General features: G+C 33.2%; 5 protein-coding genes across 5 annotated transcripts; 4 read left to right on the top strand and 1 right to left on the bottom strand.

The window, feature by feature from the left end:
* The first annotated feature begins 14195 nt into the window (after positions 1-14195).
* LOC145598841 (co-chaperone protein p23-2-like) lies at positions 14196-19434 on the top strand. The gene is made up of 6 exons (XM_081655237.1): positions 14196-14331; positions 15263-15446; positions 17611-17770; positions 18702-18733; positions 18842-18881; positions 19056-19434. Exons 1-6 carry the CDS (start codon positions 14327-14329, stop codon positions 19085-19087), a joined length of 453 nt encoding a protein of 150 aa, XP_081511363.1. The 5' UTR covers positions 14196-14326; the 3' UTR covers positions 19088-19434.
* A 1465-nt stretch (positions 19435-20899) lies between these two features.
* On the top strand, positions 20900-24674 carry LOC145597950 (uncharacterized). Its single transcript, XM_081654230.1, has one exon. The coding sequence runs from the start codon at positions 20968-20970 to the stop codon at positions 21733-21735; it is 768 nt and encodes a 255-aa protein (XP_081510356.1). The 5' UTR covers positions 20900-20967; the 3' UTR covers positions 21736-24674.
* A 5809-nt stretch (positions 24675-30483) lies between these two features.
* On the bottom strand, positions 30484-33003 carry LOC145596827 (uncharacterized). The gene is made up of 6 exons (XM_081653019.1): positions 32874-33003; positions 32593-32770; positions 31516-32080; positions 31205-31317; positions 30820-31124; positions 30484-30725 (listed from the first exon to the last, which is right to left on the bottom strand). The coding sequence occupies exons 1-6, from the start codon at positions 33001-33003 to the stop codon at positions 30484-30486; spliced, it is 1533 nt and encodes a 510-aa protein (XP_081509145.1).
* Positions 33004-37660: 4657 nt separating this feature from the next.
* On the top strand, positions 37661-39052 carry LOC145599389 (uncharacterized). The gene is made up of 2 exons (XM_081655781.1): positions 37661-37835; positions 38360-39052. The coding sequence occupies exons 1-2, from the start codon at positions 37727-37729 to the stop codon at positions 38893-38895; spliced, it is 645 nt and encodes a 214-aa protein (XP_081511907.1). The 5' UTR covers positions 37661-37726; the 3' UTR covers positions 38896-39052.
* Positions 39053-43155: 4103 nt separating this feature from the next.
* Positions 43156-44603, top strand: LOC145597874 (uncharacterized). Its single transcript, XM_081654143.1, has 2 exons — positions 43156-43675; positions 44323-44603. Exon 1 carries the CDS (start codon positions 43324-43326, stop codon positions 43642-43644), a length of 321 nt encoding a protein of 106 aa, XP_081510269.1. The 5' UTR covers positions 43156-43323; the 3' UTR covers positions 43645-43675; positions 44323-44603.
* Positions 44604-72089: the final 27486 nt, after the last annotated feature.

Below are 72089 nucleotides of genomic sequence, written 5' to 3'. Positions count from 1 at the left end.
GGGATACGACTTTACCCTGTCAATAGTTCGATCATGCATCATTCATGCATATCCATGTGATTGACCGAGCATCATCACTATGCTCCCATAGCCCATGAAACTGCACTATCCAATCAATCTTACATGCTAGTCCAAATCGAAATCATTTATGTCCACTTTAATGATTCCGAACTGGGAACTTAAATAATGTATGAATTTTGTTCACCTGTGGGGTTTCATTCAAAAGGTCATTAACCTAGTGAGCCCATCAATTCATAATTATTTTGGACATTTTATTTAATATTAAAACCATAATTAAATAAGAGAAATAATAGAATTTCTGATTAAACATAATTCTGCAAATGAATGTATTACATATGTAATTTATTTTTCTCAAAACAAAAACAACTTCTAATTACATCATTCGCCTCAATCCAGCTTCATTAGCATGTTTCTCATGCTTTGGAGTTGGAAGGGGTTTAGTAAGTGGATCAGCGATATTCTCATCCGTATGAATTTTGCACATCTTGACATCTCCTCTGTCAATGATCTCTCGAATGAGGTAATACTTCCTCTCTACATGCTTGGATTTGAAATGTGACCTAGCTTCCTTTGATTGAGCAATAGCACCATTATTGTCACAAAACAACTCGATTCCCTTTTGAACACTTGGTACAATGTCCAGTTCAATTAGGAACTTCTTTATCCAAACTGCTTCTTTAGCTGCTTCAACAGCAGCCATATACTCTGATTCTGTCGTAGAGTCTGCGACAGTGCTTTGCTTCGAACTCTTCCAGCTCACTGCTCCTCCATTCAGACAGAAAATGTACCCAGATTGAGATCTAAAGTCATCTCTGTCTGTTTGGAAACTCGCATCAGTATAACCTGTGACAACCAATTCCTTTTCGCCACCATACACTAGAAACATCTCTTTAGTCCTTCTCAAGTACTTAAGGATGTTCTTGGCAGCTGTCCAGTGTGCTTCTCCTGGATTTGCCTGAAACCTGCTACACATGCTTAGAGCATATGCAACATCTGGCCTTGTACATATCATGGCATACATGATTGATCCTATTGCCGAAGCATAAGGTTTATCACTTACTCGTCTTATCTCCTCTGCCGTTTTAGGGCACTAAGATTTACTGAGAGTGATGCCATGAGACATGGGGAGAAATCCTCTTTTAGAGTCTTTCATGGAAAACCTATCAAGAACCTTATCAATATAAGTCTCTTGACTTAATCCAATCATCCTTCGAGACCTGTCTCGATGGATTTTGATCCCCAATATGTATTCGGCCTCTCCTAAGTCTTTCATGGAAAAACAACTTTTCAACCATTCCTTGACTGATTCAAGCATTGGTATGTCATTTCCCATGAGAACTATGTCATCCACATACAAGACTAAGAAAAACATGCTGCTCCCACTAGACTTCTTGTATGCACAAGGTTCCTCTTCACTTTTGACAAAATCAAACCTTTTGATTGCTTCATCAAAACGAAGATTCCAACTCCTGGATGCCTGCTTTAATCCATAAATGGATTTCTCAAGCTTGCATACCTTTCTAAGATTTTCTGGATCTTCAAAACCCTCAGGTTGTGTCATGTACACTTCCTCCGTCAAGAACCCATTCAAGAAGGCGGTTTTGACATCCATCTGCCAAATTTCGTAGTCGAAAAATGCAGCAATCGCTAGAAGAATCCGAATGGACTTAAGCATTGCTACTGGGGAAAAGGTTTCATCATAGTCAATACCATGAATCTGTCTATACCCTTTTGCAACCAGTCTTGCTTTATGGATGTAGGCATTTTCATCCTTGTCTGTTTTGATCTTGTAGACCCATTTGCAACCAATGGGTTTTACCCCATTAGGCAAGTCTACCAGGGTCCACACTTTATTTTCAGACATCGATTCCATTTCGGATTTCATGGCCTCAAGCCATTTATCTGAGTTGGGGCTCACCAAAGCTTGCTTGTAGGTTGTGGGTTCCTCATTCTCCAATAGGAAGATTTTAGAATCCTCAGTTAACAGAACCTCAACAAACTGTTTGTTTCTGATTCTGGCAGACCTACGTGGGGTAGGAGCAACAGTAGAAATTTTCTCTCCAACTCCTTGAAGATTTTCGCAAGAATTAGATTCAAGTGGGACGATAGGAGTCTCGCTAGTGGAATTAGCTTGCTCCGACGCATGATTAATCGTCTCATGCGCCCTCGCCTCTAACGTGGTGTTATCCACATCCATTTGTTGCTCGTCTCGAATTTCTTCGAGAACCACTTTACTCCCACTTGCCTTTCTAGAGAGGAATTCCTTTTCTAGAAAGACACCATTGCGAGCAACAAACACTTTGTTATCTTCGCGATTGTAGAAGTAATACCCTTTTGTTTCTTTAGGATAACCCACAAAGAAACACTTGTCTGATTTAGGGTGTAGTTTATCGCTTTGTAAACGTTTTACATAGGCTTCACATCTCCAAATCTTGAGATAAGACAAATTTGGAACTCTTCCATTCCATAACTCATATGGTGTCTTCTCAACTGCTTTGGATGGGCTTCTGTTTAGTACTCTGGAAGCTGCTCCTAATGCATATCCCCAGAATGATATGTGAAGATCAGTAAAGCTCATCATGGACCGAACCATATCTAGTAAGGTCCTATTTCTCCTTTCTGACACACCATTTAACTGAGGTGTCCGTGGAGGGGTTAATTGTGAAAGTATTCCACAATTAATCAAATGTTCATCAAATTCTTGGGTTAAATATTCGCCACCACGATCAGATCGTAATGCCTTAATTGTTTTCCCAAGCTGGTTTTGTACTTCATTTTGGAATTCTTTGAACTTTTCAAAGGCTTCCGACTTGTTCTTCATTAAGTAAATGTAACCAAATCTACTTAAATCATCAGTAAAAGTAATGAAGTAACTAAACCCACCCCTAGCTTTTGAACTCATTGGTCAACACACATTTGTATGTATGAGTCCCAAAAGGTCACTAGCTCTTTCACCTATACCCGTAAAGGGTGACTTAGTCATTTTCCCAAGCAAGCATGACTCACAGTTTTCAAATGATTCATAATCAAAAGAAGAAAGGAGTCCATATCATCCTTATGTAATTTCTGGATGCGCTTTTGGTTAATATGTCCAAGCCTACAATGCCATAGGTAAGTTGGGTTTGAACCATCTATTTTCTGCTTTTTATGATCTATGTTGTAGACATAAGTTGCATATTCTAAAACATACAAGCCATTGATTAACTTAGCATTAGCATATAACATGTTTTCTTTCGAAATAAAACAACGTTTGTCTCTTATTTCAAATGAAAATCCTTCAGTATCTAAAACTGGAACTGAAATAATGTTTTTAGTAATGCTGGGTACGAAATAACAGTTATTAAGTACTAAAATAAGTCCAGAAGGAAGTCTCAAATGATAACTCCCAATAGCAAGCGCAGAAACTTTTGCTCCATTTCCTACTCGAAGTGTTACTTCCCCTAGATCTAGCTTCCTACTTCCTTTCAAGCCCTGCACGTCATTAACGATATGAGCACCACAACCGGTATCGAATACCCAAGCGGAAGATGAAGTAAGATTAATTTCTACAACAAAAACATCAAGTAACTCCTTACCTTCTGTTTTCACTGGTGTGTAATGGGGACACCCTGGTGTATGGACTTGCCATCCACCACAAAAGAAGCATTGGCAATCTCTCCTTATCAGGTACTCCTCAGCATGGTTAAGTAAGATGTTGATCAAATTTGCCGATGATCCCTCATCATTATGAGAAAGTCTTACTATGTCAAAACCATCATGGAGCGAGAACAAGATAATGTCACGCGCGGAGTCATCATCGATCGGTTTCCCAAGGATATCCATTTGATTGATCATATCAATCAATTCATTGACATGGTTCCTCACTGACTGACTAGGTAAGAGTTTCTTTGCCATTATCTTACCATGAATCTTGTAAGTCTCATACCTTAAACTGTCAGCCCAGGAATAGTAAATCTGAGGGATCGAGTTAACGACCTCTCTTACATTTGGATCGTTGGTACCTCCACTACTTAATGCCCCCATGCCACCTCTACAGACAGCACGAAGACATTGATACAAGTTGGTCACCTCATACCGTCTGAACCTATTGTACCAACAGTTTGGAATAGATTCCAGTATTAGGTACTTGACCCTTTGTGCATCCGAAACTAATTTTGCATGCCTTTCAGGATCCTGACCAAGAGCACACTTGTTCCCAATGGGTACATACAGACGAGCTTTAAGCTTGTGGCTTGTGAGAACATTTCTCAATTTGTCCTCCCATTGCCTGTAGTTTCTGAGATTTAGCGTTAAATTGAGTTTCATTGGTAAATCTGTGTTGTCATATAAGTTATTCATCTACAAACAAAAACAAAACGAGGCAAAATTCAATAATTATGTTTAACAAATTTAAAGTACCATAAGCAATTTTAGAATCTATTGGTAACTTTGAGGCATTTTATTCAATTTTAAATTGATCCCTATTGAATAAAATGATTCCAAGATCCTTTATTTGTGCAATAATTAACCAGAGTGAGGCCCTGCAATCAGCCATTACATTTTCAAGGTGAGTAAACTCTTTACCGATTACAACTCTTGTAATTCTTGGTTGAATAATTAACCATCGCATGTTTAATTATTACTCTTAGCTTCAAGGTTCTAAACGCTTTAGGTAACCTTGTTGAATATAACCAATTAAAAGTGTAGATATGCGGTCCTACCCCCACTTCCCCAAGATATATTATGATGCTCTGCTGAGGGCTGACCCATCATAAACGATCGAAGGTTTCGTCGGGTTTTTAATTGGAAAAGCTGCATCAATATTACTAGGATCTAGATTTATTATGTTGTGATTATTTAGTGAACTCTAGCGCATCATCAAGAAACATAAATAAACCTAAACATGCATAATCTACTAATGCAATAAAACATGACATAGTATGGCCCCTTAATCCTATGTAAAAACTAATAAAGCAAATAAGCTCCCACTTGAACCTCCATGGATCTCATCCACCTTGCTCCTTTGGGCCTTCACTTCATTGGCTTTTGGATCAACTGCAACCTGTAATATTATTCTATTCTATCTACTGCTTAAATAAAATAAAATAAATTACAAAAATACTTAACGGTACGCAGACCGTATTTAGATTACAAAAATACATCACAATGCGCATATCGTATTTAGAATCTATGGGCCATACTAGTCTATGTATAGCAATAACAATATCATATATTATAAAGTGCCATATAATAAATCATTCATCATGCTTTCCTAACATCAAATGATCATAATAAAGGAAACATGGCTATAAATATCTCATATTTTAATTAATTACTGTAATTAGATAATATCATATATTATTCATGACCAATCATAAAATATCATATATTTTAATTTAGGTATGAGATAGAATCAAATCTTATTTGAATTATGGAAGATAAATCATATTTATTTTCCATGATTATCCTAACTAATTTAGAAAATCCTATCCTAATTACTAACCAATCACATATTTTAAATCAATTATTATCCATAAATAATTATGGGATAATCATATTATTTAATCAATTATTATCCAAATAGAATCTTTTGCTCCATAATTATCCAAACTTAACAAAAATAACAACTTTAATTTTGTTAATTATCTTTTCAAAATTAAAACTTATCCTTTTTAAAATTTGAAATCTGATTTTATCCAAAATAAAATAAAATAATTTTTTTTTTTTTTTGAAAATTGCGTCAGCCATCGTGGTGTGGCCAGCCGAAGCCAGCCACGGTGGCCGTACACCTTGCGGTGTACGCTGCCCCTGCAGCGACGCAAGGACAGCAGCAGCAGCACACGCAACGGGGTGGTGCACTGCTGCGCTGCCCCTGAGCGATCCGATCCCAGCCCGCCCCTTCCTCCTGGACCACCAACAGTGGCACCGCCGTGGCAGTGCCACCCAGCCTTGGTGACTGCTGCTGTAAATGTTTTTTTTTTAATTAAATAAAACAAAAACAGATTTTTGTAAAATTAAATCAAACTTTATGTGGTCCAATTAATTCCAAAACTAAATCATATTCAATTTTGAAATTAGGGTTCTTGATGAAATTAATCCCCAATTTAATTTAACACTTAAAATAAATAATTTGATCATGAAAATTCATAATTTTAACATGTAATCAAATAGATTAAATTCCTTAAACATATTACCATCGAAATAAATCAAAATTAAACACAAAATTTCACAAATTAGGGCTTAGAATTCGAAATTTTCGAAATTAGGGTTTATGGGGTTCGAATTTTTCGAGTATTATAGGGCAAAAATCGGATCAATTCAAGGCTAATATGGAGCAAATTAAACACCTTTAATGATTCTATATTGTTAAATCGCATTTAAAATAACAATTGACCCATAATTAAATTATTCTCCCTCCTAATTGAATTAAAATTGTGGATTATCAAAGTATTATTACTCAATATATGTAAATGCAAGAGGCTAACTAATACCACTGTAGGAGATTATAGGTACTAAATGCGGAAATAACATGAATCATATTCACATGCATAGCACCAAACCAAGGATCTCATGCATAACACATAAAGAAGTAAGAATTATACCTTTGAAGCGTGATTCCACTAGTGATCGAGCAAGAACAAGGGAGACAAAGAACCCCACGTGTGATTCCTCTACTTAGTCCACGAGCACGGATTAAACCTCCACTAATGCTAGTTAGTTGTGACCGAACGCTTCAATCATCCTTCAACGGAGATTAGAGTCACAAGCACACCGCAACACCACCCACGCACCACCACACGCACCACCAAGGGAGGAGGAACGCACGGACAAGGGGAGGAGAAATGGAGGGCCGAAAGTGAGAGAGAGAATTAGGGTTTGGGATTTCTTGGTTGCTTGTCTGACAATTCACAGTGTGTAAATTGTTATGTCATACAACCCTAGGCATGGTTTATATTTATAGATCATATCTAGAAATAAAACCATGTCCAAATCCTAATTAAACTCTATTTACAATCCAAGCCCAAACATAAGGTGTGTCATATACTCATGAGGCCCAATAATGGGCCTCCAACTTGTTTAACCCAATACTCTAGTGTGTGACCTTGTAGGATCCATCCTATAAAGCTTTGGACCATTTGACAAGCCCAAAGACCAATTGTCATATCTAGCAATAAACATTGACAACCTTATAGTATGAACTTATTATCTCCATAACTGTGATCCTTTGATATATCTAGTAATTGCACTTATCGAAGACATAACTCCTTCACCTAGCTCTTCTCGCGCCCGGCTGGGCGCGTGCACCGGGCGTGAGAGCTTCTTGAGTGGTGCCTCGTCCCGCCCGTTCGGGCGAGGCTTCTTCCTTGGGCTCTCTAACTTGGCCCAAACGCCTCGTATCTCCAAAATCGAGCCCTCAGTCACCGATTTGCTACCTCCAATCGGTCTTGGGCTATCAAGAGTGGCCGTGGTCTTCCAACGCTTGTAGATGCTCCTCAAAAATCCGGGAAAATGCTCCAAGTATGCAAATTCCTACAAAACTCAAGCAAAACTACAAAAACACTGGAAAACGCAAATTAGTAATAAAAGTGGCTCGAAAGAGCCATAAACACTACTAATTACGACCAAGGGACGGGGGTAAATCTCTATATAAAATGAACACATCAAGTACATAACTCGAACATAAAAAACATAAAAGAAAAGTACATATAGAAAACATAATACATATCATAGTAATTGATGAATTATCTAAACATGATTATTCTCTCCAAAGATAAATTCACCACCAGCTTCACCATTGTTTATGGGGAAATTAGACACATCAAGGCTAGTTCTAGGGACATTTTCTTCATTAACGTAATTTGCTTCGGCATGGTAAAGTACTACCAAATGTTTGGCCATACGACAAGTACGCCCCCAATGTCCAGTCATGCCACATCTATAACATGTGTCTTTTCCTTTTGTGGTGGCTTGATTTTTGTTTCCTTGTTGATGCCCCCTTTGAGTGTTGTTTCTAGGGGAGAAATGGCCTCTACCACGGCCATGACCACGTCCACGACCACGTCCGCGGAAATTTCCACGACCTCTGCCACAGTTATTATATTTTCCACGTCCACCTCTATGAGCATCATTTGTCTCAGGTGGATTTGAGCTTTCTACAGCATTTGTTTCATTGAATGCTTGAGACCCAGTTGGTCTTAGGTTGTGATTCTTCAACAGAAGATCATTATTCTTAGGTCCGTCTTATGCGTTTATGGACTTTCTTTCTTCTTCATACCTTCAAGAGCTTCAATGGATGGATTAGGGTGAAGAGTAGTTGGGAAGAAAGAGGGAAAAGTAGTATGATAGTAAGAGGGTTTGAGAGAGATTAGGGATTTCAAAATTTGGGGTTTAAAATCTTGGTATTTTTGTCTGTTTAGTGTTGAATGAAGACCCTTATTTATAGGCGTAGGAATTTAGGTTTAGGGTTTTAGAGCCGCGGTGTCAGGTGGCACGCGCAACTCTCTGAGTCGTGCTGGGTGCTGGCGCATCTCAATGAGTTGCAACTTATTGAGTTGCGCTGGTTTGCGGTTTGCCTTATACGAAAACGCGTTTTTAAAACTTCCATAACTTTTGATTTCCGAGTTGGATTTAGGTGTGTGAGATATCATTGGAAAGCTCTGAATGTCTACTTTTCAATGCCGTTAGAATTAGGTGAAAATATATTATGGATAAAAAGTTATGGCCGTTGGAATGCAAGGGTGTCGGTTTTAGGGACCGGTTTAGTGTTTTGATCATGACTTCTTCATTTTGGCTCGGAATTGGGCTTATAATATACCGTTGGAAAGCTCTTTGAAAGGGCTATCCATTTGTACAGGCCTTACATGGGAATTTGATGGTTGGTTTATCTGTTTGGCCCGGTTTTCAACAATGTAGGTTTTATTAGATCTAATCATTGCATTTGGCACATTTGGGTCCATTATTAATCAAGTTTAAACATGTATGAACACATTTTAGGCCTAATTAGTAATCAGACAAGGATCTAAGATAAATTGGTCTCAAATATGGGTTTTAACTTACTTCATAATGCTTTTTGTAGTCCATAAATATTTCAACTTTGATCTAGCATGAAGAATAGGTTTTTGTAACATCATCGCACTTCCTTTTGGGACAAGAGGCCAAAAGTAGGTGTCTACAAGGAGCATATGTGCTTTCAGTCAGAAAATGAAGAACAACATAGTCCACCAAACAAGAGACGCATACCACATTTAAAGCTCCACCAAAAAAGGGCATTAGTTGACACTATGTTAGCAATGCAACAAGATGGGAAGCTACCAAGGGAGCTCAAATTATCACTTTCCAGAGAGTATGATGTTCACAAGAGTACAATAACAAGACTTTGGGGTGATGTATGCAAGCAAAGACAAAATTGGGGGGTTGGTTGATGTCAGTTCAGAGGCAATTGGCAAAACCGCGCCAAACCAAAAGAGTACTTTGAAAAATGGTTGCAGTCAGTTCCCCTCCACTTGAGGACAACTGAAAGAAGCTACATTGGACACTTAAAGATCAACCATGTCACCATTCACAGGTTGAAAAAAGAGGGGTAAACTAAGATGCCATACGAGCAATAACAAACCAGCTTTAATAGAAGCGCACAAGATAGCAAGATTGAAATTGAAAGGAGAGTTCTTAATATGAAAAATAAAATTAATTAAAAAATTGTCAATAATATTTACAGAAAAAGTATAAGAAAATATCATTAACGGAAATATAAAACAAACAAAACAAGGTACATAGCTATATATAGGTCACCAAAAAATTAAATAAAGAATGACATTATTAGGAGTTGGGAAAAGCTGCCAATGCAAAAAGATGAAAAAAGTTTGTTACAAGAGTCGATCCGTACACTTATTTTGCAAGATTCATTTCTTGCCTGCTTCACATTTCGCTAGACTACATTAAGGCCCCGTTCTCTACATAATTTTGCTGAACTGAAATTATTTTTACTGAACTGAAATTATTTTTGCTGAACTTAAATTATTTTTACTGAACTTGAATTAGTTTACTAAACGGAAATTATTTTTGCTAAATTGAAATTATTTTTACTGATTTTCTATTATAATTCTTCTTTAAGAAAACTAAATTTTACTAAACTGAACTTATTTTTACTGAACTGAAATTATTTTTACTAAATTGAAATTAAATTTACTGAACTAAACTTATTTTTACTGAACTAAAATTATTTTTACTTAATATTATTTTTTTAAGGTGAAGAGAACAATGCCTAAGTTGTAATCAATTTTAGTACTCTGTATTTTGTTTATTACTAGAGCAAAGTTGACATTATGTATAGGCCCCTACCAGCCCTAGGCCTTAGGCCGTCGGACCTTTTGCCTATGCCTAGGACTGAGGCCGCACGGGACTAATCTAGTATAAATAAAAAAGCAATCCATCAAGGGTTCGTTTGGCATCGTTGTGGTTTTCTGTTTTTTGGTTTTTTGTTTAATAAAAGTATATTATATATGTCACATAATGAATCAATAATATATAGACTTATTAAAATCATGATAATTTTGAAAACTGACAACAGAAAAGTGCAAACACCTTTTTCTTGTGTTTTTATTTTTTGGTTTTTAGTTTTTTTTTTTAAAAAAAAAAGAAACTGAAAACCAAAAATGATGCCAAACAAGCCCTAAAAGGATCACAATTTCTATCATACTCCTAGAGTACCATGTATACGGTACTCCATTTTTTATAAAACTCATGTTATTTTGATGTTAACTCTTTGTTACTTTAAATTATATATATGTTATTTTTAAATACATGTATGTTATATTGCCCTTTTCTCATTCATCTTCCTCCCGTACTCACTCTCTCTTTCTCTCAGCAACTCCAACAAAATCATACACTTTCTCTCTCCTTTCTTCTTTCAATTTTATGGGTTTTTGAGGAATCAACCTCACTCTCACTCTGTCTTCCTCTCACTACTCCAACTCTAAATCAAACACACTTTCTCTCTCCTCTTTTCTTCTTCTAATTTTCCGAGTTTCTTAGAAATCAATTGATTTGAAGGCAATTTAAGGGTTTAAATGTGTTTATGTCCAGAAATTTAGTATCTTATAAAGTGTTTGATTTTATTCATGATGCCTTAAAACTCAACAATGCTATTGTTATTTTGATGTGAATTTATTATTGTTTCAATTTATATATATGTTATTTTTAAAAAAGTACATGTTATTGAAGTAATAAATAAGTAAATAACATATTGTTATAACAAAATAACACAACATTTAAACAAAATAACATAAAGTGTTCGCAAAATAACTCAAATATATTGTGTAAGGAGTACCATGATCCATAATACTCCAGGAGTATCAATCATCAATAACAATATACTAAAAGACACACCAGCAATGACACGTGTCATCTTCTGGTGTGTCTTTATTTTTTTTTTCTTTTTTTAAATTTTAAAAAATAAATCTATTAATTAAGGAAATAAAATCTCTTACAAAAATAATATTATTTTTTATTGTTATTCCATACTATTATATAGTAATTATATATTTAAATTAAGTTAAAGGGATTTCACATATCTTTCCTCAAAAAATATTGACAATTATAATCTAAAAAATATTCTTAACATGTTCTACCATATAGATAAAAATTTGTTTAGATTTTTCAACTACTTTTTTATAAAAAAAATAAATAAATAAAGGAAGATGGGAACTTTTATTCAACAACAAAGCAAAATTACATAAGATTAGCTACTTTTGTTTTAGTTATGTCTTAGAAGATACCACTAAGAAATGCAGATATCAAATCAATATCTTATACTTTTCTTCTAGGAAAATTTGATTTATTTAATCCAACCTTTGACGTATTTATTTTTAATAATCCAACCTTTTGATTATTATACAATAATCCAAGCTTTATATCCCATTTTATTTTATCAGGCCAATATGACCACTTACTTGATGAACCGGTTTTTTTTCCTTTTTCCTTTTTTTTAAACCTCTTTATAGTTTTTTTTTTAAAAAAAATTCAATCAAAAAAAATAAAAGAAAAAAACCCTCATTTCTCCCCCTTCCCCAGCCTTTCCCACTTCCCCACGGCCACTAAGCCCACCACCCACCTCTCTTTTTCTCCTACCCCATAGCTGCCACCACCGCAGCACCACCGTCACTGGGATGGTGCCCACTCAACGACCCCCAGCCACTAAAACACCACGCCACACCCTTATTGCTCCAACCGACTACCCCCATACAACCTCGCTCTCTTCTCTTTCTCCTGAAACCACCACACAACCCTCATCGCCACCGCACCACTGTCCACACTTCAACCAAATCACCAATTCAACAGCACAGCCTCGAACAACAGTCGTTCAAGTAACTCACAACCACCGCCCACTTTGGTCACAACCAACGGTAGCCATAACTTCCCACCACCACCATAACCGCCATCGCTAAACCACCGCAAGCAGCCACCAATTACAACAACATCGACATAAATTGGGGGTAAATTCTAGGGTTTTGAAGACCGAAAATTTCTTGCAAATGGAGGGAAATTGAAACAGAGAGAGAAAGAAATAAGAAGAGGGATTTGGGGGAGAGAGAATTAAAAATAAAATCGGCGGTGGGGTAGGGGTTTCGATAATTTCGATTGTGGGTGGGTGTTTATGGGTTCGAAGTCGGGTTTCTGGGTTCGGGGTGTCGGGTTTCCGGGTTTCAACCAAGGTGGTGGCTGGTGGAGTGGAGTTCCATGCTGCCGGAGGTGAGGTTGAGGTGTGGTGGGCAAAGGTCTGGCCGGAAATGGGTAGCCATTCATGGAGGTGTGGAAGGGAGGATTGGAGGAAGAAGATGAAGAGGAAAGGAAAAAATAAGTGTTTAAAAAAAAAGATTAAAAAAAAATCTGGACAAATAATAATGCGACACGTGGCAGGTGACCTATTATTATAGGTTAAGTGACCTGCTTGACCTAATAAAATAGAACACCCCCCAAAGCTTGGATTATTGTATAATAATCAAAAGGTTGGATTATTAAAAATAAATACGTTAAAGGTTGAATTATTTAAATCAAATTTTCCTTTCTTCTACATCTTAAATACTACCACTATTTAAAATATCGATACTATTATTGTAATAAAATACTACATTTTGAAACGATTCTAATAAAATGTTGGTATGTTCTAGAAAGATAGGGTCAAAGTTAAGTGATTCAACTCAAGCACCCAATGTTTCCAAATTATTCCACATTCGTACCTTTCCGGCATAAACCTTATATCTTAGGGGGTGTTTGGTTCGTGGAAAATAGGTATGAAGTATGAGTTTAGAATGGCTAAAACCCATACCATATGTTTTGTTGTCAAAAGTATGAAGTTTAAACCCATACCCCAAACCCATGAGGTATGGGGTTTAGAAACTTTTGGGGGGGGGGGGGGTAGGTATCAATAAAAGGAGAGAATAGTGAGATATTCCATTCCAGAATTAAACCAAACACATGGTATTAAGGGCCTGTTCATATTTACTTAATTTCAGTTCAGTTCAGTTCAGTTCAGTTCAGCTCCAATCAGTTCAGTTCAGTTCAGCTCTTAATTTCCCTCTCATATAAAATATTCATTTCAGCTCAATTCAGTTCAGTTCAGTTCCAATCAGTTCAGTTCAGTTTAGCTCCAATCAGTTCAGTTCAGTTCAGTAAATGTGAACAGGCCCTAAGTATCAAGTTTCAACCCGATACCACTTTAACCCCATTCCTTATTCCAACCTCATACCACTCTGCGAACCAAACACCCCCTTAAAGATGTCGTATTTCACTTCTTTTATTTATTTATTTTTTTTTTTTGAGAAAATCTTCAATAATATGTAGTGCGTAAAAGGTAACATTTTTGCGGGGTTAGATACATATATAGCTTTAACTTTATCGTATTGAAATGCATAAAAATAATCATACGATCAAATGCATAATTTCTAAGTACATAATTAGTTTATCGTCTTTTCATGATTATGTTTTATTTTACTAAATATTTTGGTAGTATAGTATTTCACACAATTTTAGACAATTATTTTACGCTAATTAAATAGTATTGATAATACTACTGAAAATTACCGTGTATGGCATGGGATCTAACCTAGTATAATACTAATTGTAACCTTTGTATTTTGACCAAAATATACGGGCACGGGGTAGTATCGACTTCCGAGTATTTCTTTAAACACCTTGCAGGGAAATTGAAACTGCATTATTGTGCAAAACTTATTGAAACCCTCAGTATCAACAACACTGAAATCACTTCGTACTTCACTTCTCACTTCTCACTTCTCATTCAGAAGCTTTTAACCGCCATTCTACCACAATGAGGTTCGCTAATTGCTACTCTCTCTCTATTCTTTAACGGGAATGAAAATTTCAATTAATATTGTGTTTATATCTGTTGTTTGTTTTTCCTAATATGAAATGGGTTCTTGGATCATGATTTTATGCAGCAATTTCATCATAAACTGTGAAAAATTCCTGGGTTTTGATGGGTTTTCTTTTATTTGCATGCTATAATTTGAGATGTCAATTTTGTATGAATTTGTTATGTTTATGGTGGAATTTAGAAAGAATTTCTGCGTTTATCTGACCCTTCAATGTCATTCGAGGACGCCTTTAGAAAGAAACTGGATGGTTAACTAGATGTCTCCGGTTCGTGCCTTTGGAGCCCGGTTCGAATCCTGGTTAGTTGGAGTCTAGTTCTGGATCAGCTGCACTAAATAAAAGTAATGGATTGATGGGTGATCAATTGATTTTGGAACTTTTGTGTAATTTTTGTTTTGTTGAGGGTTTTGTTCTGGTGATGAGACAACTTGTTTGTGTTGCATTTTCCTCGTAAGCAGCTTGTACACTCTGTAATTTCTTTGTTGTTTAAAGAGGATTGAACATGAACTATGAAAGTCGAAATTAAAAAATAAAGTGCTTGTTAGTTGTTATATGTAGGTTGTTACACTGTTACTGAACCCCCTTTGGATTTTCTTGTTCATCATGCTTAGATTGGTTTAGCAAAATGTATGCTAATGGCTGCAATTGTAAGTGATATGATTTGTGTGTTTATTGAGGATACAAGTTGCTTTGTATACCTGAACTGATATCATCATTTGAAAAAAAAATGTTACGGAGTGTCTTTTGTAATTTTGCATATTTGAATGACTTGAATCTAATGCAATCTTTCATTGGTTTTTATGCATCTTGTTTTACTTCTCGTCAAAACATGTATTAATATGGAAACAAATTTGTTTTTCTCTGTTTTCAGTCGCACTCCAGAGATCCTCTGGGCTCAACGCGCTGATAAGATCTATTTGACAGTTTCATTGCCTGAAGCCAAAGATATCGTAGTGAAGTGTGAGCCTGAGGGACTATATAAGTTTTCAGCCTCTGGGCCACAAGAAGAAAAGTATGAATTTACTCTGGATCTGTATGGAGCCATAGCACCTGAGGTTTGTTCCCTTAATTTTAACTTTTGCTGCTCTATTTGCTTTGACAACTGTAAGGAAGCTACTGCTGCTTGATATAGCAAATTATTCTTTTATAAGTATAGTTGTGATGCTCTGTAAGCTTCCTATGTATCTTATGCTCTGTGAAGTTAGATGCATGTCATTTGCATTCTTTGTTGGGAAAAATGACCTCCAATCTCCATTCGGATCTAAGGTACGGGTGAGGGTTTTGGGGGGGGGGGGGGGGGAGGGGGGATTCTTTTTTGAAGTATTGGGTTAATCATCTTAAATTCCAGTAATTATATTAGCTTAATATTGAGATACCATCATACCAAACTCTTTTAAGATCTATTTAATAAAATGAATCGGATGCCCTTGAATTGCTTGTGGGATAATGAATATCTTTGCTTGTGCGTTGTTGTTATTGTTCTTTCTTTCTTTTCATTTTCTATAATCTATATCTTAATTTATGAAAAATGCAAAGAAGATTTCCCTTTTACTTTCTTCCCTTTTCAATCTTGAAAATATATGAAATAATATATCTATGTATGAAGTTTGGGGGACAAATTTTTCTCAAGTTCAGGAAAAGTTATTGAAGGTTATCTTATATGTAAAGAGGCTCTTGTGAGAACTCTTTTTTATATTATGTGAGAATAGATTATTTTTTTTGACAAGAAGAAAAGGGATCATATTTGCCTTAAGTAGAATGTTACATTATAATTATACGGTTATACCTTCTCCTAAAGAAGACTCCTCTCCTCAAGTATGCAACTATTCATCTCCCTTGAAATGTATAGTATGTGCTTGTAAAATAATATAGAACAAGGTTTGGAGTTTCACTTTTTTTTTTTTTTTTTTAGCTTTTACACTTTTTTTTTTTTAATTTTTATTTATTTATTTATTTATTTATTTATTATCTTACATGTTAGTTCTTACGTACAATCATGCCGTGCTCCCCCACTTATGTTATCCATAGAAACCCAACATTTATGGAAGCAATTCTGGAGATATGCTTGTAATTATGTGTGAAAAAAGTTGACCTATGCATGAGTATGGTACTATGGTTATTTTACAATGTCACTTGTGTTGATAATGCCTGTTCTTGAGTAGCATCAACATAGTTGGAATACATACATAATTGTAAAAAAGTTTGGCTGTAGTTCTTAATGTCAACACACAAAAAAAAAAAAAAAAAAAAAAACTTTATTACCTAGGGGTGATGAAAGTAATAACAATGAATTTATCACATATGCTCTATGGAAGTATGGAGTAGTAAACTTTTACCAGAAAATGTTTAAAGCATGTTAGGATTTAGAATTTTGATTTTGGTGGGGTAATGTAAATGAAATGACAGTACAAAATGCAAGATCATTTTTCTTTGCTCCATAGGATGTGGATGAATTAGGAACTTACACTAGCTTCGAGCCATCGACCACGTTAGAGCTGGCCAAGAGGCCATTTTAGTGGAAATGGGAAATGAGAAATAAGAATTTTCGTTTTGCATCATGATTGGAAAACAGAGAGACTAGTCAAGATCCAGGTGTTATCCTTGCAAATTGTTTATCTATTTACAGTTCAATGTATCCATATATATCATCATGTTTGGTATCATAGATTAATAGGTAACACCTTTTTTTTTTTATAATTGCAATTATAGGTTGTGCACTTCTCCTTACTTTTTACATGGTTGGGGCTTCTTTGGTGGCACTGATATATAGTGTTGGTGTTAGTTTGAGCCATTCTAAACAGCTCCCTGTGCTACATTGTAGCAGTCTCACATATATGCTCGAGCTGTATCGACATGGACCTTTGTTTTTATGACCAAATCTGTGAATGACTACATAGTGTAATAATTCATAGTTTCGTACATTATTTGTTAATTAGTAGTTCTGTAGAATTTTTCCAAAATCTTGTAACTGTCAAGAGTTTGGAGCATTTAATGGTAGAAACATTTTTTGATTGAAACAGCTACAAGTGTTCTTATGATCATTTTCCCATGATCTTTTAAATAACACGTCACATTATGACAACTCGGCCAAGCATTCTGATCAATTGTTTTGGGGGTTAGGATGTGTAGCATCTTATGTTGTGCTTCTTGGAAGTTTGGTTAGGAGGCTCTTAGGAAATTTAGTGCTCATATTCTCAGTCCTTTACCTTTTCCTTGCAGGGGTGTAAAGCTAAAACAGGATGGAGGAATATATTGTGCTCAATACAGAAAGAGCAGAGGGGTTGGTGGAAAAGACTTCTAAAATCAGAAGAAAAAACTCCTCCATATCTGAAAGTTGATTGGAATAAATGGCGTGATGAAGATGACGAAGAGTCAGACTGTAAGTTTTTTGTTTTTATTTGGATGTGTCATGAAGAATCCATTACTCCTTGGGATAAAAGACCCATTTATCTATATTATTAATTCTTTCCCTTATATTACATTTTAATCCCTCAAAAAGCAATGACTCCCTTCCTACTAACAATAATAAAAAAATATACTCCACTACCAAATAACACACAATAAATTGAGAACGCCAATTGTTTTTCTTTAGATTATGTGTTGTCAAACCAATGGGAGCACATCGTTTTATTTAAATAGAAATTCTACGGTTTGTATCCCTCTGTAACTCTTTCGAATGGGTCGATAATTGTAAAAAAAATTGTGGTGTATATGTACCTGCTATGTAAATTCCTTCTTTTTAATATGCCAGCGTATCAAATATGATTGAGTTTAACTGTTGAACCACTATAATCATACAAATAATTATATATTAGGCTCTACTCTCAATACAAATAATTATATATTAACCAATATGAGCGTAGCATAAGGCTCTACTCTCAATACAAAATAGCACTCTCAAATAACCACATAATCCTCACAACTATTCTACTGCTCTTTATATAATCAAGCCATACAATAAAAGATAACCTATTATTGATTGGAGCTTATCTTCTTCTGCACTTTAGCAAAATAGAAATCAGACCCTTGTTGCCACTCCCTTAGAGTTTGTGTAATGACCCTTGTCTTCATGTGCTGAAGTGTCCTCAGCCAACTGCTGTGGTTGATTCTTGTCCCCTCTTCCACTTTTCTTCCTTGTGTACACCCTCGATGGTGGCTCGGTGGAGGCCGATAATGGGTCTATGACATCTTGGTTAGAGTTGGCATTCTTGTATATGGAATTGTGATTAATCTGTTTACGAGTGTACCTTTTTAAGTGTTTCTTGTAAGGCATCAATTTATTGCTAAAAACTTTTCTGTTTCGCTTGCAGCTGAGTTGGCCTACAATGATGATACTGCTGCGGTAATATATAACATACCTGTTAATTTCTATACAATGAATTTCTACCCTTGAGATGAGGATTATTGATGTGTACTATTTACTTACGTGGGCGTAATCTGTCTTTTGCAGGATAATGATGGAGAAAGCAGTGACGATGATGGATTACTTTGTGAGTTCTAAGACCTTGTTTCATTCAAGCGATCTTACTTTCGATTGCTCATTTGTTATTTTTGAATGATCTCGGTTGTGTTTGTATATACCAATCTTCTGTGAAAAACTATCATTAAGACGGTGCAGTATCTGTGCAATTTATTCTGATGAACCTCTTTCATGTACATTGTAGATCTTCCCGACTTGGAGAAAGCTCGGGGATAATGAATTCCTGGTAAGCAACAATGTAGCGGTAGCTACAATGGAAACATTCAACTGCATGACCTATGCAACTAGCGCTCCCAATGGACTTCTGTAGTCTATAAATGCGTGATATAACCTTTAGGCTGTGACAAAGTGTTAGGATTCTGTTAGTGCTAGTAATATTCTCTGTAAATTGACCTAGAAAAAAAGAACTTGATGTTGGTAGATTAAAGACAGCTCGGTTGTGCCTTTCTGAGAATCTCAAGTTCTTATTGGTCTCTATATGGTGTAAACTCAAGTGCATGAATCTAGATTTCTTAAGAGCGCAGTATGAAGATGATGAATTTGATGTTCTATAACCTTTAGATTTTAACTCCAAAGCTACATACTTTAAGATTTAGAAACATATATTAATCGAGGTCTCAAAGCAAAAATTTTGTAATTGTTGTGCGCCAGAACATTATAAATGATAATAGCAAAGTATATGGATTGGGTAATATTGCCAATCTGTGGTTTGTATGGTATATATCAACTATCAAGCATTAAGACTCCTGTTTTCTTTACCTTATCTTTGCTAAATGGTAATAAAACTAATTATGTGTACCGGGAAAAAACTATCTTTTCTAGAGCTTAAGTTATATTTAATGAATTGAAATAAAGTTTAAGATTAAAAGTAAATTATACTTCCTCCGTTTTCTTTTACTTGCAACACTTCCCTAAAAAGAAAATGTCACAATACTTGCAACACACTATAAAAGAAAAGTTACTTTAGGAAAAAACTATACTATATCCCTTATTTAAAGCACATGACCCACAAAATTACACTCCTAACAACCACTCATCCAATTTTAAAATTTATTATATCATGTAAACCCCACCTTTCTTAATTACCGCGCTGAAAGGTGTGTTGCATCCAAAAGAAAACAGAGGAAGTATGTAATAAATTTTGAAACTCGTTTAATAAATGACCTTGAACACGAATGTAAATTTGCTTGTTTAGATAAGTTCATGAAATAGGTTTATAACTAAGATTTAATTATATGAAACACTTGTTTAAAAACTCGTTTGATAAACATGAAAGCTGGGACCGTGCTAGTACTTGGCTCATTTACATATTTATATACCCCTATATGAGTACATTAAAAGTTTAGAACATTACACAAATTTTATAGACGTGGCTGAACGTCAAAAAAGAAAGGAAACGACCGAGTACAATCTATTAGGGATGTCAATGGGATGGGGTGGAGCGGGGCGGATGTTGGTCTTCCCATCCCCATCCCCGCGGCGGGTCCAATGTTCATTCCCATCCCCGCCCCGGCGGGTACAACTCCAAAACCATCCCCGCCCCACCCTTCACTTGGATATCCATCCCCACCTAATCCCCACCAAAGACCTTTCTAATCCCCACCTAAGACCCACCTAATCTCCGTCTCTCAAATACACAATCCTACGTAATTAATACGGATTATAATAAAAAAAAACATTTTTAATATTACACACATTTGTGTTTATAATATAAGTGTAGTACAAAGTATTATAATTAATATTTTATTTCACATTATTATTTTATAAAATAGTATTAAGTATATAATTTTGCTTGTTAAGATATATAGACGTGGGTATGAGGTGGGTGGGGCGGGGATGGGGCGGGTACAACTTAAAATCCATCCCCGTCCCATTTTCCATGGGGGGTATGGTTTTTATCCCCATCCCCGCTCCACCACCCGCCAAACTGAGAGTAGGTTACCCGCCCCACTGACATCGCTACTTTCTATGAGTACAGAACAGTCATCAACAAAACCGCCATTTGCTACCTAAAGGTAAAGGTAAAGGTAAAGGTAAAGGTAAAGGACCCTCCTAGGCTCCTACTACACAACTCTCTTTCCTCCTTCCAAAACAAAATGCCGAAAGAATTCACCATCTCACCCGTCTCCTTCCCATCTTCCGGCCCATCTCCGACCACCACCACCACCACCACCCCAAACCCCAACATGCTCCACCATCGCCAACTCCCCACCGCTCCATTCCAACCCCAACACCCTTCCTCCTCCCTCCCTTTCATGTCCTTCGACATCTCCTCCACCACCCCCTCCTCCTCCTTCCCACCACCCCACCACATCCCCTCCTCCTCCTCCCCCCTCTTCTCCTCCGAACCCCCTCTCCTCGAAGAACTCGAAATCAATCCTTCCTTAATCTGGTACAAAACTCGCTCCTTACTCAACCCTTTTCGACTCAACTCATCCCTCCACCTCGATCCCGACCTTTCCGGCCCTTTCTTGTACTACATCGCATTCGCCTTGTTCCAATTACTCGCTGGCAAAGTTCAATTTGGTGTCATTCTTGGATGGATTGCTATTTCTTCCATTTTTCTTTACACCATCTTGAATTTTCTTGCTGGTAGAAATGGGAATTTGGATCTTTATCGTTGTTTTAGCGTTGTTGGGTATTGTTTGATGCCTATTGTTATTTACTCTGCGTCTTCGCTTTTTCTTCCTTCTACTGGAACTACACCTGGGTTTATTGTTGCGGCGGTTTTCGTGATCTGGGCTACTCGGGTTTGCTCTCGCCTTTTGACTGTCGATGAGTTTGGCGCTTCGGAAAATCGTGGGTTAATTGCTTATCCTTGTTTCTTGATTTATTGTCTCTTTTCTATGCTTGTCATGTTTTGATTAACTCTACTTTTCAATATTATTACTTACACGGAGTATTACATTAATTAATTTGGTTGTGGATGATGTTATCAAATTTTGGTATTGGAATACAACAATGTATGAATTGCAATACAACAATGTATGAAAGTATAGTATCTCTTTTATAGAAGGTGGATATCATTAAATTGTTATTGCTTCCTTGGTTGATTATGTTTCGGATTGGTTGAAAAGTAAAGAATGTTTTGTTGTAGTTGATCAATTTACTATTTTTCTTGGGTTGCATTTTGAATTTGACATTATTTATTTTGGTTTGTGGTGCAGTAACTTAAAGTCTTAAATTATTAAACCGTGTGTGATGGTTGTTTTTATTAAAATCTGTTATTGTGGTAATGAGATTGGAATTGTAGCTGAGCCATGGAACATATGGCTGCTGGAAATTGCATTTTGTTGACAATTTTGTTCACTTGTATTACGAAATAGCTAATGGTTGATTTGAATATGTTTAGTATACTTATGATTTTCTATACATCAGCTTGATGAAAAGGATTTAGTTTTGTTTGTTTTCCAATCTTGTTTGTTCTGACCAAGATTGACTAGTCATCTGTTATGGACTGACTTGGTACTTTCTGATTTAAGGACTAATTAAGATATAAAAGCTTGATAATTTAGATTGATAATGGCATAATTTGGGTACAAAAGGATAGATTAATAGCTTAAGGCTATCACTCTCTTGATAACTTTAGGTTATCACTCTCCTATTAACTTGAGGTTACTACTATCACATTTTTCCTCACAATTCACATGATGTCTTAGTGCATATACTATCCCCTATTTATACTAAGGCAAAGGAGTCAAGGACTACTACCCTAAAAGCATTAGACTTCCCAAAATACCCTTCCTAATGTTGGTCTATTACATCATCCAAACTCCGAACTTCAAATGGTGTTAGACTGTTGAACACTGAGCCAGTTCTATGCTTAGCTTAGCTGATTTGGAAGTCATAGCTACATCAGACTCCTTTTGTTGTGAAATAATAGTCTTTCTTTGTGATTTTTGAGGCTGATTAGTCTTAACCTTACATAATCTAATTGCCAAAACTGTTAAAATAACTTATTTTAATAACAAATCTATTGTGTATTTTAGCTCATCTGAAATTAGTTCTGAAAGAAATTTAAATTTTGTTGAAAAAATATGATCTATGACCTAAGTGAGTTTTGAATGTTTAAATTTCTACACAATTTTTGGCAAAATGTGCTCAATATTTAGCTGTTTGATTACTTTGGCAAGTCTACAGTTGAGGAAGCTTTCTACCATCAATTAATGTGTAGCATTCTTGCCGAAAACATGCTGATTATGTTTAACTGTATTAACTGTTGACGATATAGTTTGAAATCTATATATTAAATTTGCATATTTCTCAAATGGAAAGTGTAGTTTGGATAAAATTCCTGATGTAAATTTATTCTACTAGTTTAAATATTTTTGGTTGATTATTATCAGTGTCTTGTGTATGCTACTATTTAATGTCGTGCAATTTTGTATATCGATGGCACTGGTAAGTTCCATGATGATACGCTATATATCTCATGTTTGCTTTAGTAAGTTCTGTAATTTTTCGAACGTTTTCCAAATATTTTTCGAATGTTGACATCATGGATGTGAATTGATTCTAAGTGCTAGCTTCACGTGAGGTCTATTTGTCTGTAAGGGATGTAGTTAGAAAGGGGGATCGAAAGATGGTTGGGAAGGGATCCTCAATTGACATATGGAGGGACCCATGGATCCCAAATATGCTTGATTTCAAAGCTCTGCCACGACTGCAGACTATGGATGAGGCTATTAAAGTTATTTCTGATTTGATGTGTGAGGGCTCTTGGAATGCTGAAATTTTGAGTGATAGCTTCTCAAGATGGGAAGTGAATGAAATTGCTAAAATTTGTATTGCTCTTTTTTGTGGGGAGGATAGCTGGACCTGGCACCATTCAGATAATGGTGAGTTTTCTGTCAAAAGCGCTTACTATGTGGAATTAGCGAAGAGAGACCCATCTTGCGCTTCTTCATCCGTGTCACCCAACAATTGGGTTTGGAAGAATTTATGGGCTACAAATGTCTTACCAAAAATAAACATTGTGGTTGGAGAGCTCTCAATGGTGGGATCCCTGTTCGCAGTAATTTGAAGAAAAGAGGTGTTTGTATTGACGACATATGTCCAGTGTGCGGTGAATCTGCTGAAACCTTGATGCACACTCTGTTCTTATTCAATTCAGCCATGGAAATATGCCACTTCTTGCCCCTTCGCTTGGAATCAATGAAAGGTGAGAACCTATCTTATAAGAAACTGGGTTTATTCCATTGGTTTTGTTAAAATGTTGAGTGTGGGATTTTTTGCTGGAATTTGCTTTGGGGTATTTGGTTGAAAAGAAATGCCTGGTTTTTGAGCAAAAGAGAATTCAGATTGGTTGATGATGTAATCCGAAAAGCTGTAAAGAAGGTCCCCTCCAATATTTGCAGCAGACAACCAGTTCGTAATACCTGGGTGCCTCCTGCTATGAGCCTTTTTAAAGCGGATTCTGATGCTGCCTGCTTTTTGTATAGTTCAGCGGGTCTCCGTAATTTGCGACCATGGTGGAGATGTGATGGCTGCCACCTCGCCCACTTGCTGCAAGCTTAAGGGGAGCTTTGCTGTGGATGTTCTGGACGCCTTTGCTGCTACTCCTGCTAGGCACACCCTATCTATTACGCTTGATGGTGGCTTGAACAAAGTGATAATGGAGACTGATTATCTAAAACATTATCATCATTTAACAGGCTTGAGAATACCAGTATGGCTTTATAGTGAGGGACATTCGTTACTTGCCTTAACTTTGTTCTTTAATTGAGTTATCTAATGTAGGAAGGTTGGGTAATGGTGTCGCACATAGACTTGCTAAACTTAGTACTTGCTTTGATGTTATGAGGGTCTGGATTGAAGAGGTACCAGTTTGTGCTCTTGATGCTATTGTTTTTGATGCTTCAAAGTTTTAATTAATAAATTTTCCTCTGTTCTGATCTTGTCCAAAAAAAAAAAAAAAAAGGTTTTGTAACTTCTGGTATTGTGGAAACAAGTTTGAAATTCAAATATTCACATGTCATATGCCTTTTTGAGTTCCAACATGTTAAGCAGGTTCCAAACATCAAAACTGAGTACGGACATCTCAGCAAATCTGACCAGTCAGTACCGAAAGATACAACTGAAATTCATACTGTAATACAACTGAAATACATACTGTAATATAACTGAAATACATACATGTGAGATACATACAATGATACAATACATATACGAAATACAAGGGATACACATACATTATTCACAAACGGTACATTCGCAAAATCTCTACACAACATAGTATACATACATCTACAAAACTAAGAGCGACATCGCGTGAGACACTATGTTCGTAAAACACACAATAAAAACATTGGGGGCTATAAAAGTTTACAAGTTACCACACAAGTTCTAAAAATTTTATCTACATTTGCCACTACCGTCAATTTTACAAGCTACGTATTGAGTACGGCAGCAATCGACAATTCTACAATTTTTCTCTCTAGATAGATCTCTAGAGAGAAAAACTGGGGGGCTATTGTTGGGAGAAGATTCTTAGCAAACTACAAAATAGGAAAAGATCAATCAAAGAATTTAATAATCGACTTCACTCACACATAATAAGGAAGCAAGCTGAAAATGGAAAGATGCATGGTCAAAGATATAAAAGAATATTCAATAAATTATAGCTCATCAATCAAGGACATGATCGAGTCAATTAAGGAGTCATCAATCAATTAAAGATCTTGTGAAGACTATGGAATCAATCAAATAAAGCTAAAACAGGAAATGGATCAATTGTTTGACGAAATATCATTCGCACAGTGGTCCATGCTGAGTACAGACAGCACGGACTTAATGCACCTTTTTGAGTAAATCGACCGCCTTACTGAGCCTTTCTGAGAAAGGCAACTTCCCTACAAAGCTCGGACCATTTGAAGACATGTAATGAATGCTTGGGCAGCAAGCACAATCAAGCCCCATGATTGAAGGAGCGAATCAAAGAGATATCAATCACTAAGTCAACATTTCCTAAGATTGAAGATGTCAATTAATATTGTCAAAATTACCATAATAGCAAGGATCCTTCAATATATTTACCTTTATTAGACTTATAAATCATGGTAAATAGGATGTTCATGGTAATAGAATTCATTCACACATTTATACATCATCTAATATAATTTACTACACTTTTATACTAAAATCTCTGATTTATGTCATCCTTACTGACATCAGTTCGTCCTTACTGACATCAGTTCGTCCTTACTCAGAAATGTCTCTCTTATCTTAATCTTTGTTCTTTGATTTATAACTATTATTATAGTTCTATTGTTTTATTGCTCTTAACTAATTCATTTGGAGGTTGTGTTTATTTCTTTTGGCAAATTAGATTATTAAAACCCCATAAAACCTTTAACAAATTCCTAGAAACCCTTTTCTAAGATTTGTCCCAAACAATTTGGCGGCCACCGTGGGGCTTGTAGTAAAAAATTTGCTAAAACCTTTAAACACAAAACCTAAATCCAAGCCATGTCCGGAAACCAAGGATGGATTACCATGGCCGACCTCCATGAGGAAATGAATTCTTTGAGGAAAACCCTAGACTCACAAAAAATCCAAATAGAAACATTGTTGGAAGGGAAAATCCAAACACAAGCCAAACTAGCCCAACTAACCCTTGAGAACGAATCCTTGAGGAATCAAGTTCACTTAATGGCATCAACAAATATCAATTCGAGACGTGAAGACGAAGAAATTTTCAGATCTCGAGATCGTACCCCGCCTTGTGCTTTGTTTCATCAAAAAGTTGGGGAATCCCAGTCCGTTCTAAGTAGGGAAGAGTCAGTTTTGAAAAAGATAGTGGATTTTCATGTCAAGCGAGTAGAAGAAAAGATCAACAAGATCTCCGGTGTTCCTCGGCCAATCAAGGAAGAAGCAGACAATAGTTATGCCGACTCACCTTTTGTCGAATCCATTGATCTAGTGGAAATTCCAAAGCGGTTTGTCATTCCAAACATGCCAACATACGATGGTACCGGAAATCCTGATGAACATGTTGCGCTTTACAAACAAAAGATGATGACTAGCTTTGTACCACAAAATATTCGAGAGGCGATCATGTGCAAAAGCTTTGGAGCCACTTTATCAGGTCCGGCCCTTACTTGGTTTATTAATTTACCTAATTATTCTATTAGATCTTTTGCAGAAATGATCAACCTGTTCAAAGTAGAATTTGCAACTAGTCGCCCTCTCGAGAAACAATCAGGCGACCTATACCACATTAGACAACAAAGTGATGAAACACTCCGGGATTATTTGAATCGCTTTAACAAGGAGAAAGTAAAGATCTACAAGTGTGACATCCCCACTGCAATTGAAGCATTCCGTCAAGGCCTTTTTGAAGAAGATGGGCTCTACAAGGAACTAACCAAGTACCCTTGTGCAACATTCGAAGATGTGCAAGCTAAAGCTATGGCCCAAGTGCGATTTGAGGAGGACCAATATGAACGGATTGTTACAAACTGAGTTGGTGTGATGCCATTCGGAGAATTGCAAACATTACTCGTTTCAAGTAACATTTTACCTACTTTTTCCTTACTTTCTTTCAATGCATGTTTAGCTCGGTTATTTTTATGTACTCTAGATTCTCATCCCATCATTGGGGGCTTTAGATGTTCCTCTTTATTTTGGTTGCATTTCTGACTTCCGAACTCGGCTCGGAAGCGAATAAATTTCTTTGTCCTTTTTGAATTCTGAACTCATTTCTTCCGTCCATACTCAATACGGAACAGAAGTAAATTTATTTCTTTGTCCTTTTTGAATTCTGAACTCATTTCTTCCGTCCATACTCAGTACGGAACAGAAGTAAATTTATTTCTTTGTCCTTTTTGAATTCTGAACTCATTTCTTCCGTCCATACTCAGTACGGAACAGAAGTAAATTTATTTCTTTGTCCTTTTTGAATTCTGAACTCATTTCTTCCGTCCATACTCAGTTCGGAACCGAATAAAATTGATGTCTTTTTGAAATTTAAACACAATTCTCTTATCCGTACTCAGTTAGGAACCATACCGAACCAAATCAATTTGTCTTTACTTACTCTTGAAATTACTCACCTAACGTTGAAATTATTACGCTTTGTTGATTTCCAACCTTTTATCGTTTTCTTTTTCAAAGTAGTTGTAAAAAATAGGTGCAGACACTAATATAAATATTCACATGTCATATGCCTTTTTGAGTTCCAACATGTTAAGCAGGTTCCAAACATCAAAACTGAGTACGGACATCTCAGCAAATCTGACCAGTCAGTACCGAAAGATACAACTGAAATTCATACTGTAATACAACTGAAATACATACTGTAATATAACTGAAATACATACATGTGAGATACATACAATGATACAATACATATACGAAATACAAGGGATACACATACATTATTCACAAACGGTACATTCGCAAAATCTCTACACAACATAGTATACATACATCTACAAAACTAAGAGCGACATCGCGTGAGACACTATGTTCGTAAAACACACAATAAAAACATTGGGGGCTATAAAAGTTTACAAGTTACCACACAAGTTCTAAAAAATTTATCTACATTTGCCACTACCGTCAATTTTACAAGCTACGTATTGAGTACGGCAGCAATCGACAATTCTACAATTTTTCTCTCTAGATAGATCTCTAGAGAGAAAAACTGGGGGCTATTGTTGGGAGAAGATTCTTAGCAAACTACAAAATAGGAAAAGATCAATCAAAGAATTTAATAATCGACTTCACTCACACATAATAAGGAAGCAAGCTGAAAATGGAAAGATGCATGGTCAAAGATATAAAAGAATATTCAATAAATTATAGCTCATCAATCAAGGACATGATCGAGTCAATTAAGGAGTCATCAATCAATTAAAGATCTTATGAAGACTATGGAATCAATCAAATAAAGCTAAAACAGGAAATGGATCAATTGTTTGACGAAATATCATTCGCACAGTGGTCCATGCTGAGTACAGACAGCACGGACTTAATGCACCTTTTTGAGTAAATCGACCGCCTTACTGAGCCTTTCTGAGAAAGGCAACTTCCCTACAAAGCTCGGACCATTTGAAGACATGTAATGAATGCTTGGGCAGCAAGCACAATCAAGCCCCATGATTGAAGGAGCGAATCAAAGAGATATCAATCACTAAGTCAACATTTCCTAAGATTGAAGATGTCAATTAATATTGTCAAAATTACCATAATAGCAAGGATCCTTCAATATATTTACCTTTATTAGACTTATAAATCATGGTAAATAGGATGTTCATGGTAATAGAATTCATTCACACATTTATACATCATCTAATATAATTTACTACACTTTTATACTAAAATCTCTGATTTATGTCATCCTTACTGACATCAGTTCGTCCTTACTGACATCAGTTCGTCCTTACTCAGAAATGTCTCTCTTATCTTAATCTTTGTTCTTTGATTTATAACTATTATTATAGTTCTATTGTTTTATTGCTCTTAACTAATTCATTTGGAGGTTGTGTTTATTTCTTTTGGCAAATTAGATTATTAAAACCCCATAAAACCTTTAACAAATTCCTAGAAACCCTTTTCTAAGATTTGTCCCAAACACTTTTGCTGGCTAACTATTCCTTTGCTGATGTTGTATTTTAATGATTTAGAATAATGCAAACTATTTTTAATGAGTAGAAATTATTGCTCACAAATCATCCTGTTAAAATGACAAACCTCTTAACTTAAATTGGTATTGACTCTAAATTACTAGAGTACATTTTTGCTTAGTTCACGACATAGGCTACATAAGAGATTACTCCTTTTGCGATAGGTTGATATTCCCAAATTGGCACTTTTTGGTTTTTGAGGCCAATCTTCAATGTTTTGCATCTTAAGTAGCTAGTCTGATTACCAACATTATGAAAACTTACTGCTCTATCAACATGTGTTAAGGATCACTTTTTTACATCAATATAATTGAGCAAGTCTATTCTATTCAAATTGCAGCTTATGTAAAAAGAGTAACTATGAAAAATTACAGGACGAAAATAAATGAGCAAAGCACGATAGTAGAAATATAGAAATTCAAGGGCAAGCTACACCCTCTTGCATTTTGTTGTTCAGGGTCTTCATCTGTCTAGAAGCTTTCTTATCCTATTTTCCTGGGTGTAACTCTGTAATATTTTAGGCTCCAACGTCCTGGGCGACCAGTTAAAAAATACAAAGCAAACTATGCACGTAGTGAAGAATATAACCGTTTTTGTTTTTTCAATAAAACTCGACAGGATTATTGTGGATCTAGTTTGAGTTCAGCTAAACCAACTAGATCTGCCGCTGATATTAGGATATTACTTAAAAGGGACATATAATTATGCATAATCATAAACATTATACATTCTGAACTCTCAGGAGTCATTTGCTATGTGTTCTGTACACCTCTTACCCCTAAAACAAAAGAAGTAAACGAAACAAAAGCTTATAAAGGAAAGTATATATACCTTATTCAAAACTAATCGCATCGCCCAAAGAGTGTATTGCTGGGTGCAGCTGATAAGCTCCATGCAAAATACTGTTCCCCAAGTGTTTATTAACTACCAAGTGTGTTGTAAAAGCCATTAAGGTCGTATAATTACATAAACATTGACTGCAGTTCACAACGCAATCATCTGTTCTCTGGCAGTTCGTCCACAGTTTCCACAGGAATAACGGGAATGGAGTCCCACCATTCCTTCAATCGCCGATTTCCTGCTGAGTCGTTTTTCATGAGATTCTTGTAAACTTTTGAGTTTGTTGCAAATAGATACAAGGTGGAAGCCATAATCATATACTTGAAAGGGATAAGAGCTACAATCACTGCTATTCCAACCATCATCATCATCACTGTGTTTGCTTGCTGCAACAAAGAACCGCAATCAGTGTCTAATTAATGTAAAATGTCCTGTTCTCCATCATGGGTCTACATGTTACTGCCATTATTATGTTTATACGGAGTATTATATTTTCTTGTAACTTGTGTAAAAGAGAGGCAAGAACAAGTGAATCAAGTACCTTGGGAGCCCTAGAAACCAATATAGAGTAGATCTTAAGTATTGCAATGTTGACCTGCTGCACCAAGTCATGGGCAGTTCTCAGTCCTTGCTGCGCGGATATAATGCTTTCCATTGTTGTCTGATCTGAAGCAGTACACACCACCACCTTATTATACTTGTCTCCAATCCTCCGCTGCCTTGCTCGTAGCATTTCATAGGCTGCCCAAAATAAGATGGTAGCCAATGCCTTTCCAATCCACTCCCTACAATTAAACTGCTGATAAAACAAACCTGCTACACTAAAAAATGCAGTGACAAATTGATCTTTATACCGTAAAATTACCTGTAGGCTATGAAGAGAATAGCAGTGATCAAATTGATGGTTGCACCCGGCCTCTCCCATGCCAATACTTCTTGAAGCCAAATCCAACTGCTTTTCAGTGGTTTCAAGAGCTCCTACAAATGATACCAATTAAGAATATTAAACTTTGTGCACGAAGATTATGATGGTTAAAATCACTATTACTAGCTAGTGAAATCAGAAAAAGAAGGATATATAGCATGTTAGAATAACGAAATGCCAAGGAAAAACAATATTAAACAAGTGAGAAAAAATTTCATTCAAGTCATTATATAGCATGGTTTCACACTTACCAAAAGTACAAGAGCACTATCAACAACCCCTTCTTCCTTTAAGCTTTCAGTAGTCGCTTTTGCTGACTCAATTTCCTTTGCTTGTTCCTTCACCTCTGTAACAGCTTCATCCAATGTTGCAAAACTATCTTCTTGAGCACTTCTTAAAGTGACTTTTTCAACCGCATCTGATTCCTTCGACTCCATTTCAGGTGCAAACTTGTGTGGCATGTTCAGATTCTTCAGGATTGAACTTGCACTGCAGGGTTCTTCAGTTTCAATCAACTTTAAAGTTTCTGCAAGTTCTTCTATGATAAAATCCCCTTTAGGCAGCTCATCGAATAAAGTAAAGATCAAAAATCTTTGTGGTAATGGAGGTGCCATTCTAAGCATTTCTCTTGCAGCATGAAGCCTTGTAAAGCCTAAAATTGTCCTTGCATGCATTTCCCATACTTGGTTTGGGGACAGCATTTCCTTTTTGGATAAGAACTGATGTAAGAGAATAATTTCCTTTGTTAAGACCAACCAATGATCTCGTCTTGTAGAACTGGTTAATTCCGGGAATTCTAGCAGTATACCTTCAGTCCTACAAGAAATACGCAAATCTATTAATTTCGAGAGTTTGGCTATGATGGGAGAATTAATAGAAACCAGTGCTTTTCAGTACACTAGTACTTTCTGAAATTCACTATCAAAAATATTCTAAAGTCCCCCTATACTAACAAGATGTGGAATATAATTCATGACCCTGCATAACATCGTAAGGGACTACAACTTTTGATTTGATAGGGGTGATAAAGGCATTATAAATAATTGTCGATTTGAATTACTCAAAAATGGTATCATAAATCTTAATTTATGTCAGGAAACTTCAGCTGTGTAATACCAGTACTGTTTTATAGAAGTTGTTGACTGTAAGCAGAAGACGATTCATATTAGTTCAAATTAGAAATCCTTAATGGAAGATAAGTAACTTGCTGCCATCCAATGTACAAAATTTCATTCATTTTAATTCATGAATCAAACAATAAATTTAGTTTCAAACATGTAACATAAAGTATGATAAGGTTACTTTTAACAAGCTGCTCAAAGTCTTACAGTTCTGAGGATTCATAAAGCATCGCTTTATCAAAAAGTGGAGCGCCCCATGGACCTGTAGCAGCTGGCTTCACACTCTGCTCGATATTCCTTGAGAGATCAATTTTAATTGAATCTTCATGATTTATCGACCCCATGGCCTCAAAGTAGAGAGCATAGTTGGTGAGTGTCAGTCTACCTAGATAGAACAGCAGCAGAAGTGAAAAATTTACAGAGTTCAATGTAGAATGATTCTTAGAAACTATAGAAAACTAAGGAAATGATATGATGGCTTAACAAACCTGGCCAGCTTGTTCCTCCAATATGACGGACTACCCGTTGACTACTTGCAGTTCCCTCAACATGCAATATATATTCATCATCAGCAAAATTGACTCCCTTTGGTGTTTTTTCCTTTTGCAAATGCCTCATGCACCTGAAATTAATCCAACAAAATCGGAACTAAAAAAATGCCTATTTCTGTATCCTCGGTGAAAGTAGCCTGCTAGGATTTGGAATAGTTGTGATGCCATTCTGTCTAATTGTCTATATGGAAGTTTATATCCTATAAATTGTAAAACAAACTAATAAAAATGAATAGAAAGTCATCTCACTTGGCGATTTCTGTGAGAAATCTATCGTAGGCTGGATAATGGAGAATGTTTGCTGTAGATGCCGTAAGTGTTTCAAAGATAAATCTACCATTGATTACATCTCCAGGCAAAGGGAGCATTGTTGCAAACCATACAAAAGCATCTTCCTTAACACCTTGTCCATGATCAACCTACCAATGCAATGTCATAATCAAAATTGCATGCTGTCAATGGACAGAAATCAAATGCTAAATATTTGAAATATTTCTTGTTCCCACATTTGTTTCTCCAGATGATGCAAATGTGACAGAATTGTAATAAATGTGAGGATGAAGATCTTACGAGCAGTGGCATGATGTCAGAATAGAACAATGACACATCTTCGTGCGGTTGAGTCGCTACAAGGGATTTCTTCTCCTCTTTCTCTTTACCTAAAGATTCCTGTAAATCAATACAAAAGCAGGGAACTAAATATTCACAATGAGAGATGCTTAAAAAATGTATATCGAAATTCCTATTGTTCCCATGCCGCCATATCATTACTATTACTACTATTAAACCTGTACTTGAATCAACAGGGAATGCAAGCAACAATATTTCATTAAAAAAAACTACTCCGTTTAGGCTACTACACTGTCATTGGGACATGTCTTCTGACTATCATATTGAATGTCATACCCTCGATGTTGTATTGCTGAACTTGGACAGCATAAGGACACTATAAGCACAACAAAATTGAGACTGAGGATCAAATCAATCCCCGAAAAATATCATATACAAATTACTTGGTTTCTACCTTACCACACTTGACAAGGTTAACTTAAGAGGTCTCTTATATTATATACATAACTTTATATCAATTTTATCAGCAAATGACTACCATATTATTTTTGTTCTGTCTACATTCTCTGCAGACAGTAATATACTATAATTACGGATGGAGAAAGTACAAATTAAGATGCACAAAAATGTACCCTGTAAGATTCTTCATCAGCGGAGCTTGGCATCTGCCATGCTAGCATCATGTCAAATGTGAAGCGGCTAAAAGAACTATTACTAATATAGTCATCTTCGCCACAAGCTGGCCCCTGTCTTACAGCCTTTGAGCAGCAAAACTCCACTAATTTTCGTGAATATTCGCCCATTTCTGGCTTCCATACTCCCTTGTATTCTTCCAGCAATGCATCCACAGAGGTGTGTAATTTCCTACACAGAAAAAAGAGAATCATATCAACACTTAGAGTATTTCGAATTGAAACCAAGCTGTGAACAAAATTAGATGAACAAATTCAAGCTACTTGAATTGAAGTAATGATTTATCTATTTTTCTATGTTCTTCCTATGGAAACCACACTCTTACCAGTTACCAGAGTTATCAAGGTATATTCGTGTAGCGTACCTTCTTGGCTTCTTGTACATTAACATGTCAATTCCTCATCAATTTAAATCTACCATGTTTAGAGATATTACAACATACATTACTAGTCCTACATTTTGGGGTGCACCATAATTTAAATTTTCCCAAATAGCAGAAGTAAGTAAAATTTCATGTACTCATAGATTAAGAAAAAATGTATATTGAGCTAAACAAGTACACACTAGATTGTGTACAATTCCAATTTGATATCTGTTAATTATTCTCTCTAATGACTAGAGATAATAGTCACATAGTCCAAACCTTTGTTATAAAAAAATTGTCACAATTTCGCTCAAAGACTCATTTAAACTATTTCATACTCCCCCAGGCCCCATCACTCATTTAGGAGAGATTGTTATATACACCCAGGTGCACAGTGCAACCAAGGGTATTTGTTTGCTCATTTGATATTAACATGAGCAATGATCATCAAAATAAGTAAACAATACCATTGGGTGCACCATGCACCCAGGTGTATATAACAATTTCTACTCATTTAGGGGTGTGATGAATAATGAAAATGGAGTGGAAAGGAAACAAATAAGGAGGAAAGGAATCATTTAACACTTACCTTTTCATTTGTTTGGTTTAATCAATTACTCCCTCCGTCCCCAAATGATAGTCCCTTATGGCCTATTTTTATTCCCAAATTGATAGTCTCATTTGCTTTTTTCAAGTACCATTAATATCAATTTTTTATCAAAATTTCCTCCAATTACAACAATATTTGTGAAAATTTAACTTTCCCATGTAAATTTTGTTTTTCAATGTACTTTTATTACTTTCTCTCTCTACTATTTTACATACCCAATGTAAATTTATATTTTCAATGTAATTTTACTACTTTCATTTAAGTTTCTTAATTCCCGTGATTTTTGCCCATAAGAGACTATCATTTGGGGACGGAGGGAGTATTTAAAGCTATCTCCCTTTATTTTTATTTGAGGAGAGTAAGGGTAATTATTACCTTAGGTTTTAGAGAGGTAACAAATGGTGGAAACCATTACCCTTAGGTTAATGATAATTGTTATCCAAGCCTTCCAACGAAACACTGGGTAATAGTAATGGTCTAATTGAATCTGTTTCCAACCCAAAAAACACTCTTACCAAACATGCTCCAGTATGATGATTACATGGTAAAACACACTCTTATCCTCAAATAGGAAGTTCCATTACACCCAAATACCTTATTTCTAAATATAATTCTTATTTCACCTTTATCTATTTCTGTGTTCACTTCTAATTACCAAACCCATCATCTTATTACTATGTATTTCTTTTTATTAACCTTCCACGTGTCCAAAAAGCAAATAAGACTTTTATTTGGAGACGAGGGAGAACTAAAGGACGCAAACCATAAGCTCAATTCAAAATTCTTTATTTGTTTTTAATTTCCTTCAATTTTGGGTTTTTGGAATTAGCATAAAGCGTTGGTTATGACATGAAAAGTACCATTAACATATATATCTATAAACATAAATGGTCAAATTGAAGGAAGTGAAACTAACAAAGGTGGTGAATTACGAAACTATAACCTGAACCAAAATGAACAACCACATAACATAATTAATTCAGCTAAATAACAATATGTTATACTTCGTATAGATATATATATCCCGTGCATTAACACAGACACAATCTAGTATATTCGGATCATAAATAAAACACACGAGTAAGCAGTCAATGTGTAATGCAAGATCAAATAATAGATAAGGAGAAAGAAAATGTACAAAGAACATCGATGGATGACAGAATTAGCAGTTGACGAAAGTTGCTTCAAATTCATGATGCACGAATAAATCACAACAGAATTTTTTTGTGAATTTTTATTGTGAATTGATCAAGATGAAAGAGTAGTGTTACAAAATTTATATACTTATTACTAAAAATAGAATATGGTATTTTAGATTTATAGGATATAAAGTGTGAAATTTCTGTTAAGTTGGAGTAAATGAATGCGTCAATGCGGTGAGAAAATGGGAAAATGGAGGAAGGAAGGCAAGGACGTGGCATGAGAAACGATATGCGTGGGCTTCTAAACACTGACACCTGGTTCTCATGCAACTGCGTTCTATTTGTTATTATCGCTTCTATATTCATGTTTCTACTCCTATCATAATTTTTTACCCATTAAACTTTTAAAATTTTGATCATAAATTGACATTGATCTACACCTTTGTTACGTACCCCTGCCGTTTCATAATGATGTTTGTAAATTGATGCAAATTTTTATTATTTGCTCCACTTCTCCAAGATACGTATATCGATACAAAGCTTTGATTAATACTGTCTTTAATTATTACAGTAATAAATATTTTCTCCGTGACATATTAGTTGCAACTTTGAATTTTTTTATGTCTGATAAATAATGTCCAAAAATAGCAACTAATATGGGAAGAAGGAAGTATAAATTATAACACTTGAAAATTACTGATTTATATATTGAGACGATTCCAACAAGTACCTTCAAAACTATATTTTTCCTTATATACAAATCAACCATTAGTCAAAGTCAATCAAATTATACGGTAAATGGAACAAATAGTAAAATGCAGAGCGGGTAACACACAATATAATCACGTGAGTCTTGTTAGATTCGTGTTATTGTATATATTTTTATTAATTAGTATCAAGTTATATAAAACATATTTTACGCGCATAAAAATAGAGATATATTCATTTTAAGACGTATTTAAAGACCGTGAAAAGTTGAATAGGGCAAAAAAAAAAAAAAAAAAGGGATAGAGTGAGCAGTAGTTATTGATGATTTTCAGAATTGTTCATGTCATTATCTTAAAACTGAAATGAACCAAAAAAATAAATTAAATATGATCACCTATAAAAAACGAGAAAATAAACTAACATAATTTGTTATATTTTAGAAGTAATAGGGTATAAAGTTAGGCAACACAACAAGAATAGGCCAGCCAACATAGATATAGGCAAAGCCATAAAGCAACTTGAAACTCAAGAAAGAATACAGGAAATCTCAACCCAAAAATACTAAAGATGCCCTTCATATTAACAACTATAAATAGAAGAGGGTTTTCCTTGCATAATCCTACAATCAAACAATTATCCTTCTCTCAACCATTTGTTCTATTGCATAGCATTGTGTATAATTAAGCTTACTTCAAGGAAAAGAATGGCAATCAAAACCAAGAATTCAGCTGCACCTTCTTACGTTGATTTCGATCCTTCGTGTGATTTGCAGACAGAGGAAGGTCTTGAAACTTTGATCATCAACCTCCCTGGTATAGTTGCTTAATTATATTATTTTCTTTTCCTTTGATCTCTTATGTAGTATGTTTTTGTTTTGATAAAGGGAGTTTAAGAAGTAATTAGTGATAGAGGTAATTATCACAGTTTTGTTATTTGCACGTACTTTATCTGTGTCTCACAAAAAGTATTTAGAAAGTTTAGCGACAGAGGGAGTACTATTCAACTCAAGATGAAAAATTTAGTGCTACATGTGTCTCAAAGTTGTCTCATCAAAGTAGTTGCTTTACTATTCAATTTTGTATGTTTTTTTATTTTTATTTTTTATTGATACGCATTTAAGTAATGTTAACGAGATACCAATCATACCATACACATAGTAGTAAAGTAGTACTATAAGAGCACTTCTCAATAGAAGTCAATGGAGCAAATAATTTGAAACAGAGTATATATGTTTTTGAACGTAAACTGTTTATGATATGGCAAGAGCATAGACACTTGATCATTTCATAATTTGAATGACAAAAACTAATTGGATAATTTTTTTTTTTTTTCTTAGACTTCAAGAAAAATCAACTCAAGGTGCAAGTTAACAAAGATGGAGTCCTTAGAGTAAGCGGCGAGAGGCCAACAAATGCAGATGGAACAAAGAGGTGCCGATTCTTTAAGGACACAAAAATACCAGAAAGTTGTGATGTAAACGGGATTCGAGCTAAGTTCACTGAAGGGCGTCTTCATGTTATGATACCAAAGAAGGTTACACCTACAACTCCTCAAGTCGTCCAACAACCACACCCTACATCAACATCGCCGACTCCTCCTCAAGCAGAGGAGGTTAAAGACAATCAAAAGTTGAAACAACCTGAGGCCGCCACGAATTTGGACGAACATAAAACAAAGGATAACAATACAATTGCTGAAAATGATACAATGGCCGAGACACGTACGAGTGATGATCAAGTAAAGGGTGAATATCATATGTTTGAGCATGGAAGTATCATGCAAAGGTTGCACTTACAAGGAAGAAGGGTGGCTTTGGGAGTTGGAGTTGCTGTTGTTACAATGGTAGCAATTGGAGCTTTTGTGGCTTCTTAATTTAAATATGGGTTATTATAATTGAATTTGTTGTTTAATTAAGTTGTATATGGAAGAGTAAAGGGTAATCTAAGCTCTTCTTGTTGTGTATTGTTCTGATTTAAAATTTGGGTTAAGGGAATATGTGTACATATGTGCTTTATTAAATGTAAGGAAATTTCAAGGCATGAATGAATAAAGAAATTTGTGATTAGATTGATGAAATTTCTTATGAACGAATGATTATAAAAATCTACTTGAAATTGATAAGAGAAAGTTTTTGTTGTAATGGGACTAATCATTGGTAAACTAGTTTAGCTACTCAGGTCAGACGACTTTTAAGGGGTGATAACAAGGGAATTCCCCAACACATTTAAAAAACTAAAACTTGATTTTGGAAATATGAGGTCATAAGGTGTAAACCTTATAAACTACATATGTGTAAATGTATATATATGTTGTTTCACAAATTTTTATATGTGGCCAGTCACACATTGTGACCAATCATTATAGAGGTTACTTCGTTAGTGTTATACGGTTTATTTGGTCAATGTTATAAGGGTTATTTCATGAGTATTATAAAAGTTACACTATCAGTGCTAAAAGGGTTATTCGATCAGTATTATTATGGTTACTCGATCATTTTTATAGGAGTTATTTGTTGTTTTACAAGGGGTCATACGGTGTGGTTAGCCCCACACAAGACGAGTTGATGTTATTTATAATTAGATTAATTAAGGTCATTAGTTTAGATGTATTTTATCCAACACCATTTATATGAATCCGGGTGCACTCTACACATAGAGGTGGGTGCATCCAAGTAGAGTTGGCAAAAAATTGTGTCGTGTTCTTGTTTGGTCTCATGTTAATTTCATGTTGTTCACAAAATCTATAAAAAAATTATGTAAAATGCATAATTTGACTATTTTATCTAAAATGGGTCGTTTTTGAGTTGGTTTTGTGTCTAGGCATATCGACTTTGTTTATTCTAATTAAAACGGAGGGAGTATATAAGATTTTTATGTACATTATAATAAAACAAATATTCAAAGTATCGCCCCAATGACATTATCCGGCCAAACACTAGTTCATCGCTTGTAACAATATGCCAAAATCATCTTTGGAGGAAGTATCATTTTGATAATGAAGCGTTACATAGGATTTTGGAGGACTTGAATACCACTAATTTATGGCAAACAGTTTATGTTTTGTTTTTTTATTGGTCTACCGACCTATGGTATCTATAGACGTGGAACCAAATAATTTGCCAGAGAATCACAAGACAAGTGGTGTCTAATTTAAACATTAATAAAAGGGAAGAATGATACTTCTTGGATGGTTGTAAATTAGTCGTGCATTACTAAGAAAGGCAAAGAGGATCCACAACTTTTAACATATGATATTTTTTGCATTATTATGTTGCTATCGACCTCACTTCTTTCTATACACTAATACACTCTCTTCAACCATGGTCATGTCGACATTGCTATTGTACTAGTATTATTGTACCATAGTCAATAGGGTGTGCATCTTGGTCATCCGTTAGTAATTTTGGGTGGAAAATTTTATTGATTTCTAAGAGATTATATGAGTTTAATTCCATAAGTTTTTTATTAATTTTATTTTAAGTATGTAATTAAAGTTATAAGTTTTTTTTTTCTTCTTTTTTTCTTTGAACTAGGGCATTTAAACTAGTCATATCTAGAAGTTTTTTTTGGTTTGACATTAAAATCACAAATTTAGTTAAATTAACAATAAGAGAAAATATATAAACAACTATATTTAGGAGGTATAAATGTTCAAGATAACTAACATTAATGAAAACATAAAAGTAAATAAATATTTTAGAGGGTATAGTTGTCTAAACATTATTCATTAAAAATAGTTTGTACATATTAATGAGGATATGTATGTAAATACACATTTTGAAGGGTATAATTGGCATTACACTATTCATAAGAGTAGCTTTCTACTTTTTATAAGGTAGGGAAGTATGTTATAAAGTTTTAAGTAAAGGGTATTTTGGTCAATTTGCTGGAAAAAAGTTTCTATGTATGAAAAATAATGCGTTGTACATGATGTTAGCATTAATTTATACGAAGTAGTATATTTTGAAAATAATAGTTAACGGAGAAAATATTTTTAAATTTTTTTTACAAGGTGGTGTCAATTCAACGACTAATACAAGTTCGTGTCAACATTTTTTGAAAAAAGAATTATATTGATTACATAAAGGCGTTAAACATTTGGGTTTACTCCACGTCGGTCATCTATATAAACTTTTTTTCCAACGCAATAAAAATTGTTTGCGAACAAATGAATGCGAAAAAGGAATTTTATGCTATTTTTTTTTGGGTTTAAAGTTAAGTAATATTTAAAATTTTTTGCAAACCCCCGGTTTACAATAATTTTATTGTACATCGAATATTTTGCGAAAATTGACCCTTAAAAGTGACCCTTTTTTCACAAAAGTAACCCTTTTTATGCAAGAATGACCTTTTTTTCACAAAAGTGACCCTTTTTTTCACAAAAGTAATTAAGCTACATATGCAAAACAGAGTATCAAAATCACAAAAATAAACCCAAAATTAACAATAGTCATGAAAAAAAAGTACAATCACTCAAACAAATCAAAATAATAAAGATCGACATCACATAACAACAAAATTATAAAAAATAAATAAAAATAAAATGTACATGCATTTAGATCAACTTCATCATAAACAACAAATTTGACAGCCAAAGAAGGGAGTCTCTCTCCTCCTTGGATGATGGTGTTAACATCAACAATGGCAATGATGGTGTTAACATCAACAATGGCAACTGCTATGCCTTTGTTTGATTTGCAGGTTTTGAAGAGTTGTGTGGGTGTTTGGGGTAGTTGTGCTGGGGTTAGTTCTGGTATTTGCTTCACTATGTTCGCCCTACATGATGCGGCTGATTCCGATGGTGGTGGCGGTGGTGCGGCTGATTCCGGCGGTGACTCCTTAGAGTTGAGGTAAGAAAGAGAAAATTGAAGTTCTCGTAGAGAAAATTGGCAGTTGAGAAAGAAAGAAAGAGAGAGAAAGAAGTTGCTGAATAAATCCGGAAGAGAGATAAAGTTTTTGAAGTTAATGTTTTGTGTTAAAAATTGTATTTGTTGCTCAGCCCGATTAACACTAATTTAGTGTAAATCAGATATTATTAAATATTTTATTCAATGTCATTTACGTTAATTTATAGCAGTTGTAGTCAATAATTATATAGTCGTGACTCAAACTCATAACCTCAAAGTTACAAGTTGAGTTTTCCAATCAACTCCACCAAAGCTTTATTTGATTATAAGATCATCTCCAATGATGAGACTCAACTTTGATTTTTGAAATACAAAATGAGTTGTTTTTTACCTCTAATGGGGAGATTATACCTACTTCTCAATTTAGCAACTCATGTTAAGTCTAATTTTCCAATAGTGAGACTCTCTAAAATATTCAAATGTCACTTTCAATTTATGGCCCATCAATTATTGTAAGATCAAAAAATAATAAAAAAAGGTAAAACTTAAATAAATTACAAAATATAGTGTATATATGTATATGTAAAGAGGAGTTTTTAGAGAGCCACGTAGGATTTAATTTTCTTAGCGCGCCATTTAGGATTATAAATTTTAGTTGTAGCCAATCAAATAAAGGATTATTATTTTCTTTTAGAATTAAATAATTCAAGTGCTACATAAGCAAAATTGGCAAATGATATTTTTAAGTTTAAATTAATTAAATATAAAATATTATCATTTGATATTAAGAATTTTATCTAAATATGCAACAAATTTTAGCACATAAATACAAAAAATATATATTTTAAAAAATTCAAACAAATCGTGCATTGCACGGGCTTCATCTAGTATATTAGAATATTGACAATGGGAGAAAATCACCACTGGTGTTCCACTAAATATGATTGGTTCTTTAAATATTTATTTGTCTTTTAAAATTTAAGAAGTAGGACCTTGTAATTATTACAACCAATGATATTAAGTGAAATACAAATAGAACATGAAAAATGGGACAGAGGATTTAAACCCATTGACAATGGCCCACACTTTTTTTGCCTTTGGGTAAAATGTAGAGTACGCGGCATACACGTAGTCCATGTGAAGTAAATTACGAAATCAACGCGGATAATCTATCTAACATTATCTATTTGTACATCTCGTACTAAAATAATTATTATATCATCCTGTCCAAAGTTTACAAGTTGCATAAGAAAAAAAAGATAATAAAATTTCTTAATATAATAAATGAAGAAAGATATTATTTCAACTAAAAAAAAGAAAGAGAATCCGTTTTATGAGCCTATAAATACTTACTACCCCAAGATGTAATAATTCATTCATATAAACCATATAACACATACATCATCAAATATCATCCATTATCATAATCTATCATCCAAATCACAAAGACAAAAATGGCAGGATTAATTGAAAAGATAGGAGAGAAACTCCATATGGGAGGTGACAAGAAAGATGAGCATCATAAGAAAGATGAAGGTCATCATAGCAAAGATGGTGAACATAAAGAAGGAGGAGGAATGATGTCTAAGATCCTTGGTCATGGTGATGATCATAAGAAACATGATGGTGATCATCATAAAGATCATGATGGTAAGGATCATAAGAAGGATGATGGTCATGGTGAGAAGAAGAAGAAAAAGAAGGATAAGAAGAAGGAGCATGGTCATGATCATGATCATGATGGTAGCAGCAGCAGCGACAGCGATAGCGATTAGATCATCGCCATCATCATCCGATCGTTTTAAGGTAGTTTTATTTAAATCTAAGGTGTTATAATCTGAAGATGGAAATTAAAAGCATTTTTCATGTTCATGTTGACTATTTTTTATTATTATTTCTTTTTTATTATTTTTTTTATGGACATATACTCGGTAATTAATTCGTTAGTATGGATTGGTTTGTGAAATAAAATGGGTATGGATCTAATTTTAAATATACTATTTTTTTTTAATTTTTTTTTTTTTAAAAAATAGATACTCTGTAATTAACACGTCTCATTATCACACCCATTAAATCTACTTAATTGCCTATGGGATCAGAGACTCGGAGTAGTTGACATTTATAATTTAAAGCACTTTGTTAGCCCACACTACCATGACTCCATGAGCTATATTGTCCCATATATCCGATCTCATTTGATACTACCTCCGTTTTAATAATGTAATGGTTGAAGTTTGAATTTCTTACTTTAATGATTGTTTGTGATCCATGAAAAAAATTAGTTAGGTGAGATTTTATTAGATTAGACTCAATATTGCATTTTTTTTAATATCAAATAATATCTTTTACGAAACACATAATAATAAGTGTGAATTTTTATATTGAAAGCATAAAAACACGAAAAGCGTAACTATATATGGTATTAATTTTTATATAATCTCAATGTTTTGCAGGTCCTATAAAGTATGAGAGAATAAATGAAAGGAGCTAGTAGAAGCCGTTATTACATTGTTCACACAAACGGAGAAATTACTTACGAGTTACCTCGTTTTAGCATCCGTTTCTTAACATTGTTACTAGGAAACTTCTTTTCTTTTCTTTTTTTAACTGTGGATTTTATCCATGAATATGTGTAAAAGCTCTTTCTTTTTTAAAAGAAAAGGGTTTGTTCTTGTAATCTTGTCTATTATTATAATAATTATAATAATATAAATATAATCTTATGTTTGCTTTATTTGAGATTGGTTCATGTATTTACACATAATTTCTTTGTTTGGCTTATTTAAATAAATTATATTGCACCGACTATATCGCACATCGCGGAGATCACAAATTAAATAGTTGATACAAATTGCTTGGGTTCTTTTGTGGAAGGCAGGGAGTGAGTCGCCAACTCGCCACAATTGATTATCCCAATGACTTAATAATATGATAATGACTTAATAATATCCTGAAACAATCTATCTCGACTAATCACTAATTCCTTATCCCAATGACTTAATAATATGATACAATCTGAACCGACCTATCTCGACTTGATTAGTAATTCCTTATCCCAATGACTTAATAATATGATACAACCTGAAGCGACCTATCTCGACTTGATTACTTAATCTATGGACGTGTAATTTTTCTTACTTTGCATTTTCAATTGTTACGATTAATTAACATATGATTATAGGACGTTAAGCCTATATTTAGTCATCTAATTCGATTATTTTCTCACACAAATAAAAAGATAAGGCATAATATGATTTATTCTGATCAGCAAATGCTACTTTGTTTCAGAATTATTACCACATTTTTTTTATCTTTTGATCATTTCAAAATAATCGATACACACTATTAAAAACATCATTATTAAATCACATTATCATAGTCATCATGTCCCACTACTATTTCTCACTTTCAAAAGTTTTTTTTTTTTTCAATAATACTCTATCAACTATTTCAAATGTTTTAATTTGATCAGTTCATATACATTTATCAATTCAATATAGAATTTTAACGAATCATATTTTTATTTTACAATAAGTATAAATTATAAACATTGATATTTGGGATACTATATAATAGATGATTCTAACAAATATTCACATGACTATGTTTAATTTTACACAACGTATTATCCTCACCCAATACTTCATACGGCAACAATATTTCTCTTTTCCTACTACAGTGCTACTACTCTCTCCTTCGGACTTAGATTATTAATGGTAGGTTTTTCATTATATGATAGTTGCATTAAGATTAATTAAAATATTAATGAACAAGATGTGAATTATTTGTAAATCTTTTATATAATGTGTTATAAATACATTCTATGCAACAAGTTTAACGTTGTATTTGAAACATTACATTAAGAACGGTGTGCAAATAATTCAGCCACGCAATCAACAACGCAATGATAAATGTACTTTTGCAGCAATTGCTAGACAGCTTGAATATCAATTGAAGATCGTATATTAAATTTCCAATTTCAGTACGTCAAGGAATTTGCTATATTAATCATGAAAAATGGCAAGATTAGCTTGTCCAAAGAAATCCTGATCGTAATCCATTTTGTAGATGGAGGCAAGTAAAGTATAGAAAACTGCTAAAAACTTTGGTTTACCTCTTTTTGACCAGGATAGAAATAATATTCAGTATTTTTAAAGCTAATATATACCTTGTGCAACTATCCATTTTAAAGAGAGTTGCTTGTCGAGTTTCCTATTATAGGCGTGATTAAAATCACAGAAGATTACCCTATAAATGGTGAGTATGTCTCTAAGAGTAAAATGAAAGTGAAAAAGAAGCTTATAATCAATAACAAATCTAACATTTTTACAAGAGGGTTTAAATAATATAAACAAACTATATACAAATTATTCATAAATTAACAAATTACATGAATTATATATATATATATATATATATATATATATATATATATATATATATATATATATATATATATATATATATATATATATATAAATATTTATATATATATATATATATACAGTGGCGGACCCACGTAGGGGCACGTGCTACCCCTAAAAAAAAAAAAAAATTAATATTTTTTGAGAAAAAACACGGGGAAAGGAGGCTTCCTCTTCTCTTTTCTCTTTCCTTTTCAAAGTTCAAACCCTAACTTCCTAACTTCTCACTTCCGCCCAGCCGCACTCAAAGTCACTGCTGCCCAGTTCGCCGCTGCCGCTGCCGCCCGCCGGAGTGCCGGACACCGTCAAGCCACCTGAGTTCCCGTCTTCCCCTGCGGCCCTGCTGCTCTGTGCCTCTGACCTCGGTTTTGTTAGATCTGAATTTCAAAAGGTAAGTAAATATTACTAAGTAATTGTTATTTTGTTAATATGTTATTAATCTTTATTAATTACTAATTGCTATTTGCTTAGTGTTTATTAAATTATTATTATGTATAATGTATGATTGTATGAATCAATGAATGTTTGAGTGTTTGACGAAATGACGATTGACGAATTCTATTTGCTGCTGCTTCATTGTTTCACTATTTGACAAAGAAAGGCCAAGATTTTAATCTAATTAATTACAATTACTAATTGTTGTTTCACTGTTTGTTGGCATTGTTGCTAATTTGCTATTTGGTAATTGATAATTTGCTTATAAGTTTGTTGCTTGTGGGCAGTGATTTTTCTTCAAAAAAAAAAAAAAGTGGGTAGTGATTCAATTATAATTATTGAAGTTATTTTATCTATTGAGTTGTGCAATTGTTGTTAATTTGTTGACAATTTGACATTGACTAATTAGATTAAAGTTATGTTAGTTGATGAATTATAACTTGTTTGTTGTTATTTGTAAACTTGTAAAGTTTTTACAATAAAACTTGCTCTAAATCTCTAATAAAGTATATGCAAAATTGATTTGACTTGCCGAGTTGTATCCTAATGAATTTTCAAGTAGTGATTTAATGTACTTTGATCATTTACTTGGAAATTTCATTGATGACATGCAAAATGATGAGAGATTTTGGAATCTAAAAAATCTCATTGAGCTATCTATGAAGCTAGTTGAGACGAGAAAGCATCTAGATCATTCAAAGGTGTACTTGCTCTTGAAATTAGTATTGCTTCTTCCCGTGGCTACTGCAACTGTTGAAAGGGCCTTTTCCGGAATGACTCAAATAAAAAGCAAGCTACGAAATAGCATGGGAGATGGATTGTTAAATGACACTTTAGTTACTTTTTTGGAGAAAGATTTATTCTTAAATGTTAGTCTTGATGCGATTGTACATCGTTTTCAAAATATGCAAACTCGTCGTGAACATTTGTAATTTTTTTTCACGTATTAGTATTGTAATGTAATTGCATACATTATTATGTACTTTTTTTGATTCCCTTTTATATTAACTAATTTGCCTTAGCGCATTTTGAACTTAGTGTCATAGTGTACGTTGTCGGTTGTGCTACCCCTCCCCCAAAATCCTGGATCCGCCACTGTGTATATATATATGTATATATATATATATATGTATATATATATGTATATATATATACACACATATATGTATACACATACATATATATGTATGTGTATATATATATATACATACACATATATATATGTATGTGTATATATATATATACCATATATATGTATGTGTATATATATATATACACATACATATATATATGTATACACATATATATATATGTATACATATATATAACAAAAACTAAATTTAAGTGGATTCCAAGTGATAGTAACTATGCTGACAATGCTGCCCACGCCATATCTCATTTTGGAAAGGCAGTACAATTGGACCGAACTGCACCGTCAGAGAAGGCTGACATGAAGGAGGATGAATCTATTTAGCAGGAGGAAGCTAAACCTGTTTAGGAGGTGGAAGCTGAACCTATTTAACAACTTTTTATTGAACTCTCAATTTGGTTTCTCAAGCTTAGTGTATAACTTACTTAATTTTTTATTGATTCAGTTGTGCAGATCAGGCAGGAGTTAACGATGAAGCGTGAAGGCTGACAATTGTCGATTAATTTTTTTCATAGAGTAAATTCAAAACTTAAGTATCTACATATATAGGGGGAGACTCTTGTAAGAATTTATGCCTTATATGAGATACTCACTTATATGAGAATACATCTTACCCGTAGATGATTCAATCTAACTGCCCAAAACATGTTACAGTAATGACAAATTGTATTTCCACTTGCTGATATACCCCGTCTTTTTTTCCACTTTCACTGATTTTTTTCTCTCTCTAAAATTGGGTTTTCATTGTGAATTGATTTTGGCACTAACAACATTTTTAAAACTCAATTATTATTTGAAAATTTTGCGAAAAACTACCATTTAAATGACGAGTTTTGAGAACAACTATCATTTAAAACTTTTTTTTTGAAAAAACTACCACAAAAACAAAAAAAAGTTAGAGTAGCACTACCTTGTCTAACTTTCCGGCAAGAATCTCCGGTTGTGGGACCCATAAATTACTATTTCCCTCCTAAAATTCCACCTAAATTGACGCATGAATACTTAATTTAATTGCTAGTCCAAGAGTCTCAATTTTTGGGGGAGTTTCGCAAAAGCATTTTGAAGGAAAATGATGAGCTGATTGATATGATGAATTAGACATGGTTGAAAGCAATTAATTGCTACAAATACATAAGCAAAGAATGAGTAATGAACCTTAGATGGGATTATACAAAACAATTGCCCCAAATCCCCCATTTTCATATACCCCAATATTGATTTTTTAACCAAGAACCCTAATTTCAAGATTCATTGCAATAATTGTGTCAATTACAATGGGAAATTAGACATACATTACCTAGAATTGAGTTTGCCAAACGAATTTCCTTTTTACCTCTCGTTGAATTGATTGAAATCAACATATTAGGGTTTTGATTTTGTTTTACTCAAGCAAAAAGGGGGAATTGAAATATAACAGTTATAAACAGAGGAGAGAGAAAGAATTTTGGAGGGAAATACTATTTCATAGGTCCCACTACCGGAGATTCTTACCGGAAAGTTAGACAAGGTAGTGCTACTCAAACTTTTTTTGTTTTTGTGGTAATTTTTTTAAAAAAAAAGTTTTAAATGGTAGTTGTTCTCAAAACTCATCATTTAAGTGGTAGTTATTCACAAAATTTCCTTATTATTTTGGATAAGATTTATTATCCATTTATTTAAAAATCGGATTATTTATATTTACTTTGGATATTTTAATTAAGTAAAAATTATATTTTATTATTTAATTAGGAGGTCCGAAAATTCCTAATGATTGGCTAATAATTTCGGATTTTCCTGGTGTGGAAAATCAAACATTCTTAATTAATTTATTTAGTGAATAATTGGTACTCACTTTAAAAAATATTTTTTACAATATTTAATATTTACACAATCATTATTAATAATCCGTAAAATCTAGCAAAATAACTTCCTAAATTTTACATAAGAGGTCCAAAAATTTGAGCTATGGAAGCTCAAAGTTTTCGGCCATCTTGGTTGTTTTTTGGGTAATTTATTTGGGCAGTTTGTATTTTTAATTATGTTCCTTAAATCTATTATTTTCTCTTAATTCTTATTTCCCATCTCCCAATTAAATATTTGAATATCTTATTTCCCTACCTTCAATCATTCTTGATTATTCCCCAAGCAAAGCCTTTTGCCATATTATTTTCCATGAAAACATACTTTCCATAAATTAATTATTCCTTAGTCACCTTAATATTAACTTAAGGTTTTGTGTGAGACTGGACTTACGTGAGACCGCGCGCCAACATCTTATAAAATCGATGAATTTTCTCATTTTTGTCATTTTCCTCAAATTTCGAGCACCGCCATTTCCTCAAATTTCAGAGAGTTCAAATCTTCAATCTCGAAAAAATCACAAAAATGGAGAAATCAAACAACACGATGATAATTGATCAAGAAGAATCTGTTTCACCTATAGAATAAATTTCGAGTTCAATTATTGCTGAAAAAGGTACAATTTGTTTCATCTAATTTAATTTCATATCGTACTTAATTTCAGATTATATTTAATTTGTACAATCAATTTTGAGTTTATAAATTTTCGCAGAGCATTAATTTAAATTTGCATGGCATTTAATTTGCATGCAATCAATTTCAAGTTCAATTACTGCTGAAAAAGATACAATGACACTAATTTCAGATCGTATTAATAAAAATTTGCAAAGCATTCATTTGATCATGCATACCAATAATTGATAAATTAAATGCAAATTTAAATTCAGATTGTATATATAAGATTTCGCAGATAATTGATTTAAATTTGATTGCAGTTTAATGATTAGTTTTAAGTTGTGAAATTCAAATATACTGATATTAATTAATGATGAATGCAGCTGATGATATAATTATAGATCGAAGAGAACACCAATCAAGAAAGAGATGAAGATGCAACAAATATACTAGGTATGTTTGTTTAAAATTATAAAAAGTCCAAGTATAATACACAGATGATAAAATGATCTGTAATTATAATGATGTACGTAATTGTTGATATTGATTTCGAGTTCAATTCCTGACTGTAATAATCTAATTCCTGATTGAAATAATCTAATTCCTGACAAAAATAATCTAATTCCTGGCTAAAAGTAATATAATTCCTAACCAAAATAATCTAATTCCTGAATGTAATAATCTAATTCCTGACATAAATAATTTAATACCTGACATAAAAAATCTAATTCCTGACAAAAATAATGCAGTTCTTGACAAAATACCTAATTCGTGTCTGAATTAATATATTTCCTGACTGAAATATTCTAATTCCCGACTGAAATAATCTAATTCCTGACTCAAATAATCTGATTCCTGATTTAGATAATTTTAACAGCATGATTTATATTTTACTTTGTTGCAGATTATTACAAACTAGTTTAATTCCCGTGCGATGTACGATTTTAAACAAACACATGGTAAGGTTTGTTTATAATACGGAGAAAGAAAGTTTTATACTCCATATTTTTTTTTGTATAAATATGGTTAATAATTTCTAATGTAGCCAAATCCACACATGGTATTTAAGTCTAAACCCATGACAAAGTACATGATCTCTAATGATCTCAACACTATTGACCACCTTCACATTATTACAATCAACACAAGGACAATATAGGTCTTCCTCACCCATTTTGCGCTGATAAGATAAAGCCGTCTTGCAAAACTCTTGAACCCCATTCCAAAATTCCAATGTATCACGTCTACCATACATCCAACCACGAGCCTTCTCCATTTAGTAAAGTGTCTCTAAACATATATAACAACATATTATGAATAATGTACAATTGCTACATATTTTATGTAAATCAACTTCAAGTACACACCGTGAATAAACCATTCATATAGTGAAAAAAATGCATGTTTCCAAAGTGTCCTTATCACTCCAACCTAACCCATCCTTGAATGTCTACTCGCACTAGTGAATGTATGTCAACTTTCCAATTTTAAGGAAAATCCGGCAGCACTTCCCCCCAGTTCTCCAAGTACACGATGTAGATAATTACTTACCCACATATGTACCCAGAGAACATGGTGAAGAAATAGAAAGCCAAGATGTTCCTTAAAATCGAAAAAAAGACAGACATTCACCACCTAAGTGAGAGTAAACATTCAAGAACAGTCCCAACCGGGGACTATTCAAGACTTTCTCCTAATGAGCCTTGAACGGGTATCTAGGCATATGATGATGCAAACATTCAACATATTGTTGTAATTATTTATAATTAAACAAGACACAACTTGTAATATCATGAACAAACTTTTATCAAATGGATAAATAGAAAGAAATATAGTTCCATAAAGTTTATAGTTCATACCAATATAGCAAGTACAATAAATGTAATGTCACGAACTTCCCACTTGAGTAGCTAATAAACTTATGCTTCACTACATATCAATCTACAAAAATAAAAAATAAAACAATAACAAAAAAGTTAGTAATTTTGTCAAGAACTACAAAACAACCTAAAATTACACATTAAAACATACCAATTAATAATTACACATTAAAACATACTACCAAAATTCACCTAAATAAGTAACAAGGTTACTAATAATCTCTAATTTAATAAAAATTACCCAGTAAAACTTATGAAAATTCAAATAAGTAACAAGGTTATTAGCTAATCTCTAATTTATTTAAATTTTCTCAATAAAACAACCTAAAATTCAGAAAAATTAGGGTAAACTACATTCAAAACTTAAATTTAATTTGTCAATTATACATTGTTCAACATGCAAAATAATTAAAACTAACCCTAGGTGGAGGTGGAAAGGGAGGAGAGATGGTCGGTGGTGGAGCGGCGGCGTGGCACAGTGGCGCGGCGGCGAGGGTGGTGCTGCTGTGGTCGCTGCTGCTGCTATTTGATTGGTGGTGGTGCTGCTGCTTCTGATAAGTGGAGGGCCGTGAAATTGGAGCGTTCTAGGTGGTGGAGGGGGTGCGCGGAGGTGGTGGAGGGTGGTGCGGTGGCGGTGGCTGGCGCTTTGTGGTGGTACCTAGGGTTCGTTGTTTGTGAATGCTGGTGATTAGAGGAGTGCTGCTAGTGCGTGTTCGTGAATGAAACAAGAGAAAGATAGAGGAAAGAGAAGGAAGAATAGAGGGGGGGAATAGGATAGGCGCGACTTTTTTTTTTAATATTATTGATTATTGCCACTGGTTCAAAACCGGTGGCCTTTGGATTATTTCCACGGGTTTGGATTGAACCGGTGGCAATGTGGGTTTGGTTTGAACCGCCCATTTTTTAAGCCACCGGTTTTCAAAAACCGGTGGCCATTGACTGGTGTTTTTTTTTAATTTTTCTACTAGTGTGAATACTTTTGAACATTGAAATATTAACATACTGGTAAAAAAAAAGGATTCGATAGGGACAAAGGTAAAAAATTTTACAAAATAAAATAAAAATAGCACTAAGGACATCATCATTGCAAATTGGCGGGAAAAAAAAATTTATGTGAGAGTGACATATGTACAATTTGGAGAAAAGATGATGTCAACATGTTTTGTTTTAGTATTAGTTAATAGATATGACAAGGATGAAAACATAAGTAGATGTCTAGCAGGTTATAAAGTATCAGACTACATTAATGGATGATTTTTATACAAAGCTCATTCATGTTGGTCTCAGTGTCAGAAAATCAACAAAGAGAAGAGACAATAATGATGTACTCCGTACTGTATAAGTTTTATTTAGATGCTCTAAGGAAGGACAAACAAAGAGTAAAATGAAGATTGCATGTGAACAAAATTCAGTTGAAATACCAATGTTAGGTAAAACTGATAAAGAAAAAGAGAAAAGAAAGGGAATTAAAAGACACAAGAACTGAATGCAAAGCTCATATTCGTTTCAAGAAAAATGCTGAAGGTACATTTGTTGTTCTTACACATGAGTTGCTACATAATCATGAATTGGTAAAAACAGTTCAACGACATCATCTAAGATCAGAAAGACAAATATCAGCTCCAATGGGTGAGTTAATTGAGAGCATGGTTGAGAGTGCGTGGTATTAAACCAATGGATGCTTATAATTATATAAGCAATGAAGTTGAAGGAGAAGAATGCGTAGGTCATACTAAGAGAGACCACCTTAATTATGTATCGAGGGTGAAAATGAGTATGTGGTTAAAGGTGGAGACATGCATAATGTATTAGATACCCTTCAAGAAAGAGCAAATAAAGATCCTTTATTCTTTCATAGACTGAAATTTGGAGAAGAAAATAATGTGGTGAGCTATTTTTTGCGTGACTCTCAAATGCTTGAAGATTTCAAATCTTATGGTGATGTTTTAATCTTTAATACAACATACAGAACAAACAAATATGGGTTGATATGTGCACCATTTGTTGGTATGAACAACCATTGGAGAGCAACAATGTTTGAATGTGCCTTCATAAATGACGAAAAGACTAAAACATTTGTTTGGCTCCTTTCAATTTTCAAAAAGTGAATGTATGAAATTGAACCAAAACCAATCTTCACTGATCAAGATCTTGCAACGAGTAACGCCATACCAGAGGTAAGCAGTTTTAGCTTTATAATATATATGTTCTATAATTTATATTTGAGTAGTATAAGTAATTTAATATAGTCTAATTTTTGACAAAAAATTTAATTCCTCACAAAATTAACCTAATATTTAAGAAAAATAAACAAATACCTGACTAAAATAATCTAATTCCCGACTAAAACATACCAAGACTAATATTATCTTATTCCTGACTAAAAACTATTTGATCCTGACTAATATAATCTAAATCTAATTATTATTGAAGGTTTATCCTAATTCAAGACGTAGATTGTGTCTATGACATCTACAAAAGTTTTTTGTCTTACACTTTGGAACTCTAAAAAGCAATCCTGAATTTAAGAATATGTTTCACAAATGCTTAAATGGTTGTGATTCAGAATCAAAATTTGAAGAATGCGGACACAAAATGGTTCAAAAACACGGATAATAAAAAAAAAAGAATGGTTTGATAGATTATATGGGCTACGAGAAAAATGGTGCACAACATTGAGCAAGGACATTTTCTCAGCTGGAATTCTTTTATCTCAAATAGTAGAGGTAACAAACAGAGCAATGTTATTTAAGGTTCACATAACCACTAGACTTTTGGAGTTCTTTCACATATTTGAAGCAACTGTGAGAAGATAAAGAAGCACTGAAAAGAGTGACAACTTCAAATGTACTACTGAGAAACCAATAACAACAACAAAGATATTAAAACGTGCAGCTGAAGTTTGTACTCTAAACTTATACAAGGATTTTAAGTTGGAATTTGAAACAAGTCTAGGAGCATATGCAAGAGAAAAGGTCACTTCAATGCAAAATGTCAAATTCTTTGATGTTTCTCTTGATGAAGATTATAAGCACAACTATCAAGTAATATATAACAGTCACAACAATGAGTTTTTCTGTTCTTGTATGTGCTTCACAGAGACCAAATTGATGTGTGCTTTCACATCATCAAAATAATGCAAATGTACAGCATACATGCTATACCGGAGAGATACATTCGGAAATGTTGGACAAAGCTTGCAAAATCAATGATATGATGGGATGAAAATGAATCAGGTACTATATACTTTTTTATTTTAAAATTTATTATCTGTTAATTAAATAAAAAACAAAAATATTGTTATACCTGACTAAAAACAACTTATTCCTGACTAACATAATCTTATTCCTGGCAAATATAATCTTATTCCTGATAGAAATATTGTTATTTCTGATAAAAAAAACTTATACATTATTAATACCATTTTCAGCTTCAGTAGGAAGCCTTTCATTACCATCACTCCACCAGCACTAAAAACTCTAATGTAAAAATTTGAATCATTATCGTGATAAATATCCAGTCTTTATCCTATAACAATATAATATTATTGGATTCTACAAAGCTTGTCCATCTGTAATCAACAAAACAACCACCAACGCTTCTTGTATCTTGTGCTACACATATCACTCTTACCTCCCAAGATCTCCCATTATTCCCACGATAGACTCTAACTTGACCTGTGAATCTTAAAAGAAAACTTTTCCATTCTACAGGAAGCGGCTGTAATAAAAAATACCAAAAAAAAAAAAGAAAAAAAAATTCATTAATACAAAAAACTAATGTATAAGCATAAAATTAATGTATTTAACAAACTAAGCCTATAAATATTTCTGTAAAATATAAGTTAACGATATATGGTACAACCTTTATATAGAAACAATAGAGGTTATTAAATAAAGTCTTTTTTTTAATAGAAAAAGCTGAATTTTAAACAGCCGTTTTTGTAGAGAACAATTATGTATGAACAACAACAATTATAACATGTAATGTAACTAAAGTTATTACGACTTTAGACAGATTTGTATGACCTTTTCATAATGCAATAAACTACGTATGTCTTTTTCATGATTCAAAAAGTACGTATGACTTTTTCATAATGTAGATTTTTATTTTAACTTTAGTTAGAAAATTTATAGCTCATGCAGAAAACCATATTGACTTTAATTAGCTTTTGATGAAATTATTTTTTGAATCATAGCATGCATTGCTGATATGTATTTGTATACGGTATCTAGATAATTGTTTTTCCATAAATATAATCTTATTCTTGATATAAATATTGTTATTCCTGATAAAAAAAATTTATTCCTGACTAACAAAATCTTATTCCTGACAAATTTAATCTTATTCTTGACAAAAATGTTGTAATTTTATTTTTCTTTTCGTTAGAAAATCCAAGTATTGCTCATTCATTAAGAAATACTCCATGGAGGTAGTCAATAACAAAGAATTTTAACAATCTTGTAACAATATGTCAAGGAACAAAGATTCAACAAAAATTTGTGATGATGCTTTGGAACAACTGTACAAATCTGTAAGAAAAGTGTTTCAAACAAATGTAGAAAAAATTCGTGAATTTGAGAAGAAGAAGAGAGAAGGAATAAATAAAAGATCCCAAACGACCAAAAACTAAAATTAGGCCAAAGAAGAACAAAAGAGTTAGATGAGGACATTTTGAGAGGAGAAGTACAGCAACAAGAGATCCAAATGAGTTTGGTCCAAAAACTCCAAATCCACAACTCATATAATATAGGGTGGTTTTAAAAATAATTTTTTTTTAGATTAATTGTAATAAACACTATATTCTGATATCTTTGTTTTGATATTTTAATTTTTAAAATATTTTTTATTTTAATATAAATTAATTTTTACCTGACTACAGAAGCTTATTATCAAAGAAAATATTGCTTATGCCTGAATAGTATTTTATAACACCTGATTAATAACTTTGTAATATCTGATGAATAATTTGTAATACCTGATTAAAGCGAACTAAAACCTGACTTGAGAATTGAATTCTAATTTATGACTAAAATTATTACCAAAAAAAAAAAAGAAAATTAATGTCTGATTATACTTAATTACTTGACTAAAATAATTAATAACTTGGCTAAAATTATGTAAAACCTGACAAAAATTATATAAAACCTGACTAAATAAGCCTAATTCATAACCAAAGTAACATATTATTTTTTTATACTTAAGTATTATAATCAAAGAAAAGAAAATTTATATCTGACTATACTTAAGTATTATTAGACAAAAAAAAAATTAATATCTGACTATAAAAAGAAAATATATACATATAAAAAGAATAATTGTATAAATAACTAAGAAAAAAAATCCTTTATTGAATCATTTACTTCCTTATCTAACTTTACAACTTAAACTAAATCCTAATCCTTTGTAAAAAAAAAATAAAAAAATAAAAAAATAAAAAAAATAACTAAATACTAATCCACCAACTTTTTTTTCTTCAATTTCTTTTTTTTTTTTTGTTTTGTTTTTTTTTTTTTTCTTTTGCTCCAACAAGAATTGCCTCTCTTTTTCTATATCTCTATAGCAACCTCTTCATATTTATATTTCTTCTCAAGCTTTCTCCTTACAGGTTGAACATACAAATTCTTAAATGGACCTGGTTCACACTAATTTTTTATGGACCACTAACATTAGAGACAATATGATTGTTTTGTTAAAAAAAAAAAAAAGTCACTATATTAAAATAAAGGTTATTGTGTTGAAATAAAAGTTAGTGGGACATTAAAAGCTATAAGAGGTTATTTTTTTTAATGATATTTTTAATATAATGGTCAAATGAATAATAAAGATCACTATATTTTTTTTGACGTAGGTCACTATTCAACATAATTTCGTACTTTAAATTCATGATAATATTAATGGTCACACAAGTTTTAAAAAAGGTTAGTATGTTAAAAATAAGGTTACTATATTAAAATTAAGGGTCACTTTGTTAAATATAATGTCAGTTACGTGTGGATAAACCTTAGGTTCAGGTCCACGCAAGATTTTTAATTAACACGTCTCATTATCACTCCCATTAGATCTACTTACTGCACATATGGATCGGAGTAGTTGACATTTATAATTTAAAGCACTGTGTCACATTTACCCCGTTTTAATGTAATAATGGTTGAATTTCGAATTTAGAAAATATTTACAAATCTCACTTTGATGATTGTTGGTGTGATCCATGAAAAAAATTATTTATGTAATTACGAGATCTTGTTATATTAGACTTGATTTGCATATCTAAATATCAAATAACAATTTTTACATACTAATAAGTGAGTGAATTTTAACACTAACAAGCATAAAAACTAATAAAAGCGTAAGTATGGGATGATTGAAAATGGAGGGAGTACATTATTATTAGTATTACATATCCAAAGTCCATAGTTGTTACAATATTTTTTAAAAGTAATCAAATTGTAATAGTTATTGTCAAATTCATTCAATGATCGATTGGGTTGAGTCATAAATTTGATCTTTTTCTACCATGTTTTAGTCTATTATTAATAAATAGACTTAAAACAGATATATATTCTTATGTACTTGTGGATTAATTTATATAACCAAATTTCTTGGTGTTGACATTAATTCTAATACAATCTCAATGTTTTGCAGGTCCTATTAGATATGAGAGAGAATAAATTAAAAGAGCTAGTAGAAGCCATTGTGACATTGTTTACTACAGAAGTGGATAAATTAACTTACGAGTCATCGTTTTAGCTATCCATTTCTTATGTTGTTGGTAGGAAACTTACTTTTTTTAAAAAAAAAAAAAAAAAAAAATTTGTAGATTTTATCCATAAATATGTGTAAAAAGCTCTTCCCCTCAAAAAAAAAAAAAAAATGTGTAAAAAGCTCTTTCTAGACCCAACCTTCTAGAGTTCTAGTATACTATACGAATGTGATTATATCATACGAAATGTGATTATATTACTACAAAAGTGATTTTATCATCCTGAAATTGTTATGTAAGTGTATTACTCAAAAAGTGAATTTATCATTATAAAAAGTATCAAATAGTAAGTTACATCATTCAAAAAAGATGATTTTTAAATTTTATCATCCTAAAGATAATTATATAATCTCATTAAATGGTTTAATATGAGATTATATAATTCAAGATATGACTCACAAAAAGATCATTATATCATCTAAAAAAGTGATTATATCATCCACAATGTGATTATATTATTTAAAAAAAGTAATTATTTACACATAATTTCTTTGTTTGGCTTATGCAAATAAATTAATATATTGCACATTTGCACTGACTATATCGCACATCGCGGAGATACAAATAAAAAAGTTGATACAAATTGCTTGGGTTCTTCTGGGGAAGGGAGGGAGTGAGTCGCAAGACTCGCAACAATTGATTATCCCAATGCCTAATAATATGATAGAACCTGAACCGACATATCTCGCCTTGATTACCTATCTAGACTTGATTACTAATTCCATTGACGTGTACTTTTTCTTACTTTGTTTTTTAAATTGTTACAATTAATTAACATATGATTTTAGGAGGTTCAGCCTATATGTAGTCATCTGATCTAAGATCATTTCTAATGGTGAGACTCAACTTTGAGTATTGAAATACAAAATGAGTAATTTTTTTTACCTGTAATGGTTAGATCATACTCACTTCTCAATTTAGCAACTCATGTTAAGTCTAATTTTTCAATTGTGAGACTCTCTAAAATATACAAATGTCACTTTCAACTTATGGCCTATTAATTATTGTAATTAAAAAATAATAAAAAAAAGGTAAAACTTAAATAAATTACAAAATATATTAGAATATTGACAAGGACCAACACTTTTGTCAAATGAGACTCAAAGTTGAGTATCTAAGCTTAGCAACTTTCTTTTGGAATTGCTAAGTTTAGATACCAACTTATTGGTATACATTGCAAAAAATACTCCCTCTCTCCTAAAAATACTCACTTGAGTCTCACCATTGGAGAGGGTCTAATTCGATTATTTGATCTGATTTATATATCAAATAAAATATTTCGAATCTTTAATTATACTTGCACTTTAATTTGTAGCATAAAAGTTAATTAAATGAGATGTTATGAAATTTACGTAATGAAATTTTATAGTTTGCGAAGTGTATTTAACGATAAATAAACACAAATATAAATACAGCATAGTTGACTCCCGTTTTTTCATAGAGGATTTCACTTGGAAAAGAAAATGTTCCATACTAATGGATTCGGGTCGAGTCAAGAGCATCTTTTATTAGAGAATGATGGATACTAAGAATCCGCAACGGATCATGTCCTTCAAGTAGCACGTTGCTTTTTACCACATTGTTTCAAACGAAGTTTTACCATAACATTCCCCAAATTTGGAACTGCTTTGCGGTTAGTTCAATTATGAAACCATGAACAATCATTGATTTAGTCAGAACAACCAATACCGAAGGGGATTAAAGTAAACAGTATGTATACTTTCTTATATGATTTGACTCAAAGCATTGTGATTAGCGACTTACCCATTCAGTGACTTTGGCACTATACGTTCCCGATTTATTCTAATCAACAAATGCTACTTCCGTTTCAGAATAATTAACACATTTCTTGTCTTTTAATCATTTCAAAATAATTGATACACACAATTAGAAACCACCATTATTAAATCACATTATCATAGACATCATGTCCCACTACTTGTTCTCACTTTCAAAAGTCCCATTTTTTTTTTGAATAATACTCTCTCTACTTTTCAAATGTTTTAATTTGATCGGTTCATATACATTTATCAAAATAGAATTTTACAATAAATACAAATTATAAACATTGTTATTTGGGAAACTACATATTGAGATGATTCAAACAAATACTCACATGACTATGTTTATTTTTACACAAAGTATTGGGTGAGGCTAGCCTCATCCAATATTTCATACAGCAGCAATATTTCCTTCCCTGCTACAGTGCTATTACTCTCACCTTCGCCTTCAATTCCTCACTCTCTTGCCTTACATGCCACAATTACAAAAAGATGATACATTGAAAGTTAGGACTTAGATTATCCAGACCAGGCCCTAGGCGTAGGCAAGGAGTGCGGTGGCCTAGGGCCCACGGAAGTTGGGCCCTTTTTTTTGAATCAAAGTTGGGGCCCAATTTTGAAAATTCATCAACAATTAAAAAAGATATAAAAAATACGTAGTATTATGAAAATAATTCTGTGGCTCAACCTTGTGGATCAGTGGTTGAAAGCTTTAAGAGAAATCTTGTTTGGACATTTGAGGTATTTGGTTCGATTTTGTCAAATAGTTGATTATTTTTTTTGCCCTTATTTTCCTTGTTTTCCCCCCTATTATGAGTTATAACTTTTAACTGTGTCTTATTTGTTTGTTTTTTTTATTGGTTTTATTTTCTTGTTTAATTTGTTTGTTACCTTTAATTTAAATATTTATAGTAATGTAATAATTGTACTAATACTCTTAATAAATTATTATTATATACTTGAATCATTTATATTGCCTAGATCATTCAATTCCATGATTCCAACTATAGACATCATTATCAAATAAGTGAAAATTATGCCACAAAAAAAAAATTATATTATCCAAATAGTCATCAAGAAAAATAATCTAATAGTATATTACCTTAGTAGAAAAAATTCTTATTAATGTTAGTCAAAGTAGAATATGTGAATAGATCGAATACGAAATACTTCGTATATACCATGTTAAAGTGGCGAAAAAAAACGAAAAGAAAATATTACAAAGGGCCCTTATGTCTTGTTTCGCCTACGGCCCAAAAAATTTAGGACCGTGCCTGCTTAGATTATTGGTAGGTTTTTCATCATATGATAGTTGTATCGTGCTATTACTCTCTCCTTCACCTTCAATTCCTCACTCTCTTCCCTTTCAATTACAAAAAAAAATGATACATTGAAAGTTAGGACTTAGATTATTGGTATGTGGATAGTTGCATCAAGGTTAATTTTAATATTTTATGAACATGATGTGAATCATTTAATTTGTTTAATCTATATTTTATATCATGTGTTATAAGTACATTCTATGAAACAGGTTATAATCATCTTGCACGTTATCAATTGAAGCATTACATTAAGAACGTCTTAATCAGCCATGCAATCAACAAGGCAACGATAGTTGTATTTTTGCAGCAGCTCTCGCTGCTAGACAGCTTGAGTATCAGTTAAGGATCGTATATGCTAAGGGCCATGTTCATATTTACTTAATTTCAGTTTAGTTTAGTTCAGTTCAGCTCCAATCAGTTCAGTGCAGTTCAGTTCAGCTCCTAATTTCCTTCTCTCATAAAATATTCTTTTCAGCTCAGTTCAGTTCCAATGAGTTCAGTTCAGCTCCAATGAGTTCAGTTCAGTTCAGCTCAGTTCAGTAAATGTGAACAGGCCCTAAGGCTGAAATTCCAATTTTATTGCGTAAAGGGATCTGCTATATAAATCATGAAAATGGCAAGTGAACTATTGGAAGATGCTAAAAATTTTGGTGTGCCTCTTTATGACCAGGATAGACATAAAATTCAGTTTTTAAGAGCTAGTCAATATCATGTGAAGCTAAGCTTTTTGAGAGAGTTGCTTGTCGTGTTTCCCAATATGATACGAATACAACAACAACAAAGCCTTAGTCCCAACATGATTTGGGGTTGGTTAACATGAATCTTCATAAGGAATCGTACGACATAACAAAATGGACATAATAAAACTATCATTTAAAAGATTTTAAAAAATGGCGAGTAAAGTAACTAAACGAAGAGCAATTAAGAAAAATTAAGGGCGTATTAAAAGAGAATCAAGAATAAAATTCAAGAAAGTTATAAAATAGTGGTTAAACGTTTAAGTTGTAAACATATAGGTTTGAGAATACTTTAGCACAGGAAAACAATACAGATCATAAAATATTAGTGGGCTAAAAATAAAATTAAAAACGAAAATACTTTTAAAAGTATATATAATTATGACACGTCGTTGACGTGAATTTTCTCCCTCCATACCGCCCTATCCAACATTATATTTTTCTCAATCCCCAAAGCACTCATGTCATTCTCAATCACCTTCTTCCAAGTTTTCTTAGGTCTTTAATTTTCATACTTCTCGCGATCCCAACACTTTGCAATTTTTTAAACCTCTTTACCGGAGCGTCACTTAGTCTCCTTTTTCATGACCAAACCATCTTAAGAGATTCTCTCTCGTCTTGTACGCAATCAATCGATGTAACCCCGGGCCTACTTTCTTCCTTATTATCTCATTCCTTAATTAATTGATCCTTTCTTGTATGACTACATATCCGTCGCAACATATACATCTCCGCCACATTCATCTTATGCACGTGGCAATGATTTACAACCCAACATTCGGTATGTACCATATAACAAAACATGCCTTATTTTCATTCGATAGAATTTTCCCTTTAATCTATGGGATACGTCCGGATCACATAATAAACCTGTCGCACTCTTTCACTTCAATCAACCTACTTTGATCCTATGAGCTACATCTCCATCCAATTTTCCATCCACTTGAATAATAGATTTTAGATATTGAAAGACCTCACAACTTTGAACATTTTTCCCTTCCAAGGCAATCACCCCTACCTCATTATTTCCCATTTCGCTAAACTTACATTCCAAATACTTCGTCTTACATCTCCTCACCTTCAAGCCACGGGAGTCCAAAGTTTGTTTCCACAATTCCAACTTTTTTTTCCACGTTCTCATGAATCAACACAACATTATCAGCTAGCATCATGTACCATGGTATATCATCTTGAATTAACTCGTCAATTTGTCCATGACTATAGCAAAAAGAAAAGGACTAAGTGAAGAACTTGAGAACTCCAACTGTAATTGGGAACTCTTCAATCTTCCCAACAGTGGTCTGCACACTTGTTTAAATTTGGCAATAAAAAATACACGCATAAAACGATAAAGTAAGCCATAACTTATTCATCATGATCTAATATGATATGATCTTTTTTGAAAATCTGATTTAATATAAGTAAAAGTTCGATAAACTAAACATGGCCTTATTCTAGACAAAATAAAAATATAGAAAAAAAAGAAAAAATTGACAGGAATAATCCCAACTTTGCTCAATTTGCCCAAAATAATCCCAACTTTTGATTATTACTTAATAATCCGAATTTTGATATGAATTTGCTTGTAATGGTTCCAGGTGACCAGAAACCTATTGCATAGGTAATTATTTTTTTAAAAAAGTTTAATATACATGTCATTACATGATTGGTCAAAAATAAGTTTAATTTTTATTTTGATTGTATTATTGGTTTAATTATTTAATTAATATACTTAAAAATATTATAAAAAAAACCACCAATGCAACAACCGCCACCCCCAGCCCAGGCCTAACCCCAACCTCCAACGGTCGGTGCCTACCTGACTCCTTGGCCGGCCGGTGCCCTTCATGCCGTCTCATTTCCCTTCTCCCCCACCAACAAAGCCTACCCCACCCATCTCCTCTCCCATTCCTGTTTGATTTTCTAGGTTGGTGTAGGTAGTCTTCTCATTAGGTTTTCGATCTAGGTTATTTTAGTTGGATTTAGGCCGGCGAATAGGGGATAAGGGTCGTTTCAGGGAGGGAGAGCGTTTTTTCTTGGTGGATCGAGGTGAGGGAAATGGGAGGAGGGCGGCACGTTGCGGTGGAGGAATTTGGGGATCAGATAGGTTGTTTGTGGAAAGGGGGAAGGGGTGAGGTAGGCTTCGCCGACGGGGGAGACAGGAATGCGTCGGCGAGTTCTGCTAGCCGGGGATTGGGCCACCTAGGCACCAGCAGCTGATATTTGGGTCAAGTACCGGTGGCAGCGGTGGTTGGGCCGGTGGAGATTTTTTTAAAAAAAAAATTCTTGTAAAGTTTTTTTGGTTATTTTTTTAATTTTTACTTTAATTGACCAATCACAGTTTGACACGTGTCAAGTGACTTGTTATATCAAGTTTTATGACGACAGGGACCATATATATTACAAGCAAATTCATATCAAAGTTCGGATTATAAAATAATAATCAAAAGTTGGGATTATTTTGGGCGAATCGAGTAAATTTGGGATTATTCCTGTCAATTTTTACTTGAAAAAAATGGACAAACCCTCATTAATCTCCTAGATAAACATTTAATGTTTATATATATCTTAATACCAACTTTGAAAGTATGTCCATACATTTCCTTGCCAAGTCAGTAAAAAAAAATGTTAAAACTGCAAAATAAAGGAACATAAAAAAAAAAAAAAAAAAAAAAAAAAAAAAAAGGGCATACTCCCTGAATAACATTGGTGCCATTAATTTTATGTGTGCTTTTTCTTTCCTTCCCACCCATGGCCACCATAACCTTCATATGATCTTTTTCTTTCCCCCTTTTCCACGGCTACCATTACCTTCATGTGAGTTTTCTCTCTCCTCCCTCCCCATGACCATCATGAACCCCAATTGAAAAATCTTATAAACACCTTTAATGGAGAACTCAATGTACAATTTCAATAGAGGTTACCAAGCTCATAGGCTGATTCGAAGGAGAAATCGAGCTTAATACATCGAATTTTAAGAAAACCCCATAAAAAAATGTAAATAAAGGGAAAGGTAGACCCTTATAGTGTAGTTGATTGTTTGGGTGCTATGATCTCTTTCTCCTCCATAGATGATTGTGATTCAAAGGAGAAATTAAAACTTTTTATAGGGGAAGTGGAATTGATGAATGTGAGGTAATAGTTTTAGAGATTTCCTGATTACTTTTGGTTACCATTTGCTTAACATTTGTCAATAACAACATTTGCTGAGTAATCTAAGCTTTTACCACAATACCCCACCTTATGCACACAAAGTGATGTGAGTAAGAAATCAGATTTTAACTTCCTAACATCACCATTTTACATTTTCATATTCTTAAAATTTCATCATCACAAATTCAAACAGTAATTGCGTCTATGCTACTCATAAATGCAATTGTTTTTCTTTGTATCTCCTAAGTTATTTTGTGATACATGGGCTGTAGATTAGGGTCAAAATAAAACTTTTGGAAAAATGATTTTACTCACGCCGAAAGAGTTATTAATTGTTGTTCAATTGAATTGTCTTTGTAGCCCTCATATTTAGGGCCTGTTCATATTTACTGAAATGAGCTGAACTGAACTGAACTGATTGGAGCTGAACTGAACTGAACTGAACTGATTGGAACTGAACTGAACTGAACTGAACTGAATTGAGCTGAAATGAATATTTTATGTGAGAGAGAAATTAAGAGCTGAACTGAACTGAACTGAACTGAACTGATTGGAACTGAACTGAACTGAACTGAACTGATTGGAGCTGAACTGAACTGAACTGAACTGAAATTAAGTAAATGTGAACAGACCCTTAGTATAATTCTCAACAAACTCCAAATTGTCTTTCCATCTCCCTTCAAATCTTTCTACTTTTCCTTTCCCTTTTTAGAGATCCTCTTTAGATTACCTCCGATTTTCTAATTTTAATGTCTTGTATTTTATCAACATATTTTGCACTATATCTCTACCTATAGTCTTTTGCAAATCAGTTTTTCAAATCTCAAGATCTCTAATTTATTTAACATAACTTTGACATTAGTCTAGGGAATATCATGACATAACTTATGACATTAGACCATGGAATATCATCAATGAAAACCAAAGTAAAAACCTTTGCACATACACCCATAACTATGTACACGCAATTTGACCTGGTAGCGAATTCAAGATTTTTTGAGATGGTGGGTCACCATCAATTATCAGATCTAGTTCAATAAAAAATTATATTGCATCCAAATTGATTTCAATTAAAAAAAACACGTAATATCCATACTACAACCATATATTAAGTAAAAATTTCAACTTACAAGCCAAAAGTATTATGAATAATCCATTACAAATAAATAGTACTATAAAACTATTACATTAACTTTCTATATATTTTTTATCTCAATTGAGAAGGTTTGGGGAAAATTTTAAAAATTGTGTACCCATACAAAGATATAAATTGAAAAAATAAAATAACTTAAGACTAGTTATTATATATAGTCGGTCACTTTAATTGTTTTTTTTTAAAGTTGTTTGGCTGGTGATACACGTACACCAATGCGGACATACATTATACATAATTCTAACATGCATGAGTTAACCTTGTCAGACATAGGAAATTCTAGATTTCTTTCAATTACAAAACACTAGTCTTGTAACAAATTATTAAATGGCACACACTTTTCAATCATAACATTCAACGTATTTAGTGTGTCTTTGATATCTTTTCTAGAATGTTTACTTCATTTAAAATCCTAATTACTTTAATTTATTGTTGAAATTCTAAACGAATAATTTTAAAATAACATCATATCTAACCTTAAAAAAGTCTTTCGTGAGATTATTATATAATAATAATAGTTAACATATATTAATAATATAACATATATATATATATATAATAGTTAAGTTATTCAATTATTATATATTATTTTTTACAAATTACGTGAGATTGTTTTAATTAACAAATTACGTCAAACTTGAAAAAAAAACTACATAGAATCTTATATAATAAGTATATAAATAAAGATATTATTTTAATTAATATGCAAATAATTCAGTCACGCAATCAACAATACAACGATAATTGTACTTTTGCAGCTATTGCTAAACAGTTTGAGTACCAATTGAGGATCGTAAATACCGAGGTTGAAGTTCTAATTTCATTGCGTAAAGCAATCTGCTGCATAAATCATGAAAAATGGCAAGATGAGGTTGTCTAAAGAAATATGATCGTAATCCATTTTGTAGATGGAGACCAAGTGAACTATTGGAAAGTGCTAAAATGTTTGGTGTACCTTTTTATGACTAAGATAAAAATAAAATTCAGTATTTAAAAGTCAATACGCTGTGAAACTAGGCTTTTTGGGAGAGTTGTTTGCCGAGTTTTCTGTCGTAGGCGTGATCTAAATCACAGATGATTACTTCTATAAATGGTGAGTATATCTATGAAGGTAATATGAAAGTGAAAATGAAGTTATAATAGACCATAAAGGAGTGAATTCAACTATTGAGACACCACATGCAGTTGTACTTGTTGATATTTGTGATTATAATAGAGCATGTGTTAGTTATCGAAACTCATATGGTGTTTCGAGTTTGATTATAATGGAGATACATATGTTAGTTATCAGAACACATATCTATCCCCAAGTGCACCCTCCATTTGTTCTACAATCTATGTGGCAAAGAAATCAATTTGCAATTGCTTTTAAAAAATTTCTTAATTATTTCAACATATTTTTCACCAAATACCACTGATAACTAACAAAATTCGCAAAATACCACCAACTTTTTTCAAATTAACCAAATATCACTCACTTTATACAAATTATCACAAAATGCCTATTTTCTTAACATATGTTAGCCTGCCGTTTGTGTAAGTTTATTAAATTGCTTTTACTTCTTTAATTGTAATCCTCCATAGTTTTAACCTTATTATTATATTTTTAGTTATTATTTATACAAATATTGTTTATTATTTAATTTTCAATTTCATTAAATAAATTATAAAAAATGGTTTAAGTAAACAAATAAGTCTTTGGTTAATTTTAAAACAAATTTTAAGTCAATAGCCAATCCTACTATTCTACTCAAGCCCAATCACATAAATCCCACTCCTAATAAAACCCCCCATAACCCTCAAATTCTCTTCCTTTCATATTTTTCTTATTTCCCCTTCACTCCTCCTTCTTCTTCACGTACACAGCAAGAAAAAAAATTATGGAGGTTGCCGCTGCCAGCCACGCACCGCCCCAGCGCCACCTTGCAAACCGACATCCATTTACTCGTTGACCACCACCGCACGCCTCTAGCAGTTTGCCCCTCTTTTCTCCTTCCTTCTTCTTCTTCTTCTTCTTCTTCTTCTTCTTCATTTGCTAATTTAATTCAAGTTTTAACCTTTATTATGTTTTTGTTCTTAAATTGTTATTATTATGATTTGATTATGCTTATAAAGTGTAAAAGACTACAAATTTATAAATTATACTATGTCTAATTTATGGCATAAAATTTCAGATTTATTAAAGTTTTAATTTTGGGTTTAAATTGTATTAATTTCATATTTTTATCTTTATAATCTCATAGAATAATGTTTTTGGGTATTTTATGATTAAAAAGCTTTGAACTTTGAAGTCTTATATCAAGAAAATTTTTCAGATTTTAAAGTTATTATTTTGAAGCCTCTAATTACATTGAATTGATGTATTTTTGGGTTTAAACATACTAACCTACTATTTAACGATTATTTCATGTACTTATGTTTATGAGGTTGTTTTATATGCTTAAACTAAATTTTCAGATTATTATCTTATTTTAAAGTTGCTAGAATTTTATGTTATAAGCCATATTTTCATGATTTTAACATATAAACTTATAGTTAAACTATTAAATTATTAACTTTTACTATTGGGGATAACTTAAAGACATCATTTTGATGGTTTAAGAGGTTTTAAAGTAGTTTGGTATTGTTGTAAATTTATTTGCTTAGATGTTGATTTAGTTCTTAATTTGGGTTAGGAGAGGATTTCGTAGAAGGTGACTTCTCGTTGCTAAAGTGGCCAACCAATTCGTTTATTCAAGGTACGTACTAGTTACAAAACCTTGCCTTTAAAAGCATGACGAAACGAGAACTTAGTATCATGTATAGAGAAGACTGGGAATAATTGTTTGGTTATACATTGTGATTTTCGTATGATGTGCACTATATTACTTTGCAAATATTATTTATGCATTTAGAGGCAAAGGTATGTAAATATGTGGAATGATTTATTTATTACTCATTCATGATTATTGAAATAGAATGAGTAAAGGAAGAATTCAAGTCTTATAAGACAAGGTTAAGGTTTTGGGGTGCCTTATGCACTCAAGGTGTTCATACACCGAGGTAGTTACAGAAATAAATAATAAACGTTGCTTGTCACTAACAAATCAAGAATTGAAATTGGAAACTTGTTTTACTTGATTGAATGAATATTGGATTGATTGTATTGTTTGCATATGAGTCATCACCAAGTCTAAATTTGTAAATCACGTAAAGTGCAAGATAAATGAGCAATAAAACTCTAGATTGGTGCACATTTGGAGTAATGCCAATCAGGGGTTGGGGTACACGGGGTATTAGCTGTGCACTTTTCTCGAGGACGTCTGATCTATGAGTCTCTTATTTCAAATATTTATCAAAACTAGGAGTCGCGCTCATGGTCGTTGGATGTTTATTGATGTTTCCGAAAGGAGGCATGTGGTTTTTCTTTTATTGATGTTCCAAATGGAGCATGGGTTGGACAACCTTGTCTGTTGCTTAATCCAATGAAATAAATAAATGAGTTAGCTACTACCAACTAGTGAAGTCTTAATAAAATTGGTAGATGAGTCGTGTGTTGAGTCTATAATTTAATGATTCATGATGTTTGATTATTAGTAGCATGTTAGGCATTTCTTATTTCATTTCGCAGCTTGTATGTACTTAGCTTTGCTGATTGCGTGCTTTTGTGTGTGCCTTTCTTTGGTCATGGCCTTCGCCTTTCAATGACCCTATGACGATCCAATTTTTACACTTGTTATATTAGGGAGCAGATTAACCACAGGTTCTTACACATGCAGCATCCGCATCAGGATTGTGGGATTTTGAGTGGACAGTTGGTTAATGTTCGCAGTTTATTTCTTTTCGCAAGTTTGAATTTATTTAAACTCAGGTTTTATTTATTTACTACTTTTGTTGAGTTTTGAATAAGAGCCTTAAATGGTTCCAACTTGTAACACTTAATTTGGTTTTATTCGTTGGTTTTGAAACTTATTTATATAACTGATTTAGTTTTTCCGCTGCTAATTTCTGATATAGCCTTAACGTTTAAACATGTGGCGGTAGCACGTCAGTAATTTTTTTGGATTTTGTTCAGGGTATTTACAGGTTTAAAGAGAGAATTATTGGGATGTTACATTAATGGCGCCATTTAAAGAATTTACTCTCCCAAAAAAAGCGCAGTATAATTCGAAAAACTTAACCCTTGTCTTCATCTTCTCCATTATCGCATTCTCTGTTCTTCAGCACACTTAAACCCTTAAAATTGATCAAAAAGCTTCAATCTTTTGAAGATTTTAGGCATAGTTGGTGGGGAAAAGTACTGTAACACCCTAGAAATTCCTTTCCTTTAAAAAATACACTTTCCCCTCTTGAAAATACGTTTTAGGAATATCTAAGACATTACCGCCACCGTGAAAACGGCTAAGGCAACAATCAAAGATACACAGCGGAAGACTTGAAAGCCAAAACTAAGTAATGACACAATTTAAAAACCGAATTAACAAAAGTAAAGTTGAAATCAACAAAACCAAGTTAAATAAAATCCATTACAACTTGGAACCACCTAGGGCCCTTATTCAAAAACCAATCAGTCAAATAATAGTGTTAGTCCAACAAATAATAAAACAAACATCCAAAGCATAATTATTACACATCCTAGTGGAAACTAGCATAATTCTCTCTTCACTTATGCCCCACCATGAACATGCCTCAATACCTGAAAAGAGTATCTCTACTTGCCCCCACTACTCTCCATTAAAATGGATCATCGTAGGGCCAAGATAAAGTTATAGCCAGACACAAACAACACACACAATCAGCAAAGCTGAGTACATAAGCGTATTTAAACACACTAACATGCAACTCCTAGCATCACACATACTTACCTCATTGCACCTGTTTACAAGCACACACAACAAACAACAAGACTCTTTAACTGGACACTAAATAATTCATTTAGCGTTGATTACGCATCAAACGGGTTTCCAACTAAACCTACCTCAATAAATT

The sequence above is a fragment of the Chenopodium album genome, chromosome 20, assembly GCF_948465745.1.
Source record: "Chenopodium album chromosome 20, dcCheAlbu1.1, whole genome shotgun sequence".
NCBI lineage: Eukaryota > Viridiplantae > Streptophyta > Magnoliopsida > Caryophyllales > Amaranthaceae > Chenopodium > Chenopodium album.
This window is presented reverse-complemented; position numbering and strand designations above follow the sequence as displayed.

Bases quoted from the DNA above. Each gene is read 5' to 3' on its own strand.
- LOC145598841 (XM_081655237.1), top strand. The intron at 17,771-18,701 runs GTAAGTTTTTTG...TTTCGCTTGCAG, and splicing joins AGATGACGAAGAGTCAGACT to CTGAGTTGGCCTACAATGAT. The intron at 18,734-18,841 runs GTAATATATAAC...TGTCTTTTGCAG, and splicing joins ACAATGATGATACTGCTGCG to GATAATGATGGAGAAAGCAG.
- LOC145597950 (XM_081654230.1), top strand. From the start codon at position 20,968: ATGCCGAAAGAATTCACCATCTCACCCGTCTCCTTCCCATCTTCCGGC.
- LOC145596827 (XM_081653019.1), bottom strand. From the start codon at position 33,003: ATGAGGCATTTGCAAAAGGAAAAAACACCAAAGGGAGTCAATTTTGCT. The intron at 31,318-31,515 runs GTAAGTGTGAAA...TATCATTTGTAG, and splicing joins ATAGTGCTCTTGTACTTTTG to GAGCTCTTGAAACCACTGAA. The intron at 30,726-30,819 runs GTATAAACATAA...TCTTTGTTGCAG, and splicing joins ACAAGAAAATATAATACTCC to CAAGCAAACACAGTGATGAT.
- LOC145599389 (XM_081655781.1), top strand. From the start codon at position 37,727: ATGGCAATCAAAACCAAGAATTCAGCTGCACCTTCTTACGTTGATTTC. The intron at 37,836-38,359 runs GTATAGTTGCTT...TTTTTTTCTTAG, and splicing joins TTTGATCATCAACCTCCCTG to ACTTCAAGAAAAATCAACTC.
- LOC145597874 (XM_081654143.1), top strand. From the start codon at position 43,324: ATGGCAGGATTAATTGAAAAGATAGGAGAGAAACTCCATATGGGAGGT.